Raw genomic sequence first — 67610 nt, 5'->3', positions numbered from 1 at the left:
TGGGGGGATGTGGAAGCAGGGCTCTGCTCTGGGCTGGACGCTGTCAGGAAGGTGCAGGGGTGTCATGGGTCACTCCCAGCCAGGACAGGGAGGGTGGTCACTGCTGAGGTCTGCACACTGTTCCTGCGTCCTCTGTGCTCAGACCGACTGCTGAGGGGTCTTCACTGTGTCCTGACCCGTCCCAGGGACAGAGTGACCTTGTCTGAGGTGCTGCCCCATGAAAGTGCTCGTGTCCGGGTGTCAGGGCTGCACTTCACCTTCTCAGGACACAGCCCCGCCCTGGGCTGCTGCCTGGTGGGTCCCTGGGGAGCCCGGCAGGGGATGGACTGTGGGGGGTCCTGGCTTTGTCCCTGCGGGGCCTCCTGACCAGACTTTGTCCCTCCCTGTAGATCACAGGTCCTTTGAAGAAAGTCTTCCCTATACAACCCTCACTCCTGGGGAATCCCTGCTTGTCTCCTCCAGGGTGGGTGTGCCCCTCCCTGCTGTGGAGACCCCCACTAGTGCAGAGGGCTCCCCAGGATTCAGGCTCACTGTCCCTCCCCAGCGCTGGGCTCTGACCCCCCACGTTGAAATGAAGGGCTACGAGGCTGGAGGGATCCGTGTGGAGTGCACGTCTGCCGGCTGGTACCCCCAGCCCCAGATCCAGTGGAGAGATGCCAGGGGACACAGCTTGTCTGCTGAGGTGGCCACAGAGGCTGCAGACCCCCAGGGCCTTTATGCAGCCTCAGCCTCTGTGATCCTGGAAGACAGCTCTGGGGAAGGGGTCTCCTGTGTCATCAGAAACCCCCTGCTGGGCCAGGAGAGGTCAGCCAGTGTTTCCATTGCAGGTGAGTGCCCTGCCCCCTGCCCTGGGCTCCTGGGTGCCCCCTAGGGGAAGGTGTGGTTGTCTGCTGCTGACCTGGGTCTGTGCAGGGAACAGAAGGGACAGAGCAGGGACCTGCTGCTCCTTCCCCATGAAGCTGTTTATGTCACAGACCCCTTCTGAGCTCTTCCTGCGGCCACACACGGTGCCAGGGGATGGGGACTGGGGACAAAGGGTCAAGGTCAGCAAAGACGTGAGAAAAGGGGAAAATATGTACAACACAAATCTTAGAAAAAGGGCTGATCTCCTTAAAATATAAAACAACCCAGAGGGAAAATGAACAAAGAAAATAGATTATCAGTTCAGAGAAAAGGGCTCACTCAGGGAATCACTGTCCACCTATGCAATTAGCAATGAAGAAATAAGGTGGTTGGTAATGTGTATTTTATGTCAGGATTTCAGGAGACAGTCACTTTTAGATGCTTTGTTGCTATAACTTAGTATGTTTTTGGTATTAATTGGCACAACTTCTATTGGGGGCAATAAAGCCATCTTCATTCAAACTGCTTATTTATGGGGCCAATGTCCCACTTTTGGGAATTTATCTGAGAAATCAGCTTGCATTTGTGTGTAATGACTCATATAAAAGGTTACTTCCTGTACATTAATTATAACAACAAAGAGTCAGAGACGGTGCAAGTGCCCCCGAGGGGCCGTGTGTGCAGGGGGCGCTGCCCCGTGAGAGCAGACACAGACCTGCCCCCTGTGCTGAGGCGGGGAGGTCGCCCAGACCCAGGGGAGCAGAGGGAACAACCTGTGGACCCGCTGGTGTGGAGTGCTGTCTGCGGGATGAACAAAGTAAAACAAACATATACTTATGTTTTTTATTTAAAAAACTTTTGACTGGCACTCATTATGTGCCTGGCACTTTATAAGTATTAATTTAATCCTCTTACTGATCAGGACACCAGGAACAGATGGTTAAGTCCTTAGTTCAAGGTCACAGAGCTAGTCAGGCAGAAGATTCTGAATCTGAACCCAGGTTCCCCAGCTCTGAAGGTCACGACCCTAATCACCGGATCAGGCTGACGCAGGAGAAGCCAACAAATGGGGATGGAGGAGTGGGGAGGAGACTCTAATGACTGTTAACTTTTGATGTTGGAACCGCTCTCGTGTGAGAGCAGTTATTTCAGGACAATCATGTTCACGTCGCAGTGGCAGGTCTGGGCGCTGTGGGGAGAGAAAGGTCACTTTCAGGAGCCGGGTCTATCCCTTCGCAGGCCCCTTCTTCCGGAGCGCGCACCGCTGGCAGCTGGCCTTCTCGGGGACCCTGCTGGCTGTGCTGGTGATTCTGGCGGCAGCGGGGTTCCTCCGGTGGAGACAGCAGAAAAAAACCAAGGCCATCCATCGGGAGAAGGAGTGGGAGCAAAGAAACAGAGGTGAGACCCCTCTGCCAGGGGGCACGACTTTCCCCCCACAGCCCGCCCCCACCCCTTCCTTCGGGTCCTCCCCATGACACCCCTTTCTCTTTTCCTGCTTATTTCTAGAGAAGCTGCTGCAGCAACTCAGTAAGTCCCGATCCTGTCCCCGCGCGTCCTGGGGTCCCTCCATTAGGGACTGTTTTCCAGTCACCCACTCGTGTTGTTCTCTGCAGGGCGGATGAAGATCCAGTACCTAGAGCGTGAGTACCCGGACCCTCATCTCAGCCTCTCTGTCCCGACATTTCAGCCCCTGCCCCTTCCCTCCCCCCTAACCGCCCAGGGGAAGGATGAGGACACTGGTGGGGGGACCAGGCCGTGGTCTGTCTCAGGGGGGAAGGGGCTGCGGTCTCTCTCCACCAGGGGGCGCTCGCGCGGACACCCTGGGAACCTCTGAGAGTAGGGGGCGGGGACAGTGGTTCAGGGTGTGAGTCCTCCCCTCCCTGGTTGGTTCACAAACTGTGTATTCCGCGGAGAACGAAAGGAGAGAGAAAAGTGTCCCTTAAAAAGAGGAGTGGCCAGTGTCAGTTGTCACAGATTTATCATCACTGCTCAAAAAATGTTATCAGAAATTTTCTCATTAACTTCCCTAATTGATTCTGAAAGTCGGCAAGAAATAATACAGATTGAGGTGGACGGATTCCAGCAGACAGGTACCCCCCGCCCCCAACACACACACACACACACACACGTACACGGTCAGTCTATGCCCAGGTGCCTGAGTGGGTGGTCACGCCTAATCTGAGAGGGGCGCGATCTAAGTCCGCCAGGGATGTCAGGCCACGGGTGATACCAAATCCTGAATAAAAGGAGAAAGTTTGTCCTTTTCACATAAAGGAAGGCTTCAGGTTGGCACACCAGCACTGCAGCATCACTGCTCTTGCACTTTGGGGCCGTTATTAAATAAAATAAGGGTGACTGACACCAGCGCTGTGATGCTGCGACCGCCCATCTGTCACCGAGACACTCCTCAGGGACGAAGGGGGGTCTGCTGCTTGGACCTGCTGGACGAAGGGAAGATTCCACAGGGGCAGGGTGGGGCAGACGGCAGAAGATCCCATCACACTTCTCCTCCTGATGTGCAGTTTGAAACTTGTGAATTGTTTATTTGGGGAATTTTCCACTTAACATTTTACAACCATAGTGAACGAAAGGTAACTGAAAGTTCAGAAGCTAAAGCAGGGATGTGAGGTGACTGCTGCACAGACAGGACAGGACAGCTGTGCGGTGACCCTGGGACAGCCCCTGCAGGGCGCCTGGAAGTCCTGAGCTGCAGCTGATGGAAAGAGGAGGGGGAGCTGGGGAGGAAGCAGGCAGAGGGGGAGGTGGGGGGGTGGGGGGGGGGCACACAGGACGGTAACAGTGGGGCACCAGGGAGAGAAAGGAACCAACTCAGAAATGACAGTTCAGGTGACTGTCTGTCTCCATTGCAGGTGACCAGTCTCAGGCCTATGCAGGTGAGTGAGCCTGAGGCTCTCTGGTTTCCCGGCTCCTGTGGGGGAGGCACCTGCAGCCTTTCCTGCTGGGGGAAGGGCCGTCCCGTCCGGCTCAGAGGGTCATTCTCTGTGTCTGCACCACCCCCTCCTGTCTGGTCACTCAGAGAGGACCTTCTAGACCCAGTGTCCCCTCACCCTGCTGACACCCACGCCCACACCCGGCACAGCCTGGTCATGTCCCCATGGCCCCAGCGTGATGGGGGGAAGCCCAGCACTGGGAGAGGGTTCAGCCTGGCCCGCAGAGCTGCAGATGAGGGGAGTGGACGCTGGAGGGGACTGAGGAGAGGAGAGAGAAGGGGCTCAGTGAGGTCAGTGGGGGGTGGGACAGAGAGAATGACCTTTCCTTGTCTGTGTCTCCTTCCTTCCAGAGTGGAAGACGGCCCTCTTCCAGCCTGGTGAGTGGGTCCCTCCGTGTCCCCAGGACAACCCCCGAGAGCCCCTGCTCCCTCTTTCCTCTCCAACTGTTGACTGGACCCGTTCTGTAGGGTGACCTGAAGTCGTGGTCTCAAAGGTGTGCCCACCTGCTGCCCAGAGCCCAGGGACCAGGGACAGCAGGTGTCCTGGGGTCCACAGGTCTCTGTGGGAGGCAGAGGCAGGAGGGGCGGGGCTGGAGGGAGGGGCTGCAGGGAGAGGGAGGGGTGACCTGACCAGGCTCCTCCCCTCCTGCCCCTGTGTGTCCCCGAGTTCTGCCGTGTTCCACAGTCACTGCTGCTCTGTGAGGGCTGGGACACGGACCGAGTGAGGTGGTGACTGTGTGTTGTCAGAACACCCACAGGAAACACACGGCCTGTTTGAAGGGGGTGTTTGTCTGATGGTAATGACCACGGTGAGGAAAAGGTGTCATTAAGACCTAAAACCGATGCAGACAACTCTTCAGACTGCAACAGACTGTGCTGTAGGCTGATTCACTCCCAGGGGTGCAGGGTCAGAGAGGACAGAGGACCCCACAACCTGAACAGATTGTTCCCTGACAACACACCCCTTACAGCACTTTCTCACACTGTGACTCGGGCACTGATGACTGACAGGAACAGGGACAAAGAATGCGGCAGCACCAGCCACACCCCCTAGTGGTCCTGTGACAGGTGACCCTTTATAACCCACACGGTCCCCAGTGTGGAGTTGACCTCAGTGCTCCTGTCACTCCAGCTGTTAGTGACAAAAATGCTCATGGCCGTGTTTAAGGGACACGGATGACCATCACCTAGAGGGTTTGTTGTGCTGGCTGAGGACACTGAGGCAGCTGGGCCTCAGGGGGGGCTCCTGGGGGAGGTGCTGGGGTGGAGCATCTCTCTGGGGGACGTGGGGGTCAGCGCTGTGCCACCTTCCCTTTCTCCTTCCTTTCTTCACCTTCTGCCCACTTTGGCCAAACCCCACAGTAACCAGAGCTCAGGGGCCCAGGGGTGCTGTCCATGGAGGACTGACTCCTGGGCCAGAGGGGCTGGGGACAGGTGGGGAGTGGACCCCAGAGCACATGGAGCTCAGCCTGGCCCCAAGCAGAGGAGGGACATGGTGTCTGTTGTCACACCAGGCACTTCCTCTGTGCCCAGCCTGGGGCTCAGTATACCACCCATTTGTCCTATTCCACCCTAGACATTAGTATTTTTACCCCCATTTTACAGATAGGAAATTGAGAGTCAAGATATTGCATAGCTGGTGTCTATGGAAAGAGAGACTGTGCAGAAAAAGATGTCACCCAGCTCAGGGGGCAGAGCCAGGGCTGACGTTTAATCCATGTGACTGTACAGCACAGGTGGGCACAGAAAATTTGGGAAGGGAAACAGGTAGAAGTCTAAACCCTTCTCACCTTCCCCTTCTGCATCAAACACAAGACCCCTGGGGGTTTCCTTGGCACGGCTGAGGGTCATTCTGGGCAGGATGGGGACCCAGGCTCTGGGCTCAGCCTCCTGCCCAGACCCAGGCCTTGAAGGCTGAGGCTCTGAGGTCCGGGCACCACGGCTGACCCCACGCCCTCTGACCCCCTGCAGAGGATGTGTTTCTGGATCCAGACACGGCGCACCCCACCCTCCTGGTTTCTGGGGACAAGAGGAGCCTTGAGCGGGCAGACACATGGCAGAACCTGCCGGAAAACCCGGAGAGATTTCAGGGGAATCTCTGTGTGCTGGGCTGTGAGAGCTTCACGTCAGGGAGACACTTCTGGGAGGTAGAGGTGGGGGACAGAGCCCAGTGGCGTGTTGGGGTGTGCAGGGAGAATGTGGAGAGGAAATTAACGGTTGAAATGAAACCTGAGAATGGATTCTGGATAATGGGGCTGTCTCATGGGAATGACTACTGGGCTTTCACGGACCCCCGAACCAAACTGACCCTTGTCTACCCTCCTGGGAGGGTGGGGGTTTTCCTGGACTATAAGATGGGCGAGGTCTCATTCTACAATGCCCTCGACGGGTCTCACATCTTCACCTTCCGAAAAATCGACTTTCGTGAGCCTCTGAGGCCTGTTTTCGAGACTTCGACCACGCAGCACAAGCTCTTGACCATTTTGCCAGCGCAAGAAGCGGTGAGGAAATCTCTCCTGCCTGACCCAGGGCCTGACCCTTCCCTGGAGACCCCAGTGGCCCCAGGCTCAGCTGGTGGGAATGGGGACCCTCAGGCTGAAGAAACGTCTCTGCTTCTCACTGCCCCGCCTGGAAATGAGGGCCTCCTGGACAGCAAAACCTCTCAGCAAGAAAACACTCACTGAAACCACACTGAGTGACGGACTTCACTGACACTCACTCAGTTTTTCCACACGAGGAACAAGGAGACGAGGGTGCAGACAGTGAGTTAACTTTCCAAAGGTGACTCATCCAGCTTCGAACAACCAGAGCTGACATGTATAGGTGACTTCACATGTACTAGTGCTGTGCTACCTGCTTCAGGTGAATCTCACTCACTAATACAACCACCCCATGAGGCAGCCTCATTTAGAGAGTGTGGAAACTGAGGCAGGGCCAAGTTCACTGACATATATAATTCACACGGAATCTAGTGCTGCTGGGCGATGTCCATCCCCTGCCCCTCTCCCTCCCTCTGGTCTATCCCTTTGCAGCTGAGTGTCCTGTTGGGCAGGGTCATGGGCAGCCCTGAGGGTCCCCACCAGGGCACCAAGGGTAAAGGTCACTGCAGGTGACTGTGAAGGTCACACCCCACTTGGATCCTCCAAGGTCAACTGTCAGAGCCATGGCCCACCCTTCACTGACGGGCTCTGCAGGATGCCGTGGTCCAGGGGATGAACTCACAGTGACCCCGTCACACAGGCTGAGAAGGGACCAGCGGCCACTTTCTGAACCAGCCTGTGACCTGTGGGCACAGAGCAGACCCACCCTCCCACCTCCCACCTGGAGGTCCTCTGTGAGCAGGACGGTGGGTGGGGAGGGGCAGACGGACGTCAGTGGAAGTTTCATCACACGGTGGGACCCACGTCCAGGACAGGGACGCCCACCGCTGACCACCCACTGAGGTTCCTGTCACCTGTGGGTCCTGGGGAAAGTCCCCTCTCCCTCATCATCATCATCGTCACTGTGACTGTTCACCATGTGTCCCCTCCCCCGGCATGTGGGTGTCATGTCACGTGTGTTAAATAAATTTGTCAATAATCGTCATGCTTCCGTGGAGTTTCTTCTAGATTTAAGCCCCCACAGTTAACTCACCACAGATTCATAGCTTACCTCCTTGCAACATTTTCACAAAATCTGTGTTGTATTGCTGCTGTGATAATCACAAATTTCATGGCCTAATACAACATAAGTTTATTATCTCACAACTCTGTAGGGAGAAGTCCAGTGTGGTTTCACCAGACTGAAATCAAGGTGTCACCAAATGGGTGCTTTCTGGAGGACCCAGGGACGAGTCTGCGTTGCTGACTCTGGCTGCTGGCAGAGCTGAGTTCCCTGCAGTGACGGGACCCAGGTGGCCCCTCCTTGCTGCTGTCAGAAGAGCTGAGACCCTCCAGGATGGGAACGTCTGGGGTTGTTCTCACAGGGACAGGTGTGAGGGAACAAGTCAGGTGAGGGGAATGACATGAGGACAGAGTCCCAGCTGTGGAGTCATTGCTGGTGGGGCCCTTGCTGGTGCGCTACCTGCAGCGTGGACGGCGTCAGAGGGGATCTGGGGATCCAGAGGAGGCATTCAGGCACAGGCAGGAAATGTTATGCCGGTGCTTTGGGAAGATTATTCTAGCAGAAATGTACCCAGTGGCCCAGTTGGGATCTGCGGACCTGGGAAGGGAGCATCGTGTGGGTGCAGAGGACCTGGACCCAACCAGACCCTCTGCCGGCCGAGGCGGAAGCCGTTGCTGCTGTCATTGCAGGCCCTGGAGAGTGAACCGGAGGGAAACTCATCCTAAAACCCAGAGTCCAGATAAACGGACAATTCTGGTTTCACTTTCTGCAGGGGAATTTACTGTGTGAGAATTCCCTTCTTCTTATGTTGTCACTGTCTGTCCCTTCTCATTATCAACCCATGTCCAGGGACTGTCCCTGTGTGTCCTGTCTGTTACTTCCCTGGAAGCCCTCACCTCCAACCCTGGTCTTCCTCTGACCCGAGTCAGAGCTCCCCCAGTGAGAGCAGCCTCTTCTCCAGGGGCAGTTTGTGAAACCAGTTGGTGCAACGATTTAACTTGCACCTGTTTGAGATGATGTATAGCAGCTGGAAGTAAAGAGAGGAAAAACCTGCTTTTGATGGAGGGGGAGTCTCTCTCCAGGTGACAGATAAGCTCCGTTCTGCACAAGTGACAACTCAGCCATCAGAAACCTTGAGCAGCCACCCAGGGCAACTGTGATTTTATTTATGTAATTTTAGAGAGGGGAAGGGAGGGAGAAAAGGAGGAGGAGAAACATCAATGTGTGGTTGCCTCTTGAGCACCCCCTACTGGGGACCTGGCCTGCAACTCAGGCCTGTGCCCTGACTGGGAATGGAACTGGCAACCCTTTGGTTTGCTGGCCGCCACTCACTCCACTGAGCCACACCAGCCAGGGTGCAAACATTTTCAATTGTATGCAGGTGGGTGGCTCTTCACCTCCCTGGGACTCTGAGCCCCCAACCTCCCATGGATTCAGAAACTCTGGATGCACAGAAATGGAGAAGCTGAGGGCGTCTTGCTGGTGAGGACGGAGGAGAGTGGTGCTGAATTGTCCTTCTCTCCTCAGAGGACCAGCAGGGCTCTTGGATGGTGAGGGAGCAAGAGCCACAGCTGTGACAAGAGGGGAGCTCGCTGACTGAGTTCATGGCCTGCTGCCGAAGCCCCTGACCTCTGCGTCCTCGGGTTTCCCGGAGCCCGTCCTCCGCGGGCCCTCACAGCCCTGGCTCTGCCCCGCCAGGGCAGGGAGAGGCTGCCCTGGGGCAGGTGCAGGGACGACTCGGAGCAAGTCAGCCCCCCTCCCTGCCTCTCCCTGCCCCCCCACCCGGGTTCTCCTGGCTCAGCCCCCCCCCACTGACAGGCGTCTCCAAGCTCCCTGTCCGCCCCTCTGCTCCCCTGCGGGGACCCTCCTCTCCAAAGGCATTTCCGGGGCTAGGGTCAGGGCGGTCTCCCCTGCACGGACCCCAGGGCCCCTCCAGGTGCTTCTCGCCCACTGGTCCCTCCTCTGTCCCCGAACCACCAGCCCCTCCCCCAGGCCCCTGGCTTCCCTGCCCGCCGCGAACGGACGCACGGACGCAGGCCTGGGGTGCACAGTGCCCAGAAACTGGACAGAGGCTTGGAAATTAGGGGGATGATGTCACCCTTACAGTGTCAACGTATCATTGGGTCACATCTGAGTGTCCCCAGGGTGCCCAGGACAGAGTGGGGACACCGAGCTCAGGATGGAGCCCTGGAGCACAGAGCCCTGGCGGGGGGGGGGCGGGGGGGGGGCCTCCCCAGGGCTGTGTCTGAGCGTGGCTCCGCCACGGGCTACAGGGATGAGCCCTACACCCGGGACCTGTGCCCTGTCCGGGGCATCCCCACAGTCAGGGGGCAGGTGGCTGGAGGAGGGGGCCGGCACCGCCGTCCAAGGCCTGAGCAGGTGCTGAGGGCTGAGACGAGCACATCCCCACCCAGACTCGGCCGTGGGCGGGGAGGCTGTGGGGAGCAGGGAGGGGAGGAAGGGGCAGGAGAACGCTAGACCCGACAGCGTGTTGGTGACCACACGGAGGGGCCGGGGCTCGGTGCTGGGTCCCGGAGGAGACGTGCGGGGACCTTCAGGCAACAAGTGGCAGGATCAGATTTGCTTTGGGGAAGAGGTTCTCCTGGGGTCAGGGGGTCAGTCCTTTGTGGGTCTTAATGATCGTCTGAATTGAAAGGCCAAGGACAAAGTGTGGTGGTGCAGGATTTTTGTCAGAAATATAACACAGTTGACCTCTCTAGTTTATACGAAGCACATACAGATTTATAAGAACTAATAACAGAATCTGTCTAAGGAACAAAGGGGGCAGTGAGGGCACAAATTGGCCCGCGGAGCTCACTTCCAGAATATGTTTGATTTTTAATGGGAGACGTGACCCGCCTCGCTATCCTATCGGTGCCCAGTCAGACAAAGTGGCCGGTTCCCCGCACCCAACCGGTGATGCGGGGGACGTCGGCCTAGGACAGGCCGCGCCCGCCCACGGGGCGGTGGGTTGCAGAAAGGAGCGTTCCGTGCGCGTACCCTTTGCCCACGTGACGATGTTTCTTGGAATTCCTCAGAAAACGTGTCAGAAAGTCATCACAAATGTGGACGGAGACTATGTGTAAAGCGCACGCCTTGTAGGAGCGAATGCCTGCCACGCACCGCAGTCTCGGGAGCTGCAAGACGCTCCGGTTTGATGTCACGCAGCCGTTCACCATGTTTTCAATTGTGCAAAAACCTTATCCACTCTGCGTTTATTTTACTGTTTTTTTTTAATGTACATGAGCATAAAATAGAGACTGGGAGGAAATACGCCAAAATGTGCGTGTAAGTTACCATTAGGTGCTGACATTATGGGTGATTTCTGCTTTTCAAAAAATTTTTTTTAATTTCTATTTTTTAAAGATTTTATTTATTTATTTTTAGAGAGAGAAGGGAGGGAGAAAGAGAGAGAGAGAGAAACATCAATGTGTGGTTGCTGGGGGTCATGGCCTGCAACCCAGGCATGTGCCCTGACTGGGAATCGAACCTGGGACACTTCGGTTCGCAGCCCGCGCTCAATCCACTGAGCTACGCCAGCTAGAGCTCAAAATTTTTTTTTGTATTTTTAATTTTTCTGTAAAAATACGAGGTTTAGCCTCAAAAAAGGAACCGCAGGCCTCATTACTGACTTCCAGGGCGGCCGCTCGGGGCCCAGGAGACCGAGCCGCAGGAGCGCTCCCACGGCCCCCGCAGCTCTCGGCCCCCGCACGGCGATGCAGAGCCAGGACCCCTCCCCTCCGCGCCCCGTGGAATCCGCCCGGCGCCCCCCGGAGCAAGGTCCTCAGCGACAACGTTCCCGTGTCGGAGGGAGAGGGGCTGAGGCCTCTCGGCGCGTCCTGGAGTTCTCCGTCGCGTCTCTTCCGTCCAGCCCCCGAGCGCAGAGGCCGCTCTGTGCGCCGCAGACGCACGCGCGGCCACACGCCGTCCCGTCCCCGCCGCAGGACTCCCTTCCCAAGTAAATACCTGGGGCCGGGCGGCGCCCCGAGCCCCTCCCCGTCCTCCCGCTGCGGGGCTCCTCCCGTCCTCCCGCTGCCGGCCTTATTAACTGCGCCCGGCCGCTGCCGGCCTGCCTCTCCCCCGCGCGCCGCGGCCCCGGGTCGGCGTCCGCCATCCTCCCGGTCGGCGCGTTCCTCGCCCTGTGCGCCCAAGCCGACCCTCCTCAGCTCCGTCCTGCCCGCGTCCTCCGACCTCTCCCCTGCTCCTGCACTCCGATCCCCGGACTCCACCGCTGCCTCCATCGCTGTATCACCCTTGCCAAGGCAAACACCAACTTTCTGCGTTTGACAGAAGAGGGTTTGTTGTTGTTGTTGTTGTTGTTGTTGTTGTCGTTTGAGCTCGCTTGTTCGAAGACTTGCTCGTTTAGTTGCACCCCACTAACGGGCACTACGTCTCCCCGTTCGCGTCCCCCAAGTCCCCTCGGGGTTTCGGGCCCGTTTGGTTGCGCTACGCGCGCCTGATCGGACTTAGGGGCCGGGGGGCGGGTGGCAGCGGGACCGGGGGTCCGCGCTGGGGGGCGGCGCGGGAGGCCTCCGTGCGAGGGCTGGCACCTCCCGAGGGGGGGACCGCGGAGAACAGTGTCCGGAGGGCCCGGGTCACCTCCCGTCCGTTGTCTCCTAGACTCCAGCGTTGGTGGGAGATGGCAGCGTCCCGCAGCCCCTGCCTGCGCGGGGGGCTGCTCACCCTCCTTCTCCTCCAGCTGCCGCGGCTGCATTCAGGTGCGTCTCCCCTCTGTCCCGGGCCTGCGGGGCCGTTCGGCGCCCCCGCCCCTTCCCGGAGGCTACCGCGGGGCCCCAGGGGGACTCCGCCGGGCCGTCCCAGGAATAACAGGAATCACAGGAATGGTGGCAGGGGCGGGGTCCTCCGGCGGGGACCCTGGTCTTGGTCATTCCTCCGCCCCCTGTCCCCATGCTGCGTGACCCGCCGGGTTTTCTGACAGCTCACTTCGACGTGGTCGGGCCCCCCGAGCCCATCCTGGCCATGGTGGGCGACGACGCGGAGCTGCCCTGCCACCTGTCCCCGAGCGCGAACGTGAGCGCGGCCGGCGCGGAGCTGCGGTGGCTCCGGGAGCCGGAGTCCCCCGCGGTGCTGGTGCACCGGGCCGGGCGCGCGCAGGACGCCGAGCAGATGGCCCGCTACCGGGGCAGAGCCGCGCTGGCGCAGGACGGCCTCGCCCAGGGCCGCGTGGCCCTCAGGATCCGCGGGGTCCGGGCCTCGGACGACGGGGAGTACCGGTGCCTCTTCAAGCAGGACGACGGCCACGGAGAGGCCAGCGTGCGCCTGCAGGTGGCCGGTGAGTGCGGCGGGTGCCTCTCTCCGTGACTTCCGTGCGGTGTCCGTCTTCCTACGGGTGTCCTTGCAAACTTTCAGACATTCCCCACATCCCGCGCAGGTTGGACGCGGTCGGCAGGCCCAGCGTGGAAGGTGAGTGGGCAGGGGCTGGGGCTGTGAGTGCAGAGACCCCGGCGAGTCGCCGTTGTTGCAGAAATCTGTTTCACGCATCCCCTGCCTTTTCCTCCGGACTTTAGGATGAACATTTCCTCATTGTATTAACTAAATGCATGTGAGACATGGGGCCCTATGACACCGTTAGGACTCCAGGGGTACCTGGCGAGTCCCAGACCTGAACACGCACCTGGCGTCTCTGCTTCACCCTCAGCAGAGGCTCGGGTGAGCGCCCCCACGCATGCGTGGAAGCTGCTCGATGGGTTAACGCCCAACATCGTGTCCCCTGGTTTCCTAAGATCCCAAAGCATGCCTGCGTGTCGACCCACTCGGAAAAGGTTTTGCTTTTGTCCCTTTTCTTGCGTCAAGCCCAAATTCAGGCTGTCACTGCGAGGAACACGGTAAGCCTTCAGGAGGAAAGTGTGCCCGGGCCTGACTTTCCCACTACCTGGGTGTCGGGCGGATCTCTTCCTGAGCCGGGTTTCCTCCGGTAAAACCTGGAAACATCCACCCTGCAAGCGTCTGCAAGACTGAAACAAAACTAGACAGTGTGTGGGGGAAACTGGCAGCTCCAAAAGCATTCTACACTCGTAGGATGCACTTGTGCCTCGGGCTGCTCTAAAACGTGTGGTTTGCAAATACATCGGCCTTCGTGTCCGCATCCGAGTGCAGATCGGGTTGGGGAGCCTTGGGTGAAATCTGGGTCCCTGCCCCCAAACGGGCTGCACCCGGTGGCAGCACCGCCTGGAACTCGGTTTTCCTCTTTAGCAAATTACCTTAAACTCGTATTGCAAAACCCTAGAGAGTTGATATCATCAAACTGTCCTTGTCACCTTTTCCGAGTGACAGGCACCTTTGAAAATCTGCTGAGAGTGGCAGGCCTCTTCGTGAGAAATACACACATTCCATCACACACACATCCACTCGGAATGTGGGTGTAAGCTGGTCGTAGTGGACGTGTGTGTAAGGACTCTTCGCTGTGGCTCAGCGTTTTCTGTGCTCTGTGGAAATGCAGGAAAACAATCAAGCTGAAGAGAGCAGAAAAACAGATGTTGGTTTACATTAAGACATAATGGTTGGAGGGAAATGAGGTTGAAACCATTTAAGAAAATTTCTCAGTCAGTATCACAGGTAAAGGAAACTTGAAAGCTATATCTCAGTGCAAAGGTCCTCCAGACAGCTCTTTCTCCTCAAGGATATGCCTTCTCTGTTGATTTTTTTTTTCAAGATTTTTACTTACTTATTTTTAGAGAGAGGGGAAGGAGAAAGAGAGAAAGAGAAACATTAATGTGCGGCTGCCTCTTGCCTGCTCTGGCCCACAACCCAGACATGTGCCCTGACTGGGAATTGAACCTGCAGCCTATTGGGCCACAGGCCAGTGCTTAATCCACTGAACCACACCAGCCAGGGCTCCATCACCTGCCATTGGTCTTGGTGTTCCTGCTGACTGGACAGGCACCCCATGTCTTCCCACAAAACCCATGTGTAAGCCACCAAATTCCAGCTGGCGACACTCTCTAGTGAGGTCATGAAATTCCCCTCATTGACACCTCAGTTTCCTTGTGTAATGAAAAATGGAGAGGAGTCCCCCTCATCCCCCATCCCCTCGTGCTTTTCAATCTTGGACTCTGTCGCCCTGTGCCCAGGGCTCCCAGGGGTGTGCCCAGGGAGGAGTCAGACCAGCCCTCTCTCCGCAGCTCTGGGCTCTGATCCTCGCATCCACGTGGAAGTTCAAGGCAATGGGGAGACCCGGCTGGAGTGCACCTCGGCCGGGTGGTTCCCAGAGCCCCAGGTGCAGTGGAGAACACCCGAGGGGGAGGAGCTTTCGTCGGCGTCGGAGTCCAGGGACCCCGACGAAGAAGGCCTGTTCTCTGTGGCGGCTTCGGTGATCGTCAGGGACACATCCGAGAGGAATGTGTCCTGCTGTATCCGGAACGTTCTTCTCGGCCAGGAGAAGGAAGTGGGAACTTCCATACCAGGTCAGTGACTCCCAGACTGGGCTCCAACTTGACGCAGCTTCAGGGCCACACCACCTGGGACACCCGTGCTGCGTGACACCGTGGCAGAGTGGTCTGCTTCCTCCACCTCAGACCCCCACCCCCGACTGGAGGGAGCCCCACCAACTCAGTCGGAGAGTCAAGACTCTGAAGGCAGGAACGGTGCCTGACCTCCCAGAAATTCCAGATTTTCTGTCTTAGGGGATACGGCTCAGACAGGGCAGCTTGGTCCTGGGGGGCCTGCCTGACCCAGAGACTGTCTCCTTGAGGGACCACGGAGACTAAGGTCCCCTGCCCCGTCCCTGTCCTCAGGAAGCAGCTCTCCCCATCGCCCCCCACATGAGGCCGTGTCCCTGTTCCTCCACAAGGAGGAAGTGTTCCTTGCACTTTGGCCACTGAGTCCTCTGCTGTTGCCAGAGGTGGCGTTTCCGCTTCCTGATGTCCTTCCCTCACCCCCTTGGCCTGGGTCAGCCTCCGCTGATCATTGAGGGGGGTTTCCAAACAACGTGAATGAGTCCGTCTTTTCTGTATTTCACAGGTCCTGCCCCCAAATGACTCGTGTTCATCTTCCTTCCTCTCTTTTTCTGCTCTTTCCTACCTAAAGCCTAACACATTTTTGGAAAACCCGGAGGCACTGGGGGTACTGTTTTCTCCGTGGGAGGAAGGGGAGAGGTCCAGGTGATCTGTCTCGTCTTCCCAGTCCCTTGGGAACCAGGGGGGAAGCTGGACTCGCTCAAAGTTTCTCAACAAATGTCCGTTTTGGGGACTCGGTTTCAGCTCCCTTCTTCCCAAGACTGACGCCCTGGATGGTGGCTGTGGCTGTCATCTTGATAGTCCTAGGAGTTCTCACCACCGGGTCCATATTTTTCACCTGGAGACTCTACAAGGAACGATCCAGACAGAGGAGGAAGGAATTCAGCTCTACAGGTGAGTAAGTCACTGGATCCCGGGCGCCTTGCCAGGAGTGCTTCTGGGTGAGGTCTGAGTCGAGTCCTTGAGGGTCACTGCCAGTGGACGACACCTGGCTCCGGAATTCTGAGACTCGGGGACCGCACGGCTGCTGAAGTCCCTGATGTACGGCCTGAAGAGGGGCAGAGGCCGGGCGCAGGGGGGCCGAGCGAGCGCTGACAGACAGTAGACCCCGTGTTCGCTGGCTCCTCACCCCGAGGCTCTGTCCCCACTTTTCCCAGCAATGACTGAAGATCTGAGCCCAAGCCAGTAGGAACTTCCTGCAAATTTCCTAGAAAACAAAACAAAACAGTCCTTGTTGTTCATTGTCTACCCTGGTTCAGTAATCGGGCCCCAGCCAGCAGTCGGGACTCACAGGCGCTACTTCGTGCGCCTCCCACCCCGGTCCGCCCCCCACCCCCCGTCCGCCCCTCCCGCCCCGGTCCGCCCCTCCCACCATGTCCACTACAGAAGGTCACTGGGCATTTCTGTTTGTTTTCCAGAGAAACTCCTGGAGGAGCTCAGTAAGTTCTGACTTCTTGTTACTGCACCCTCAAGATTGCCCCCCTTTTGTATAAAACCTGTGCGTGACTCTCTCTCTGTCTCGTTGCAGGGTGGAAGAAGGCCACGCTGCATGCAGGTCAGTAGCGGTCAACTTCCCAAGGGCTGCAGGGCACCCTTCCCCTGGGGGTCCAAAGTCCTAGTTACTGAGCAGTAAAAGCACCCACGCATGGTAGCAATGAGGATAGAGAGGGCAGGGGCGATGGCAAACGGCCTCACCTTTTCCTTGAGGCACACACGGCCCTTGGGAGGTAGGTGGCTGGGAGACAAGCCCCGTCCCACGTACACAGGGCATTGCACACCGGGGGCTGTGGGTGGGAGAGGGGAACAGAGACAGCCAGCAGGCCTGATGGCCCCTAGACTGCCGCCCCCATCTTAGGGGGAGGAAGGACAGGCCTCGGAGCCTCACACTCCCTCACGCTCACACCCATTTCCTCTCGGCGGCGTCTTCTAGTCGACGTGACTCTGGATCCAGACACCGCCCACCCCCACCTCCTTCTGTACGAGGGTTTCAAGTCGGTCCGGCTGGAAGACGCTCGCCAGAAACTGCCCGAGAAAGCAGAGAGATTCGACTCGTGGCCTTGCGTGCTGGGCCGGGAGGCCTTCACCTCGGGGAGACATTACTGGGAGGTGGAGGTGGGAGGCAGGACCGACTGGGCGATCGGGGTGTGCAGGGAGGACGTGGCGAGGAAGGGGTTTGACCCCATGACTCCCGAGAACGGGTTCTGGGCTGTGGAGCTGTATGGCAATGGGTACTGGGCCCTCACGCCCCTGCGGACCCCCCTTCCCCTGGCGGGACCCCCCCGCCGGGTTGGGGTCTTCCTGGACTATGAATCTGGAGATGTGGCCTTCTACAACATGACCGACGGGTCCCTGGTCTACAGCTTCTCCAACGCCTCTTTCTCCGGCCCCCTCCGGGCCTTCTTCTGCCTGTGGTCCTGTGGCAAAAAGCCCCTGACCATCTGCCCCATCACTGATGAGCTGGAGGGGGTCACAGTAGTCGCTGATGCCACGGACCCTTCCCTGGAGATCCCACTGTCCCCGATGGGCGAGGATGCTGCCTCTGGGGACACAGACATGCTTCGTTCTAAACTGATCTCTACCCAGCCCAGCCAAACAGCACCTTGAGGACGACCCCAGCTGAGCAGTTCCCCTTTGCTCCCTGTCTGCCCCCCCTCCTCTCCCCTGCTGGGGGCCTCAGCTGCCAGCTTCACCCAGCTCCCCTGCTTCCTGTCGCCTAGGGATCCTTAGTCAGGAAAGTGGCATTGCTGTTGCTAGAAAGTGTGGGGTGTAGGACCTTCCAAATCTGTTTCTGTACCAGTGCTCAGGGGCCAAGGAGGTGCCAACTTCTGTTCTCCTACTCCTTGAAGCCAGATCCTAAGGGAGAGGACTTGAAACAAACTCAAGAGAAAGCCCAGGGATTGAGGTGGGGTTAGGTTGTCATGGGGTCCAGAGGAACAGGCAAGCAGAAACCTCAGAGGGTTTTGGGAACATGAGACCGAGGCTGAAACCCCGTAAAGAAACCCAGAGGGGACATTGTGATGGAAGAAAGCGAGGTGACCCCAGGCCAGTGATGTGCAGCTGGCCAGCCCCTGCAGGCTTAGGCCTGTGTCTCAAACTCCCTGGGCCCGCCGTGCAGGGCAGGGGAAACGGCCCCGCTGCTGCGGGGTCTGAGCCGCGGGCGACGCGGAGCCCAGAGGAGATGCCAGAGCAGGCCCAGGGTGTCAGCCGCAAGCTGGGCGGAGCAGCGGGGTTTAGGCAGAACCCAAGGCCGTGTGCAGGGCTGTCTCTGAGACCCTGCTCCCCGCTTCGCCGGCCCGTTGCTCCCTCGCCTGGGGGTCGCTCCACCCCCACGCCGTGGGCTCCATGGTCTCCGCCTCTCCTCCTCCGTTTCAGAGGCATCTCCAGGAATCGCCCCTCAGCAATACCACCACCACTTCATGGGCCACTGTCGCAGCCTCGGGCCCCCTCAGCCCTCATCCCGACGTCCCGTTTCACCCCACAAGCACACCTGCAGCAGCACCAGCTGCTCTCTAGTCCCACACGGCGCCCCGTGCACCCTCCCCCCTCGCAGCCTCCCCACCCCCGCCTCTCCTCGGCCCCCTGAGTGCAGCGGTGTCTCTGCTCAGGGCAGCTCCCCTGATTGCTCCCGCCCGTGTTTGCCTTTTCCGTGCACCCCTGGCTTGCCTGGCCAGCGGGCCACACATTTATCCACATCACTCACTTCGATTGTACTTTCCCAGCGTTCAGATGTATGTCGCCAGGGTCGTAACCTAATAAATAAGTCTGTCTGGTTTCTGAAAGCAGCATCGGCACCCTCCTTTCTTTATTCCAAGTGGGACGGAAACAAAGACAGAGAAAAACCTGCGTGGGAATGCCGCTTGCCAAGCAATGTGGTTCTATTTGCCCAAGACTCATCCCAGACCCGGGGGCCATGGGCCCACCAGGGCAAGTGGCACAGGGGCCGTTGTCCCAGGAGGGTCCAGACACTTACAGACGGGCCACAGTGCCAGTGGCGGCCCACCCTCAGCCCCTGATTGGGTGGTGGCCCCATTTCCACCGCTCGAAAGGCAGTTCCTGGTGAGGTGAGTGAGGCCACATCTCGGAATTTTAACAGTACTTTTTCCAGGAGGAGGAAATGATGGGGGAAGTTTTAGTGGTGATTCCTTGTAACTGGGAAACAAACTTGGGTGATCTTTGGAAACCGCTGTTGAAGGTCCTCGTGGTTCAGCCAGACGCCCTGTTTCTCCTGCTTTGCCCCAAGCGGGGATCAGGAGCAGCTGGTTGCCCAGCAGCTCTGACCTGACCAACATTTAACCAGCTCTGTTGCCCAGAGGGACGGCACGTGAGTCTCCAGGCCCTTTCCTCATCCTGCCTCAAACTCGTTCACCCCACACTGCCCCCCAGCGTGCCACACACCCACACTGGATCCCTGGGAGGGGGACACAGTTTATCCCTGCTTTAAAAGTACTCGTTTGTGTTCAACTTGTGCTTTTAGAAAGCCGAAGGGAAACAAAGCCCAGACGTTCTTTAAAATACTGGGGAACCTCAGGCAGTTGCTTTGCTGGTTTAACGTGTAATGTGTACCCTGAAATGTGAGTGTGAAACCTCACCTGGAACAGACCCGGCTGCCACAGGGACCCCGCGCTGAGAACAGAAAGGAAACCGGTCCCAGATTTTAATCAGCCGACTCCCCTCCCCTTCCCTTTTCCCCTTCGAGGAAAACGGTCGCCAGGCACGGCACTGAGCTGGCACAGGCTCCTCGGAAACACCTGTGCCCTTCCTTTCCCCAGCTGTGGCCTCGGGCCTGGGCGCCCCCGCCCCCCGCCCGCCCCAGACCTCGTCTGACGAGCCTGGAGGCCCCCTCGGGCTGGCGCCAAGTGCCAGTGCCCTGGGGGAGTTATCTTAGTAATCCTGGCTTTGCTTCTGGATCTCGTGAAGAAGTGTCACCCGGCCAAACGCTTGGCCAAAGCCTGCCTGCCTCACCCGAGGCAGAATCCGTGACGCTGTGATTTCAGAAACCTCCCAGGGATGGCCCCAGAAGTTGCTGGAAGCCTGGTGTCAGGCGCCCTCTTTCCGGGTGTACTAGACACAGAAACTATTCATCCTTTTGCTTTCTTCTTAAAACTATTTACTGCAGTGTAATATCCATTCAGTCTTTAGCGCACAGCTAGATAAAGTCAGAACCAGCAGCAAGACCCCCGCCCCCTACGGGTATGTTGAGGTCTGGGGTCGCTTCGGCGGCTGCTCGGCCCGGGTGCTGCGGCCTGCTCCGCAGCGCCCCTGCCTGCAGGGGGAACGCTGCCTGGGCCTGCGGCAGGGCGTCCGCCGGGGGTTCCTCGGGAACGGCACCGCGCCGGGGATTGCGATGCTGCTGGTCGTGTAACTCGGGCGGCTCTGCCTTCCGCTTTCCCCGGTTCCTTTTGTGCTTGCGGAAAAGATGTGTGTGGCACAAATATACAAGAACAGGGAGGATGGAAGTTTCCTTCAAAAGAACTACTCCTCTTCGAATCCTGTTCTTGTAAATAATAACCATCTGCAGCCCCGCGTAAAACGTTGCTGTGAAACTCCATGGGGAAAGGTGCCCTTCAGATTGCAGTGCGATCGTCCATCCCCTCCGCGGGAAGGGGAAAAGCCACAAAAAGGCCCCGCTGGGATTCGAACCCAGGATCTCCTGTTTACTAGACAGGCGCTTTAACCAGCTAAGCCACGGAGCCGGCACGCCGGCGCCTGTCCAAATCGATGAGGAAAGAGGAAGAGCGTTGCTTTTGTTCGGTGGGCTGATTTGTCCTCCCGCACGAGAGTCAGGAGCAGCCCGGCGGCTTCCCCAGACTCTGAAGATGAACCTCCCCCTCGCCCCGGCAGACCCAAGAAGCCGCGCAGCTGCAGGACAACAGCCTCCTCGGCGCGGGGTGGGCGTGGGAAGAGAGGACCAGTCACACTCATTCGGGGACACGCCTCCGGGTCGTGTGACACCGTGACACCTGGACAGTAGGACACTTCCAGCCCCTAGAACTGGGCCGTGCAGGAAGCAAGCTCTATATTCTCTATGTCACGGTTTTTAATTAAAATTCCAGCCATTCCTTACCACAAGCCTTTGCGTGTATTTGCTTTCCGAATGCCTGCCTCTAGCTTATCCTGTTAACCGATGCAATTGCAGCGTTGCACCTTGAACATACAAGGCTTGCCAATTAAAACCTAGTCTTGGAAAGAAATGGAAGAGCGATCCCCTCTCCTCTGCAGCCCCGGAGGGAGAGACGCTTTCTTGTCAAGGGGTCTGTTTTTGATGAGATGACACACTGAGAGCTTTCGCAAGAATTTCTACTTTGTTATGGGGGCTTGTGTAAGGATTCATAACTGTTCCCGATTCATTCTGTGCTCTGTAAAGTAAACCTGTCCTTGGGAATATAATTTGAACAAATGGCTTCAGTGAAACTCCAAACAGTTTACAACTTGGCGCCGGAGCTGCGAAAGTATCTTCCCTGATAAGGCCTGTAATTATGATTGCAGGTCTTGCTTGATATCTGTTGTTAGGGTGATAATGCTGAAATCAACTGTACCAATATTTGAAGGATTTCTCTGAAACACTATAAGGCACTTACTTCTGCCTACCTACATGAGTGGGGGCTGTGTGACTCTGCTGGATTTATTTTTGTTAAAATTTGGGAGTCAGTGAACTCAACACACGGTTGGTTTGAAACGCCATGAAATAAGCACCTATTTCTTTAATATTATAAGATGAGCCATCATATCATCAACGTGCTTGGAGCCAGTATGGCTTTGGCCAAACTGTGGCAGACTTTCAGAAAGACAGCAGAACCTGCTGTATCTGGTTTGCGTTTTTCCTTTGACTGGCAGCTGTCAAAATTGGCCCAGAAATTCTGGGAAGTCAAAGTTGTTTAACAAGCCCCAGGCAAGTCTTGGGAGAAAGTTGAGACTTAGAACAATCACTTCCAGAAATCTGGGCATGGACACTATCTACTACTCAGTACCCAGTGTGACCGTCAAGGGCCAGGGAAAGGCCTCTCGTCCTGGCTTTGTTCCACACACTTGACCTTGGAGAAGGCACCGATCTCTGAGTCACAGACTCTGGCAACAATGTAAAGAAACGTGGGAGTGGCCAACAGTGCCATTTTCCATTTGCTTGGGAAAGAAAATGAAAATGGAGTAGTTCATGAACTTCGATGGGAAAATATAATATTGACTACTTAACAAGTAATCACTGAAATTTTGTGTTTTCTTCCATTATGAATATAGGCAACAAATCACAGGTGTATTTTAGCAGTTTTTACTTTACCACTCTTGGAAATCACAAATATTTTCTTCCAAATTTGACGTCCCAAATTTCTTAAAATATCATTATGCTCATTACTGCTTTGAAATTTCAGTATTTATCAGATGTTCTACTGGTCTTGTCATTTAGTGCATTAGTAAAGGAGCACAAATATTACTGTACCATAATTTTTAATATTTTAAGAGCATATTTCAATATATTTGGTTTCCTTCTGAAATCTTATGGATTCATCTTTTTATGCATAGTTAAAACTATTATTCCAGAATGGAGTCCATAACCACCAAACTGCCCTTCGGGACAGAACAAAACCTGGACAGATGACTCCTGTGCTGTGGTCCAGAGAAGAAACCATGACTAGGTCCACCTTAGTAAGAGCAGGAACACGAGTATTTTTCGTAAGGACTGTGGCGACCTCACCAACTGAAGACAAGTATTCTCTAATCTCAGTGTATCCGTTCTCGGTGTCAGGTAGGTTTACCCCATCTGTTTAGTACCTCTCGCGTGATTCACTGCGCTCCTGGGGCCTGGGAATAATGCTTCCTCCTCAGAAACGTGGAGAGGCTGAAACGCACATGCAAGAAACACTTCTGGGTTTCCTGGGCAAGTAAACAAGTGAGCATTCATGTGTGTGCCAGCTGTTTTCCAAGGTGTCCTGTTCTGAGATGTAGGTCGCAGGCAGAGAGGGTGCTTAGCTCAGTCTTGCTTAGTAAATTTTAAAAAATAACTTCTCTTAACGACCCAAGAAGAGACAAGAAAGTCAGATCGTGCAACTCTACAATGGCTTCCAGTTTCCTAGAGTAGCAGCCCAAGTCCTTACACAGGCCTGCGAGGCCCAGGTCCTGTCCCAAGGCTGCTGCCCCTGTCCACTCAGCACTGGCCCCTCACGTTACTGGACTGGCCTAAGCTGGCTCCCACTTTCAGGCCTTTCCCTGAGGATTAAGCCGCTCCCAGATCGCTCTGCTCCCCAATATCTGTAATGCAGATCATTAGTCTGTCGTCCATATCTTCCCTGCTGGGCTTTTCTATTTCTCCACGAAGTTTTGCTTCGTTTTTCTCCAAGCTCTCACCAGCATTATTTTACTTACTGAGCCGTAAATATGGGTCAGATGGTGCAGGACGGAGGGAGGTGATGCTGGGGCGAAGAGGGACTGGGCTGCCTCCTCTGCCGAGAAAGGAACCCCAGCCCGAACAATCGCAAGCTGTAGCGAATTTTTATGAGTTTGAGACAAACTGACACACGGGGAAGCAAGATCTCAGATGCTCTGGAGAATGACAGTTTTATAGGTTGTCTGCATTGGGAACAAGGGAGAGAAGGTGGGAGAAAACGAGATGCAGGCGAGTTAACACGGCCGTGTACTCCCTGGAGGCTGGTTTCGCCTCCCAGGGGCCGGAGGGAGAGAATTACTTTTGGCGTTTCAGATGAGTGTAAACTCAGACGCACAAGGACCATGGACAAAGTCTGCTTAAGGCGAAAATACCCTTGTAGTAAAGAATCCTAGACCGGGCGCGACTCACCCCCACGGCCCGCCCTGTCAGGAGCTTGTGATCAGATCACCGCGTAAGGTTACTGCCTGTCACTGATTTATTACTGGGCCCTTTTCCGTTCGCAGGGCCAGGGGCTGGTGTGACCGGGAGAGCGGGCGCACGTCTGCCAGGGCCGCGGACCCGGGGGTGCGGAGACCCGGCTCCGGCGGGCCCGCAGGCTCGGCGGGGAAAGGGCGCCGCCGTCCGGCCTCCGACGGGCGCGCCCGCCGTCTGGTTTCTGATGAAGAAAACACGTCGCCAGCGAGTCCTCGCATGGGCCAGTGGCGCAATGGATAACGCGTCTGACTACGGATCAGAAGATTCCAGGTTCGACTCCTGGCTGGCTCGGCGGACGCAGCTTCATTTTACTTCCTTCTCTGCGGACCCCGGAGGAGCTCGCCGGGGGAAAAAGGCGCCGCAGCCGGGGCGGGAGCCTCCTCGCGCAGCCGGTCCCGGCGCCGTCCCCGCGGTGCGCCCGCAGCCATGCACCCCGGCGAAGGGTGGCGGGGGTGAAGGAGCCTCAGTCAAAGGGGAAGCAATTAAGATGTGGAGATTCAGGTTGGGGGACCCCGGTAATAATGAAGGGTCAGTCACAAAGACCGGAGCCTCTCTTTTGTTTTCCCGGATCCGATCATTTCCGGTGTAAGCAGGAGGGTTGGGAGCGGGGGTTGACGTGCGCAGGCGCACACGGCGAGCCTGGCGCGTTAGGCAGGAGGGCGGAGTTCGTGAGGTGAAGAGGGAGATCCCGGCGGCGCTTTTGGCAGCGTTTCCGTAGTGTAGTGGTTATCACGTTCGCCTCACACGCGAAAGGTCCCCGGTTCGAAACCGGGCGGAAACAGCCGGTGGTCTCTTTTCTTTTTCCCCACGCTCGGAATGAAATTCCTAAAAAACGATTTCGCTTAATTTTTTAAATTTCACGCCCTCACAAACACCTGCACCCTCCTCCTGCCTGCACGCCCGGGGCTGTGGTGCTGACGCGGGTGCGGAGTCGGGCCGGCGCAGGAGGGGAGACGCGGCCCGGGCCCCGGAAGCGCATCCCCAGCTCGCGGCCTTCCTGCCCGCGGATCTCCGGCCGCCCACCCGCGAGGGGACGGCCTGGACACTCGGTGAGTGCGGGGCCTCCGGGCGCCTCCTGTCGTGACCTGGGACGGCGGGGTCGGCGGCGCCCGGGCCGCCCCGGCCGCCCCGGCGGGGAGGTCGCGGCGGGCGGTCCCTCCGCCTGCGGGCTCGAGCCGTCCCCCGTGGGCCACCCTCCGAGGGGACCCCGACGGGCCCAGGCGTCCTCCCCTTGGCCTGCGCTCCCCTCCAGGCGGGAAGACCCCGAAGGTCAGGGACGGGCCAGCCGCCGCGCCTGTTTGCGGCAGGACTGCGCCCCGCTTGGCCTTGACCTGTGGGGCACCCGGCCGGCGGCCGCGTGAGCGGGGTCGTCGGACGCGTTCCTGCGGGGCGGGTGGGGCCGCGGCGCTGTGGGGCCCGGGGCCCTGGCCTTAGACGCGGTGTGTTCCCCGCCGGGGTTGCCACCCCTGTGTCCAGGGGCCGGAGGCAGTCGCTCAGGTCACGTTGCTCGGGTTCCCTCGGTGCCTGGCGTGAACGGGGCGTTGGCGACGCGTTTATGGCGATAAGGAAAGGGCACTCGGTCCCTAAAGCCCCGCTCCCTGTGGCTAGCCGGGCTGCTGGGCTCCGCGCGCCGTGGCCGTGCCGCCCTCAGGCCCGAGGCCCGTGTTTTTCCCCTCGCGGGGCCCCTCGTTAGCCAGACAGTGAGCTGGGGCCCGCGCTCGGTTCCCGTGTGTCCGCGGTAGTTTTGTTCGCAGCCGGGTCTGCGCCGCTCAGGGGGCAGGGCCCGGGGGCCGGCCGGGGCCGGAGGGTGTCCCCTCCGCCTTCCCCGCGTGTCAGAGCAGAGCGGCGCACGCGGTGGCTGCTTTTTCCACGCCTGTGGCTCAGCGCACGTGAGACCCGCCCCGGCCCACCTTCCGCGTGGTCCCCATCCCCTGTGTGGTCAGCCCCGCGAGCGCCCAGCGGCCGCCAGCACAGAAGGGACCCAAGTCCAGCTTGCTGGCTGATGAGTTTAACAGGAGCTTTAGTGCAGCAGCGCGGTCCTGGGCGGCAGGACGGAGGGGTCTCCCCGTCCACCCCCAGACACGCGGTTTCGTGGATGAACCATGGGTCTGCGCGCCCCGAGAGGAACGTGGGCGATCCGAGGGGCCCGCGCCGGCTGTGAGCCGAACTTCCCGGGAACTCGTCCAGGCGCAACTCCAGAGAGCTCCCGGGACTCTGTGACTGCGCAGCGCCCTCTCGCGCGCCCCAGGACGTGGAGAAGAGCGTCAGGGCAGAGTCCCTTGGGTTCCCAACGCGCTCTCTAACCCTCCAAATGGGAACTCGCAATGCGGCCTTGCCTGACATGTCCTTTGAAAAGCAGGGGACTCACTGACACCGTGTAACCTCCTGCCCTCCCGAATCACTCTGAGGCCTTCCTGGAAATAAAATCATTTTTTTATCCAATGGCCCTTTTTCATTATTTTGTGTATCTGTCTCCTACAGGTACACAAATAATGTATCGGTAGGGTCTCTGGAAAGTTAGCAGCCACCCGATCTCCTGATAAGTTCCCTAAAGGTGAGTTTCAAGAAGCTAATCACTTTTCTTATACTCAGGTACAGCATCTAGCCAGTGGCCTGTTTGCCTTGAACTTATCTTTATTGTCACCTGCTGTGCTTTAATGATCGTGGCCCCTGTTGAGAAGGGAATCTAACATAAAGAACACCGACCGAACCAAGAACAGGCTGTGAGCATTTCCACACCAGGAATGGGTGGCAAACACGTTTGGAGTAAGATGGACGGAGAATGGCACACAGTGCTGTGAAGCAAAAGCTCACTCTGTGAATTGTGATAAAGAAGACACCTACTAAGAAGGGCCCCGGCGGCAAACTGAGCTAAAATTGTAAGCAAAAGAAAGAAGGAAGAAAAAAAAAGGAAAAAGAGGAAAGGGAAAGGAAAGAAAAAAAGGAAAGAACCTAGCAGCCATTTCCGCACAGGTACCTTCCCCTTTTCCCCTTGCTGAGCAGCCTGCCTCTGGCTGCCGGCACACGTTTCTTCCCGCTGAGCCATCTTTATAAAGGAGTTCCTAGAATCCTATTACAGCCACTAGGACTGAGGCTTTCTGCAGCCAATCAGCACCTTTACTCTGACCAAAAACAGTGTCTTGAACCAATCAAAATGTAAAAATTTAAAGTCTTCATTTGCATGAGGACACCAGTCAGGAACCAGGAATAGGGACTTCTTTCCTCACAAGCCAGCTCTCCCTTGGCTCCAAGAGCCGAGTTTCCCTTTGCGCAGAGGTTTGACTTTTGCGGAGCTGAGACGCGACAGGGCGAGCAGACCGTGAAAGAGCTGAGGGGAGCAGGGAGCACAGTGAGGGAAGAGCAGGGGGCGCCCAGGGAATTCCACACAAGCTTCTCAGTGAGAGCTGTGCAACGCGAGAACAGAACCGTTTCTCCTCAATCTTAACCCCTGTTCCCAGAGTTCCTCATAAGGCGCCAAAGGAAATCGTGACGCACTCAAGGCACACCCAGCTTTGGTCCTTCCCTCTCTGTACAAATCTCACCTCTCCCTTTACAAGGAGGGAAAATGCAAATTTTCCAGAAGTTCTCGTTAAATTAAAAATATGGGGGAGAAAAGTAGATAATTTGATGTTTTAGTACCATTTCTGGTGGTTGCTCTTGTTGACCAAGAAACATAAAAATGAAATCTAACTTTTCTCAAAAAACACCATGTTTGCTCACTATATCTAGGTGGTGAGGTCAGCAAACTCCTCTTCCAAAACACACACAGACATGTACACACACAACCTTCTGGAGCAATTCAGAGATGAAATAATTTTTTTTCCAATTTGATGGATGTAAATATATCCTACCATTTTAGAATGCATTATCCCATATTGCCAAGGACAATGAGCATATTTTTGTGTACTTACTATTCCTGCTTTTTCTAAGAAGTGCTTAACACTTTGCCCATTGTTTTTTGTTGTTGTTGTTGTTTTTGGGGGGTGGTGGGCTGGCTGAGCATGGGCTGGCGAACTTTATTAAGAGGCCACATAAAAATAATTGTACAACAGTTTGTATATAAAGTTTGATTAAAACCCATTTTGGAAAATTTTTTAAAGGCCAAATGAATTTGAACTAAGTGAAATCACTATTCTGAACAGATATCTGCACCCCAATGTTTTTAAATATATTTTATTGATTATGCTATTACATTTGTCTCATTTCCCCCTTCACTCCCCTCCATCCTGCACACCCCCTCCCACCCACATTCTCCCCCTTTAGTTCATGTCCATGCGTCATAGTTATAAGTTCTTTGGCTTCTACATTTCTCATACTATTCTTACCCTCCCCCTGTCTATTTTCTACCTACCATCTATGCTACTTATTCTCTGTACCTTTTCCCCCTCTTTCCTCCTCCCACTCCCCTGTTGCTAACCCTCCATGTGATCTCCATTTCTGTGGTTCTGTTCCTGTTCTAGTTGTTTGCTTAGTTTCTTTTGGTTTTGTTTTAGATGTGGTTGTTAATAATTGTGAGTTTGCTGTCATTTTACTATACATGTATTTTTTTTATCTTCTTTTCTTAGATAAGTCCCTTTAACATTTCATAAAATAAGGGCTTGGTGATGATGAACTCCTTTAACTTGATCTTATCTGAGAAGCACTTTATCTGCCCTTCCATTCTAAATGAAAGCTTTCCTGGATAGAGCAGTCTGGGATGTAGGTCCTTGCCTTTTATGACTTGGAATACTTCTTTCCAGCCCCTTCTTGCCTGTAAGGTCTCTTTTGAGAAATCAGCTGACAGTCTGATGGGAACCCCTTTGTAGGTTACTGTCCCCTTATCTCTTGCTGCTTCTAGGATTCTCTCCTCCATTTTTCCTTGGCTAATGTAATTATGATGTGCCTTGGTGTGTTTCTTCTTGGGTCCAACTGCTTTGGGACTGTGAGCTTCCTGGACTTCCTGGAAGTCTATTTCCTTTGCCAGAATGGGGAAGTTCTCCTTTACTATTTGTTCAAATAACTTTTCCACTTTTTGCTCTACCTCTTCTCTTCTGGTACCCCTATAATTCGAATGTTGGAAATTTTAAAGATGACCTGGAGGTTCCTAAGCTCCTCGTTTTTTTAATTCTTATTTCTCCATTCTTTTCTGTTTGGTTGTTTCTTTCTTCCTTCTGGTCCACTCTATTGTTTTGAGTCCCAGTTTCCTTCCCATCACTGTTGGTTCCCTATGTATTTTCCTTCATTTCTCTTATCGTAGCCTGCATTTGCTCATCTAATTTGCAACCAAAATCAACCAATTCTGTGAGCTTCCTAATCACCAGTGTTTTGAACTGTGCATCTGATAGGTTGGCTATCTCTCGGTCACTTAAAAGGATGGATTCTGGGGCTTTGATTTGTTCTTCTATTTCAGCCATCTCTCTCTCTCTCTCTCTCTCTCTCTTTTTGGTTTTGACTTGCCTGTTACAGTGAGGGGTGGAGCCTTAGGTGTTCACCAGGGCTGGGCACCCCAGTCGCTGGGTTGTGACGTTGTATGTGGGGGTGGGGTCCAGAGGGAACAATGGCAGTTGCTCCATTCTCTGTGGGACCTCAGTCCCTTCTGCTGCTTCCCCCAAGCAAACTGGGCCCCTCTGGTTCCAATTCCCATGTGGGTGGGCCTCTGCCCACCGTGGGACCTTCCAAGGACCTCTCCTGTGAGGCTGGGTGTCTCTGCATGCACCTCAATTCCCACAGGTGTCCTCAATCAGTGCCCCCAGGCTCTCTTTCCCAGTGCTGGGATCCTGGGTTTCGCACACTGCCTTGCTTTACAATCGCGGCCTCACTGGGTCTGCCGGTTGCCACCCCTCAGTTGGGGTCTGCCAGCTGCCACTTGCGCACTCAGGGTCAGTCTGCTGTGGTCTTACGTGCCGCGGATGCCTTACACACCCAACTCTCTCTGCTCTCCGCGCCTGGCTGCTCGTCTCCGCCCCTCCTACCGGTCTGGATGAAAAGGTCTATTTCAGCTCCTTGGTTGTCCGACTTCCATTCAGGTCAATTTTCTGTCAGTTCTGGATGTTATTCTATTTCTAAATTGTTGTTGTTCCAATCTTGGTTGTGCGTGGAGGTACGGTGCTTCCACCTGTGCCCCCATCTTGGCCAGAAGTTACCCATTGTTTTTAAATTCTCATTTTGTCCTTTCCTCGTGGATCTGTAGGAATTCTTTATATATTCTGGATTCTAATCCTTCATCAGTTATATGTGTAACAAATATCTTTGCTCAGCTTTTAACTTATTTTTTATATTTTATGCTGTCTTTTTTATATACACAAGTTATTAATTTTTAAATTATTTACTTATTTATTTTATAGAGGGGGAGGGTGAAAGAGAGGGAGAGAAAGTTATGGTTACCTCTTGGGTACCCCCTACTGGGGACCTAGCCCACAATCCAGGCATGTGCCCTCACTGGGAATTGAACTGGCCACCCATTGGTTCTCAGCTCGGCACTCAGTCCAGTGAACCACACCAGCCAGGGCCAAATTATTAATTTTCATATAATCAAATTGAATGTTGTCAGTCTTTCCCTTTATGGTTTACACTTTTTGTGTCTTGTTAAACTCTAGGCGCAGTGTGAGGAAGACAGAAGAACCCCCTGGACTAGCAGAGCCACCGGCGCAGCGCTGCAGCCGCCATGCCCAAGAGAAAGGCAAAAGGAGACGCCAAAGGTGACAAAGTGAAAGTGAAGGATGAGCCGCAGAGAAGGTCGGCTCGGCTGTCTGCTAAGCCTGCTCCTCCAAAACCAGAGCCCAGGCCTAAAAAGGCCCCTGCACAGAAGGGGGAGAAGCTGCCCAAAGGAAAAAAGGGGAAAGCAGGTGGTGGCAAGGATGGTGACAACCCTGGGAGAAGCCGAGATGCCGCCGCATCCCAGTCACAGAGAGCAGAAGGCACCGGGGACAAGTGAAGCGGACGTTTTAAATAGTTCTGTACTTCTAATGACTCCACCGTCTGAAATGCTATTTTTAAAATCTGTTTTATTAAAATGTAGGGTTTTTTTAAATTACGCTGTTAGCACACAAGACACTGTGGCTGTCTCTTGTGGATAGGGCAAATGCCACTAATAGAGTGTTTAGGAGCTCGATTGAAATGGGGGAAGTAGGATTTTCTGTCCTTGCTTTTGAAGGTTTTTCTTGGTTCCATGCACATGTCAGCCACTTTTGCTCAAAAGCCTCGCACTGCGGGGAAGTCAGACGTCCTGTCTTCTTTCCCAGTGCCATCGGCATGGACCTGGTGTCCTGAAACGAGACCCGTGAAGTGGCCGTGGCACCCCTGCAACTGGCGGTGTGGGGTCGCATGTCCAGGATTTCTGGCAGGACATCGAGATGGTGTTGCTCAGAAGATCCAAGATTTCTGTCTGGTTTGTGGATCCTGCAGATTTCAGGTGTTTTGTCTAGGTCAGAGCTGACCTGTGAAAATCTGCTATGTGCCTCATACAAAATGTCTGTCCCTTCCGAAACGTTTCCTGTTCAAAGCAGCAACAGAAGAGGTCGTTGACTTTTGAGGAAGGGATTTTGGAAGTTGTAAAATTTTATAAATTGTTACTCAGATTTTGCTGGAAGTAACTTTTTGTTTTTTTAAGTATATGAAAAAGTTGGATACAAATTGGCAATGGGAGGGGATCATTTCCTACCCAAACGCATATTTCTTACAGCCTGTGAAGGTTGTATAGTTTTTTCACATTTACCTTGCGTCTTTCCTGAACTGATTTTTGTGAAATGTATGAGATAGAAGTTCAGCATCGTATTTTTTCCGTATGGATGTGTTTGTCCCGGTACCATTTTTTGAAAAGTTTATCCATCCCTCACTGATTTGTAGCACTGGCTCTTTCATAAATCAAGTTTCTGGGGGGGGTGGGGGGGTTCTATTCTGACTCATGATGCAGGCACTTTGCCTAACCCCTGGCAGTGCTACAGTCCTGGGTACTACAAGTTTAGAAACTGACCTTGATATCTCAGGACAAATCCAACTTCCATCCCCTACACCTCCACCAAAGTTTTCTTCCTCAGGACTATTTGGCCATGCTTAGCTAGACTGACAAGTTGTTAATCAAACCAAACAAGAAAGTGTTGGAATTTTATTGGGTTTGTACTGAATTTATAGATTGCAATGTTGAGTCTTTCAATCTATGAACCCATTTATTTAAGATCTTTAACTTCTTTCAATAAAGTTTTATAATTTTCTCCATAAATGTCTTATTTTATTGATATTTCTTAGGGACTCTACATGTACTTTTTAAATTCTATTTCATACAGTATATTTGTAGTTACTGCATTTTGTTTTTAGCTAAAGTTGATTTTTGTATCCAGCAACCTTGCTGAATTCTCATCAGTTTTTATGTTTGTATATTCTTGTGGGTGTTCTACATAGACGACCATAGATTCTGTACATGCAAATAACTTCGTTTCTTCACCACCTTATACCATCTTTCCTTTTTCCAATGCTAGACTTGTCCAAGTGCCCAGGGAGAGGGGAGGGGGCACAGCAAACCAAGTCTCTGCCTTCACCAAGCTCATATTCTAATGGGGGTGGGTGAGATAGAGAACACACACATTTATGGGACGGGGTACTTAGGTAAAAAAAAAAGTGGAAATCAATACAACTTAAATAGGGTGGTTAGGTGATATTTCCACAGAGCACTTAGTGAAGTAGGGGAACAAGAGATGTGACTGAGGGGAAAGCTCCAGCCAAGAGAATGGGAAATGCAGAGGTGGGTGGAACAGACGTGCTGAGGAGGAACTGGGAGGCACGAGTGGCTGAACTGGAGTGAGGGCAAGGGTGACAGTTCACACGAATGCAGACATGAGCAGGGGCCAGAAAACGGGTGCCTCTCCAGGCTGTGGTTTCTCTCTGAGGAGGGATGCCTTCAGAATTTTGAACAGAGAAGTGGCGGTCTACCGGCTGTGTGGCTGAGGCACTGGCTGCAGGCTGTGAGCGGGAAAGAGTGAAAGGAGGAGCACCCGTTAGCAGACGGTCACAACTAAATTGCCGGATATCCTACTTCATTGCTTTGTGTCACCATCCTTCTGCTCCATGATGCCCATTCCATTTTTTTCTATGAGCAAACATTTCTCTGTGCTTTTTTGCCAAACAGATTAGGATTAAAAATAAGCATTCTCTATTTTCAAAGTCCAAAGTCAAGTGATAGATACCACATATAGCTGTGCGTTTCCTGTTGTGAGTGCGCAACAGGCCTAACTCGGAGGCCAGAGATTGACAGGTTTTAGGGAGGGCTTCCGGGGGGCATTCTGACACAAAAACTGCAAAACGAAAACAAACAGAAGTTGGTCAAGCAAGGAGTGGGGGAAAGGCTTCTTGTACAAGTAATGACACTTGCAAGGATGTGAACATGCCGCACGGAAGTTGTTTAATAAATGGTTAAGGCAATAATTAAAATGCACAACCAAGTTATATTAGTTTTACAGTATTTCTTGTGTTTGCCAGACTGTGTCTGCCCAATGATTTACACGCATGGTTTTATCTTCATGAGTATGAATTCAGTATTACTATCCCCCTTTCACTTCAAATGCATGTAGTAAAAATACTCTACAAGCTAAACAGTGATGATTTCCAATGACGAAGAGCACGAGAGGACAAACTCCAGGAGGAAAATGGCGGGAATTCACTGCGCCGGTGCGTCTCCCGCAACATGAGGTCAGAGGGACAGTTTCTGTACACTCCTGAAGCGGGAAAGAGCAACTTAGGAATCCTAAGTCCGCCTTTAAACACGCCCGCCCACTTTTCCGATCCATTAGGCGTTTACATTCCTTTCTGTAAAGTCACGAACCAACAACCTGGTTCACAAACACCTTGAGAATCTGGGTCTGACTTGAACAGCCTGGCGATCCAGAACTCTCAGTAATCACATTACCCTCCAAAGGAGGCCTTGGTCCTGGGAGGGCTGGGAGGAAGACCAGGGACATACTCCCCCGCAGCCGCCTTCTCGCTTCGCTCCTTCTCAGCTGTGCTCACAGCGGTCCCGTAAAACAGACAGCACTCCCCTGCTACAGCCTCCAGCGGCTCCCCGGGCCTGGTCACTCGGGAGACGGTTGACAGCTTCCCGGAAGTTTTGCAGGGCACGCCGCGCCGCGCGGACGCACTTCCGGGCCCCTCTGGGACGTTCGGAGGACCGTCTTCTCGGTGCCCCGCGCGCCCGCGGGCCTGGATTGCAGGCGGATTCCCAGGCGGCGGGGAGGCTGTGAGCGTGAAGTTCCCTCCCTGGATTGTCCCTCTGGTCCCTGCGGTCATCCGGCCCCTCCGGGCCCTCGCACACCGGGCTTGGGTTTCGGTGCCGGGCCCTCACCCCACGTCCGTTTTAGAGAAAGTCGGGGGAAAGGGGACTGCCAGCAACCAGGAGGTCGCCTCGGGGCGGGGCATGGAGCCCTTCGCTAGACTATAGTTTAAAAAGCAACAAAAATCAAGACATAGGTAACAAAGAAAACCAATTATACTACGAGATAGTGTAATTTGCAATATAGTCATATGTGTGCACCTTCATTAGTGTAATGCATTAAAAATTCAACATCAAGACCCTTCTTTGGACATCTGTCTTTTAAAAATAGTTAAGTAGGAGATAATTTGTAACAACTGTGTTGTGACATGATAATATCTGCGTTTTTTTGTGTATGTGACAAAGCCACAGGTACTACTCTTCCGACTGTAATTTGTACATTTATACGTGAAGGATATGCTAAATTTCAGAGGTTAGAGATTTTAAAGATATAATTTTTTAATCTTTTCTCATCCAAGTTCACTGGTCCCCAGGTTAATCTCTGCAAAAATGCTTAACACGGTGCCCATCACACGGAAAGCCCCTCCTCCACAATGTAGATATTAGTAATTTTATTATTACTGTTTTTGCACCTGCTGAAATTTCTTTTAGGTGACACGATGGGGTTGATTACATGAAGTGCTGCGTTGGGACAAAGATAAATTGAGTTCAGCCCATCAATTCAGGTATGTTATCCTAAAAGTAAAAGGCCAGAGTGAGAGTCAACAAGTATTTATTTAAACTCAATAAGAATCGCTATTTTGGACGCGCCAGTTCAGGCAGAAGCCCAGATAGTGTTCTCGTTAGGAGACAAAGGCAAGGGCTGTGTATGAGAAAGGGAAGGGGAACAATTATTGATATATCAATAGAAGGAAGGTGTTGCTATTGGTCCAGGTAAGCTAAATAGGGATGTTTATTCCAAACAGTGCTTTTAATTTCCAGTTCAGTAATCATTAATCCAGTTGCCATTATATCTGCTTCCTCGTCTTCCTTGCAAACAGTTCTTTGGGGCCCAGTGTTGATTTGGACCTAGACCTAAGAGTGTGTTGTCCTGTTTTAATGTCCAAAGGTTTGAGGCATAAGACGTGCAAGGTAGTTGCAAAACGACTCCATTTTGAAGTGGCTCCGTTTGTATTATTTTTACATTCTCCTCCACTTTTGAATAAGATTTTTCCTTGAAAATCTCACTGATCAATTATTGGAAAGCAGCACTCATCAGTTATTAAAGCAGCATTAGTTCTCCATTGGCAGGTGGCTTATCTTGGGCAAATCATGACATCGTAGGTCTCGTCACCAGGAAGGCTCGTCATGGAGGGTCATGTCCCATGTAGGAGGAAAAGTGGGTTTTTCGGAGCCTGAGCCCACGTGTGAGCAACGAGAGCGCCAGAACAGAGGAAAGCTTGACTGTCACGTTTCTTTAGGGGCAGTCATGCGTCTTCTGTATTTTCTTTCTTTTCTTTTTTTGTCGTTTTTGTTCTTTCGTTTGCTTGTTTCTTCTGTAGTTTCTGGAAGTTTCTCATTATGAAGTCTCATAGACCTTAGTGATTACCTAAAAAATGTTGAGTAACCATTAACAGAGGGGTGTCTTTCTAACACAAAGCTGTGCAGAACGAACAAAAATTTGTAACAGCAAAATTTTCTGTAATAGTAAAATGCTAAGTACAACTTGAAAAATAGATTTGAACCAGGAGGCAATATCTGAGGGCAGTCAATTAAAGATTTATCTTTACAGTTAGAACTAAGGAGGAAAAGAAAACAACTATTACAGCAAGTGTTTGGCCTCTCATGTTATCTGTGAGGTAGGAAGGAAATAAAGCAAGAGTCAAAAAGAAAACTGAATGTATAGATTATACAGGCCTGCTCCAGAATCTTGGGTTAGCTGTCCACAACAGATATCATATCCTTTATTTCCTAGCAATTTTAACTTCAACCCCCCTGTTGGCTGATCGGTCCAGTCAGGAGATGTTCTTTATTTTTCTACTGGTTTAGTGCTCATTTGGCGATTTTTAACAGCAAGAAAAAATCTAATTTTTCTGTTATCTGCTGGATGCATTAGGATGAAGTCTCTGCTTTGAACAATTACCAAGTGAAGTCAAGGGCTGCCAAGCAAGGCAGGGAAAATGTCAGTGCCCGGGCATTAGGTGACTTGAGTCTTTGGGTCACTCCAGGACAGGGGACTCGGGTTTAGGAGAAGGGGTGGAGCAGGCAGGTTACTCAGCAGAGCACCCATCGCCCTATACCATGTTACAGTTCATCTTCATGGTTACCCTACAGCCGGGTATTTTTCCAAGGAGGAGGACCTGAAATCAATGTAATGGCGGGCAGAACCCAGCATTTTAAAGAATCAGAATCTGGAACAGCAGAATGCAGGGCATGTGGAAGAGTGAGTGCTAATTTAAGCAACCTTTGCTCCTGTAACCTGTGTATTTCTGGGTGCAGAAGTAAACTAAACTTCAAACTGGTCCTGGCCAAAGAAATTTGGAAGCCACCAGGCCAGGCGTTGTGAGTACTGGCCCCACTACCGACGTGCAGTTTACCTGGGCATCCGCAGGGCTGAGCGAAACAGGTGATTAGAAACGAGCACAGTAATGAGGCAGCGAGGGAGCCGTTTCAAGCTTTCGTTGCTCTTAAAGAACAAAGTTTGACCTTTGATACACGGTGACTACTGTTAAAACTTTTACTACTACTATAGATGAAATGAAATGTTTCCTGCGCCGTGGCTTCCAAGCACCTTACTATTTTTTTCTTTCTATTTTGTGAGAGTAAAACGGGAACGCCCGAACAGGGACTTGAACCCTGGACCCTCAGATTAAAAGTCTGATGCTCTACCGACTGAGCTATCCGGGCTCACACAAGTTTAGTTACTCATATTAACTATATTTAAGTTAATGTGAACTAGAAGGAGCAAGTCATTTTAGAAGATTTTCCTGTCATTTTTGTTCAAAGGTACTCATTCAGAAAGTACTTGTTAGCACTAATAAACATAGAAACTCAACCACAACCAGGGTTTTCTTTAAGACCGATGTCAATCCTATTACATTGATGAGAATGTCGCCCGAATTCTATAGGCTATAGTATATGTACAGATACTGTATATAGTGCATATAAACACATCCTGGACTGCATGGAACTCAGTGCGGTCAAGAACGCTGGCCTTCAGTTCCTGAGCTTTCCGGAGAAGCAGCTCAAACATTCCACCCTTGGGCCCCAGCAGAGCACTTTCAAAAAGAAGCCGATCCGATGCTGTGCTTTAAAGGCTTCATGAAATCACCTTTTCCCGCAGCACTTTGGACAGCTAATGAGGGACAGAGGAAACGGTTTTATTTTGTGCCGGGCTTCAGCTGTCTTTGGAGAAAAGAAAACAAAAAGTAAGCTTGTAAGGGAGAGCTCCACTCTCGTTTTCTCGGGCGGGTTTCCGGCATGTAGCTCCATCCGCGCGTCTCCAGGTTCAGCACTGGCAAGGGTCCGATGGCTGCAAGGTTTTCTCCACTTGGAATTCTGACAAATGTACCATCAACCATTTCAAGGTGTTTTCTGACTAAATAAAGGAGAATTTAACTTTAACATGCAAAAAACATTAAAATTGTGGAAGGGAAAAGTCGGATTTAAAAAGTTGGGGAGAAGAGTGAAACGGCTGCCTGCAAGGCAGGGGATGTAGCTCAGTGGTAGAGCGCATGCTTCGCATGTATGAGGCCCCGGGTTCGATCCCCGGCATCTCCAAGCTTCTTTTATACCTACTTAATCAGAAGTTATATTTTAAAAATGCCTTCTCGTTTCGTGCTAAATGCTGCTCTTCGTTAATCTGGTACAGTGTTTTATTAGCGTCTATGTATAGAACTCCCTGTGTAGAGAAGGAAATTAGATTGCTTTAAAGTATTTTGGGGTATCTCTGATACAAAATTGAAAGAGAAAATGGAGAGGCCGAAGATGGGCAACCTGGAGAATTGCCCAGGATTCATTAAATTAACAGCCATCTTCAGTGTCTGGCTGGACTTCAGGACAGAGATCATCTTATCTTGAGAGCACAGAAAGAGAAGGAAGCCTATTGTTATCTTCCGGTTAGCTGCTGCGTCGAAACTACAGGCCCAACAAGGGAAAAAGAAGCCCAGCTCGGTGTGGTCGAGTTCAGCTACTGGGATGCACCACAATGTTGGCAGCTAAAAAGCAAAATTAAGACTAAGGTTTCCTTCTACTAAATTTTTGAATGACAGGTTGCCGACCGGCCGGTTAGCTCAGTTGGTTAGAGCGTGGTGCTAATAACGCCAAGGTCGCGGGTTCGATCCCCGTACGGGCCAGTCCCACTTCTGTTTTCATTTTTACAACGCCACGCACTTTCCGAGGGAGGCCACAAAGCGGGCCTCCGCTGGCGGAGCGCTCACAGCGTTCGCTCTGCGTCAGCAGACAAGTAGGTAACCTTAGCAGATACTAAATTCAGCAGGAGGAAAAAGAAGGTCGCCGGGTTAGTGACCAAACCCTTCGCTCCAAATCCTACGACACAGGTACTCTTGAGCGAGTGGCACGAGGGCCCCTGCGAGCAGGCAGGACTCAGTAACTCCGATCCTAGTGAAGCGTTTCTATCGGGGTGATCATCAGAGGAATCCCACTTTCAGTCTTTTTCCAGGATCTACCTGGCCCTCTGTCACAGACCTGTCCCTCTGTTCTGTCATTTCCTGATGTGACGCCTGTGGAGTCAGCCTCATTTGCCAACAAAGCAGTTTCAGCGCCCTAGTTATGTATCTACCTCCTTGTTCCTCGTGCAGCTCATATCCTTCACTTAATCGCTACCTCACAGCTTCGTATCCCGCTGAGTGAACTTTCCCTATTTTCACTGTTTTCCGTGGGAAATGCTGAGACCGAGTCAAGAGCTCCAAGTGGATTTGGGAATGCAAACGAGGCCGGGTCAGCCTCGCTCTTACAGCTTCAGGGGCCTTAGGGGCCTCGCGAAAATGCAGCCTCTGGGGCCTCGCTCCACAGAAAGGGCCAAGGTTTCTGCTTTTCTAACAAACAGCACGGTTGTTTCTTACAAAGGATGGGTCAACGAGCTTTGAGAAATAAGGTTTTATACAGTCTTTAGAGGATTGGGTAGGGGGAAAACCCGGGGAAGTTCTAAGATCAGCGTTAGTCTGGTTTTCAAAATAGAAAAACGAGGAGCGAGGGTCGGGAAGAAAAGGAAAATATCAGTCACAATTACACACTTTTGCAAATGAAATGCAAAAACCAGAATTTTACTATATATTTAATATATTCCGGGGGTAGAATGACTGGGGGCTCGTTGGTCTAGGGGTATGATTCTCGCTTAGGGTGCGAGAGGTCCCGGGTTCAAATCCCGGACGAGCCCAGGTTTTTATTGCTTATTGGACATTTGTAACTCTTCGTCACTCGCGGCACACCTGGGACAGCTGCCTTTCCATGAAATTAAACTCCTATAACTCCACGTAAGAAATTTGCAGGCCGGGCTCCACCTGCACTTGATCCCAGTAAGTCACTTGGTAACTCTTCTAACAAAAGGGACAAGTACTTTCGTATTTCGGCTTGTATTCAATTTTCCATCAGTTGCAAAGTAACTCTTGCAAAGGCAAATGTTTCTTACTGGGAAGGGTCAGGTTTGTTGAGCATCTATTATATTCAATAAAAGTTTGCGGTCAGTGGTAAATAAAAAATACGAAAATCACTGGATTCTATATATTTCAGTGGTTGTCAGGTATTTTATATTAAAATAAAATTGCACCCCCCTTTTTCTCTGTGTGTATCAGCCTAGCGTGTGAAGGACAATAAAGAAGCAAAGGGGGCCTGGAAAGGAGGGCAAAAACCGCAGAGATTTTCTGGAGGGCCATGTCCACACAGGGTGGCTGGAGGGGCGAAAGTTGACAGGCGACGGACACAGGAGAGGAGGGCCTCGGTGGGCTGCAGAGACAGCCCGGGGTTGTGTCGGTTCCAGGACCCGAGGCCTCCCTCACTGTGTGCCCAACCACGTTGGCTACCAGGTCGAAGCGCTGGGAATGCCAGAGCAGGGGTCACTGTGGTGTTTGTGGTCTGCCACACTACAGGTTGGTGAGAAATGGGGCAAAGTAATCCAAGTGGGTATAATGAACGCTAATAGTGTCATAGAATGTTTACCTTCTTTGAATTTCATGTTATTTTGCCTATAGAGCAAAACCTGAGGCGTTTCCAAAAGTGTTTTGATATTGTTAGAGTACATGCGAGCACCGTGTTCACAGGTGCCCGGCTAGCTCAGTCGGTAGAGCATGAGACTCTTAATCTCAGGGTCGTGGGTTCGAGCCCCACGTTGGGCGGCTTGCTTTTAATTTGCTTCCAATGCTTTTCTCCTAGATCTCTATACACCGTTAGCTCCAAAAACGGTCTGTCACCGCTGTCAAATGAGCAAGTTTACAGGCCAACACTCTTAAGCGTGGAATTACGGGGTTACTGTTGCTGAGCCACTTAGGCCCCTGTAACTCTTCAGCGTGTCCTCATTGACCCCTGGCGGGAATGCGCCTCTCAGGATTACTACTTGTGTTCTTACTGGGTCTATAGCAGTGACTTTCCTCGGTGTAGTTTAAGCTCCTCGAATGATTCTCAAGCACTATGCCAATCAAAAAAGTCTAGAATGCGGGAAGAAGGTGCAGGGATGTTGGGAAAGGTAGAGACTGAAAGTGGACAAAACCACCCAAAGGGAAGTTGGATGGGCAGAGACCCAGAGGCAACAATGTCTATGGAGACTCAAATTTTCTATGGCCACTGCCTCCTACGCCCTTTCTCTGCCTGATCACTCACACCCAGGGAGCACAAGGAACCCCCCAAAATTTTTCCAACCTCTCTTCCCTTCCTCTGGCAAGGAAAAGAACCAACCAAGCCACGACAGGTTCCAATTGTCAACAAAATAAAATAGAAAGCCTTAAGCCTGTTTTTCAAAATCCAGACTGCATTTCTACCCCAACTCCTCTGAACTTTCTACCCTGTAGAAAATACTGCCCTGCCCAGCCACCGATGGTTGTTCACTTTGCACCCACCATGTACCCTTTTTGCTCACATAAATCCATGCTGGTTGTGGCGCCGACCATTTCAGCCCTGTGCTTCGCCAGTATTATCCCAGATAGGGGCAGATTTTGCTGTTAGTACAGTGACTCGAAAATCAGCCCCTTTGGTCAAATTGATTGGTCTCAAATTTTGGTCTCAGGGCTTTTTGAGATTTCCCCACCCTTCTGCAAAAATCCCACTGTGAATGTGTTCTTTTATTATTCCTTTGAAGCTTTTGTAGGTTCATTTGTATTGTTTCATCAAAACACCCACGACAATGAGTAGGAAAAGCAGACATATATACCTCTCCTTTGATAAAACCCAATTAACCACACATTAATGTTCTTTCAGGCCTCAGGACAATTCAGTGGAAACACCTGAGTTTGGGTATCCAGGGTCTGGCTGTATACGTGAATCACCTGAGGAGTTTCTCACATTTCAGATTCCTGGGCTCAATCTCAGACATAGTCAACCTAAATCTCTGATGGTTTAGAAACCATTGCTTTTGGTTGAGGCTGCTGATCCAGTTTAACATGGTGAATACACAATGTGGCTGTCTATTCAGGCTAGAATTCCACAGGAAGTCTACACCTACGGGAAACACTATCGGCCTCGTCTTACAAAAGGTCAGTGCCACCAATCTAATGTCAATAGGAGTCCCCAGTCTGGGTTGCGGTGAAGGGAAAAACTTAATTCAATCAAGCGACTGCATTGGAGCGCAGTCGCTACATTACTGAAGACGTTATAACCAGTGTAATGGGGGGCTTTGTGTTGAATTATGTTCTGGTTCCAAAATCAATACAATAAATCATATTGTTGGGATAATTGGAGAAACTGGACCATGAGCTGATTATTAGATACAGTGGAATTATTGATACTTTTCCTAGGTGTAATAATGATGGGATATGTAGGATGCCCTCACACATAGGTATGCACGCTGAAGTATCTAAAGATGAAAGTCATGATATTTGCAACTTATTTTCAAATGTTACAGCACAAGAAATGCGAACGCGCACGAAAAAGCGAGAGGGGGAGAGCAAGGAGAGTGGCAGGAAACAGGGACTTCTGGGCATGGTGCCGATTTCCTTTTTGCAGACCAGCGGGTGCTCCCCTTTTCTCCTTGGTCCACGGCTGTGGGTCTTTGAAGGACAGGGCCGACGTGTCCAGGACGTGGAAACGTGAGGCCGCGGGCACCTGCTGCTGCGAGCACAGAGTTGGCACCCGCGGTTTGCAGCAGAGCGACGTGCTTCCTTCGATAGCTCAGTTGGTAGAGCGGAGGACTGTAGTGGTTCTTCTCAGACATCCTTAGGTCGCTGGTTCGAATCCGGCTCGAAGGAACTGGCTTTTTCGAGTTCTTTTTCATCCCCGATCCATCTCAGTTCTTTAAGTCTTGAATGGGCATTTCTTTAAGACCGTCCTTATTGTGCAGCGAATCAATACTTTTACACCATTATTCTCCATTATTATTCACTGTAATCAAGACATACGCTCAGTCATACTTCGGCCCCTCGGCTCATGCGCCCCCTGCTGGTCCTATAGTTCTGAGTCTCCGGAAGGATTTTTCTGGTGATGCCCCCTGCCCCGCAGGCAGAGAGAAACTCGGGCACTACGCCCCCTTGCTCCCTTTAAGTGACGGCGATTCTCAACCCTGGGTGAGAACGGTTGGTGAGTATCAAAATCTCCTGGGGAGATTTTACAAAGCGCTTCTGCTCGGGACACTTTGCAGGCGGGTCCCCTGCGTTAGTAGTTTCAAACGCTCCCAGGTGATTTTAACGTGCTGCAAAGTTTGGGAACCACTGCTATGAGAGAAACAATCATTTTAGGATAAAAAGTAGAAAAATGCGTACGATTTTCTACCCGCTTTGGGGATTACAAAGGAGAGATCTCAACAATAGAAAAAGGCTTTTGTAATTTCGTGCCAATTTCATTTCTCCCCGTCTCAAAAATATGATCCCGAGTATTTATCCAAGACTCCTCACCTACAAAGATACAGATCAAGGTAAGGAAGAGTTGCTGAGGATTTTGTGCCTGGAAATGCTTGTATTTTTTCCCCTTGGGCTTTTTAGCTTTTGTTCAAACCTGCAAACGTGAGTGAAATCCCCAAAAGTTGACTTTTGCCTGTCCTGTCCTGAAGGTGAGGTAGCCACCAATACGTGGCTCTTGGCGCAATGTCCATCTCTGTCATGAAATGTGCAATGAGAAGTCCGGATCTCTGTGACCTAGCGGATCTGTTAGCTGAGAATGTCTAGAAACGCTTTTTATAAAACTGGAGAATGCGGGCATCGATCCCGCTACCTCTCGCATGCTAAGCGAGCGCTCTACCATTTGAGCTAATTCCCCACCCGGCACGTCGTTGGGTTCCCTTACTCACCTTAATATTTGAAAAGAATTTAGAATTCCAGAATACAAATTATAATTGGTCTATCAGTTCATAGGCCCAAGAGTGGAATTGTGGGTCAGTGGTGATCAAACAGCCACAGCACGAATTCAAGCCACCAGCGCCACCTGTAACCTGCTGCACGGAGCTGGATCATGTGTGGAGATAATCCGCAGAGCGCGGACATCACTTTATTCAACACTGGAATCCACCTCTTACTGAAATTGGGGCAAGAGGATCAAAATTGACATGCAAAAGGTGAAACATCTTATTCGAGAAAGTGACTGTCCCTAGGCTCTGCAGGGCACACAGGGCAGACCTTTCCAGGTCTTTACTATGTCCTTAATGCTTGCTCTCTCTTCTGCTTGCTTTCCTTCCTTCCTTCCTTCCTTCCTTCCTTCCTTCCCTGGGAGCTGACATAAAGTGCATAAATTTCTGTGGGAAGAAACCCGCCCCTTCCACACCGTTTGAGACAAGAGAGTTCAGAACTTAGGTGTTCTCAAAGTGGCTCAAGGTCAGTCTTGCCCTGATTCTCACCACCACCTGGGAACTTTTGCCACACTCTTTCATGGACAGAATTTGCCCAGCCACAGAACTCAGTTTGGCCTCCGCTCATTTGTTTGTTTATGTTCTGTGGTTCTATTGGAGTGCAGGTGTAGAATTGGAGTGAAAGAAAATCGCCCGCTCCACCCCGTCGCTCAGATCCATAGAGCTTTATCGAGGCTGACTGTGAACTGTATGAGTTCTTCACTCCCCAATCCCGGAGAACATACTGGGCATTGACATCTTACAAAGACAGACTTGGCAAACTTCGATTGGGGAATTCAGCCTCCAAGTACGAGTAACAAAATCAGTACCGAGAGCAGGCCCAATGGGGAGCCCATTAGGGGAGCCGGGGAGGGTGGTGACCTGCATGCAATACGGGTTACGGGGAGGATACTCGAAAAACGGTCCAGGAGCGCCATCGTGTGGACATTGTGCGCCTTGCACATGGCGCCTTTAAGAGTCAGTGAGGCGGGTAAGAAAGCCGGACGGCTCCCGAAGAATGACAGTGGACTGTGGAGAACCAGAGAGGTGCTGCCTCCTATTCATGCAGCCATGCCTAATACTACCACCACATAAGCCACTTCAGCCACTCCCAAAATCCCGGGACAGAATGCTGCATCCCGCCATTTTGCGCCTCCCGAGGCATTCTGCGGGGTGTGTTAGACTAAAGAATCGGCTTCTTCCGTGCTCCTCTTCCAGTCTGCATTTTCCGGTCGGCCTCTCCAGCCCGGAAGTCAGGCGACTTCCGCTTTCCTGAGTTTGGGACCGGCTCTCTCGGTTTAAAACTCCCGGGACCTGGGATCCACTTCCGCCCTCTGCGCTGGACCTGGACCCGCCCGTGACGCCCAATTTCGTCTCCTCATTGGTCAGAACCCTCATTGGCCCCGCCCCCTCGCCGCAGGCTGTCCGACGGCCGTCAGACGGCGCTGTGCTTTACGGCTCTAGCGCTTTACGGCTCTAGTGCTTCACGTCTCGGCAAACATGGAGGCTGAGGAGTCGGAGAAGGAGCCAGCGGAGCAGGAGACTCTGGAAGGCAGAGATGGGGAACCAGAGGCGGCGGCGGAGGAGGAGGAACCCCAAGAAGCGACTGGTGGCGCTAAGAAGCGGGTGGTGCCGGGCATTGTGTACCTGGGCCACATCCCGCCCCGTTTTCGGCCTCTGCACGTGCGGAACCTTCTCAGCGCCTATGGAGAGGTGGGGCGCGTCTTCTTCCAGCCCGAGGGTAAGTGCGCGTGTCCGAGGCGCTGGGGTCAGTCCGTGGTGTGAGCAGGTCCCGTAGGGCTGGGGTGGGCGGTAGCCCTGTAGGCCTGTCCTCAGCTGATTTAGATTTTACCCTCGCCTCCGCCCGCCCCTCTTCTCTGGTCCGATTTTACCACTTTTTGTTAAATGAGTACAGCTGCCTAAATAAAATACCAGTGGCTTTCCCACAAAACCGAAGCCATCCCTTATCACTGCGGCCTAGGTGGGGAGACAGTATCGATCAGCCGACCCCAACTCCCCGGCAGGCACTCATCGGAACGGGAGTTGGAGGCCTGTGAGGGTTTAAAATAGAACGTTCAGGGAAGACCTGAGCAAGGAGTGTTAACACCAAAAGTAAAGGCCACTTAAAGTGAGAGGTAACAAGCACTTGACATCAGTAAGAAAAGCTATTCAGGAAAGCACTGATTCAGGCAGAAGCCCAAATAGTATTCCAATTAGGAGGCCAAGGCAAGGGGTGTGTATGAGAAGGAGAAGGGGAACAATGACATCAGTAGGAGAAGATCGTTGCTACTGGTGCGGATAACAAGACATAGTGATGTTAATCCTAAACAATGTTTTAAATTTCAGTCTAGGAACCATCCATCTGGTAGTCATGGTATCTACTTTTTTGTTATCCTTGCAAGCAGTTCTTGGGGGCACAAAGTTGTTTTCGGCCCAGTCCAGAGGTTATTTACCCTGTTCAAACGTCCAGAGATTTGAGGCATAAACATGCAAAGCAATTCCTTCGGGCTGTCAGCTTCGACACCAGTTTAAAGTAGTCCCATTTATATTGTGACAGGAGTTGACATTCAGAAAGGATTGAGTAGGCATGGGGGCGGGGATGGGGGGAGGTGGATTTCGCAGTTCTCTACTCCTTTCCTGGCAAAGACCTTGCGGTGGGATGGTGGGATCGCGGCCGGCGGGCAGGCTTTGAGAAAGCGGCAGGTGGACGTGCAGTGAGTGGGTGCTGCGTCTGTCTCCGTGACCACCACTCTTGTCTTTTTCACACAGAGGGGTTCGTGCGGCGCAAGAAAAAGGCAGCGGCAGCCTCGGCGGCCGGAGGGAAAAAGCGGTCCAGATACAGCAAGGACTACACCGAGGGCTGGGTGGAGTTCCGGGACAAGCGAGTAGCCAAGCGTGTGGCCGTCAGCCTGCACAACACGCCCATGGGTGCCCGCAGGCGCAGCCCTTTCCGTTATGACCTGTGGAACCTCAAGGTGAGAGGATAGGCTTGCTTCCTGCATCTCTCGTCTTCCTGCCTTCCCAACCCCAGAGGAGGCACCTCTGTAACCTCTTGCTAGCTCTGCTCCCTCGTTTTCTTTCCACCCCTGACCTACCCAGAGCTTTTCTTGTGTTCCCGTCCGCAGTACCTGCACCGTTTCACTTGGTCCCACCTCAGCGAGCATCTCGCCTTTGAGCGCCAGGTGCGCAGGCAGCGCCTGAGAGCTGAGGTTGCCCAGGCCAAGCGTGAGACTGACTTCTATCTTCGAAGTGTGGAGCGGGGGAAGCACTTCCTCGCTGCCGATGGGGACTCTACCCGCCCGGATAGCACCTGGTCCTTTGCCCAGCGTCCTACCGAGCAGGAGCTGAGGGCCCGGAAGGCAGCTCGTCCAGGGGGTCGAGAACGGGCTCGACTAGCCAATGCTCAGGACCAGGCCCGCTCCAACAGAGGGCTCCTCGCCAGGATCTTTGGAGCCCCACCACCCTCAGAGAGCACGGGGGGACCCTCGGCGGTCAGGGACTCTTGACGGGCAGAGTTCGCTTCACCTCCTAGCCCAGCCCAGAGTTCTGCCTACCTGATGACTACTCAGGCCGGCATGTTGTATCTCAGACCAGGAGTCACCGGTGAGTGTCCAGACCTAGTTTTGGGGCCCTCTCTTTCCCTCCAACTCCATACAAGCCGGACTGAGGCACCCAATTCACATTCATAGTGTGATTAAGACTCCTACAGATGCCTGTTTTGTCTTGTTCTTGGCTGCCTGCCTCCTGCCCATTGGAGTCCTCTAAAATCCCCACTTCCTGGGCCCAGGAAAAGCCTTATGTCAAGCCACAGTGAAAATGGCCAGTCCAGGAGGCCACATACCAACTACAGGTACGCGCAATGGCAGCAGCCTTGCATTTAGAAAAGATTCACAGGGATGGGGGTTAATGGGGTGGGACTGGCTGGGGAACCATCTTCCAAATGTATTTATAAAAAAGAAATGTGTGTGTGTGTTTAATACAACCTTGGGGGGGGGGGCGGGTTATGGGATAATTTCAATTTCCTGTGTCCCATTTACTCACTTTCACTCTGTTCTGGTCTCAGAATTTAGTGAACCTGGACCCCTTCCCATCTGCCTAATTAATTTTTTAGCCCATTTTATTAGTTATCCAGCTCAGTGTTCACCATCCGCTCTGTGAGCATGTGAGAGAATATAACAACTCATGGTACGTGGCATTGAGAGCCTCACAGACCACTAGAAAAAGGCGGGTATTTCAGGAATAAATGTGCAGAGGTGCTTCCGGCATTATGGTGGATGAGTGGTGTGCAAGGGGTAGAGGGGTCATGGGAGGGCTGGTGACACCATCGGGAAGGTAAGAGAAGCCCTTAGTGTGGAGCTGTGGAGCTGAGTCCCAGTCACAGTTTTCAGAGATGGGGTCATTTTTACCAAGTTTTCTGAATCGTCCCTGGAAGGTGAGCAGAAGTCTGGAAGAGCCTGGTGAGCTACAATCTTGCACAAAGCTCCCTGGGTGAAGTGTTGGGTCGGAACCATTTCAAAGGTAGCGGGCACTGTGACTGCCTCAGGTGCACTCTGTTGGGACTAAGACAGGCGGTCACAGACGATAAGGGCGGCCCCAGAGGCGACAGACTCGGTGTAAACCACTGAAGACAAAGAGGTGTCACCACAGCTGAAGTCTGTGTGCAGCCTCAGAGATTGAACCTTTGGTCAGAATCCAGATGTCATGGCTGGGCAAATACAGTGGTAGAAGATGGAAGTTCAACTAAATTTAACACTGTAATGATAAAAAAAAACCCCTTAGTAATCCAATAATAAAAACGTTTCTTTAAAAGGGGCATCCAGAAGGATATTATTATAAATCTCAAAACTAATTGTGAAGCATTTAAAATATTCTAATTAAAGTCAGGACTGCATGAAGATACTTCCTACTCATACATTGTCCAAGGAATCTTGGAGATTCAGAGACAAAGATTAAAAAAAGTCCAGAAGAAAAGAAACTGACATTTGCAGGTGATATAATTTCAACGTAAGTGTCCAGAAAATTGGTTTTGTTGCAGATTTGACCACCATACTGTACATAAAAATAAACAGCACTGATGCCACAGATAAAGATGCCATACACATGAAAGGATGCTGAGGTGGCAGTGAACACAGAGGCTCCCTGTTGACACCAGGCTGTACAGGGATGGGTGAGTGTTCACTGCAATCGTGTGGACATCAGCCCAGAGTCGAAGCTATGTAGCAGGATGCTGTAGAAGTGTTTAAAAGTTCGCATGAACTGGCAATGGGTTAATTTTAAAGATGCAAGTTTAAGAATTCTATGGTGTATAGTACCTGGTATATCAAGCATAAACGTTTCCATATGATTTTTACAAATACCTATGCATTCAGCAAAATAAGCCATTCCTGGGAATGCTAACCAGAATGGCAGAAGGGTAAGGTGGGTATGACGAGAGTTACAAGGAGGCATCAGCTCTGGTGGAAATTTATTTTCATTAAAAAAAGGGGGGGGTCATAAGGTTAAGATATAAGCTTTAACTTAGATATGTGCCTATTATGTCATTTTGTACCATGTGCCATTACAATATTTTACATTGCTAAAACAATTTTTAAAAATGAGTTATTGCCAGGAATAAAATACTTTACTTACCTGGTGCCTAAATGAAACTTCAAGCGATGATTCATCTGGTTACTGGGAATTACCCAGTCAGTTCCTCAGTCTGTGAGGGAAGATCCTGGTCTGACGCTATGAACACAGTGGGACCTACTGTAGCACCATCAGTCGGCAGAATAAATGATCTTATGACCCAACTATAAGGCTGATTACCAGATTATACTTTGTGTGTAAAACATCCTGGATTCATCACAAGTGCCCTCAATTCCAGATGTACACAAATCTGTAGTAGTGTGATTTTCATATTACATTGGGTTAGGCCTGCAGGTGACAGCATTTCTGTCAGAACAGGTCCCGCTCACTAATCAGTCAGCATGGGCTTACATCACTTCGGTGGCTGTCTATTTACTCCCACTAGGTCATTCTGCCACAAAGCACCAAGGTGACCAAAAGCTCTATCCTGAGTCTGCTAGTCATGGCATTTTACCCCTAGGTCCCAAAGAACCACACCAAGTTTTATAATTTTTAAATTACGCAGTTATTTAACTAGATTCCCTGGGTCTTTGACTCTGCCATGCCCATTAAAAGTTTTTACTTCCACAGTACACCTCATTTAATGAGTCTCTGGACACTTTTTCTAAGTCCTACTGAGCTTGAGACAGAGACCAAGCTTCTAGCACTTACCCAAGCCAGCAGCCACTCCAACCCATGGTAGAGAACATCAGAATCACACTCAAAATAAAATTTACATTATAACTTCCAGGCATGTTGAAACCTAAAAGACATATATTCCAGCAATCTCATTATGAAAGATAAAATTAGACATAAATGCACAACTTCCTTCAATGAACTTCAGGTGAAATTTGCAAGTTCAAACATAAACCTGTAAGAAATATATTTGACCAGAAAAAAAGTGACCACCACAAAAAAGAAATTTCATTATGTGAGAGGGTGTTCGGGTCCTCTCCAATCTTGAACATTTGATGTGTTAAGATTTCCAAAGTTTGCAAGCTTGCTTTGATGAATCTGTACAATAACCAGAAATCTGACCTTGATAAAATGATTTCGAATCTGGACCTCAACAACTACACAGGGTTAGTGGTGGGGTGTAGAGGTCCTTCACAGCTTTGCTCAGTTACAGTAACAGTGACACTTATTCTAAATTAGAAGTTAGCTGAATGGACTCTGAGAACCCTAAAGTTCTGCACAATTTTGTGCCTCAGTGGGAATACTTACCCTGACACCAAGATCACAAATGACACAGCAGGGCTGACCACTTTCCCCCAGCCTCAGACCAGAGAGGCTGGACGAAATGGTTGGGGTGGGGGGATATGTTCACTAATTACATTGGAAAGGATCATTAACCCTTTGTCCAGTCACACCTAAAGATCTCTAGCCTCTCACCATGGGCGTGTTCTCACACTGATGCGTTACTAGTACCAGCACTCCTTCCAGGGAGCAGAGCAGAGAGAACCGTAGTTGAGCAGAACTGAGCTGCTCTCCAGGCCAATATTCTCCCGAGTGTCTTTCTTTATCTTGGAAACCTGGATGTGTTTAACTTCTGTGAGTAATGAAGGCATGGACTCCACATGGGTCTATGGAGCACAGGTCGTTACTGAATTTTAGCCCTGTATGGTCAGATGAAGCTAGGACTCCTCCCTGCGCTATTATGTCCTGCAGTGTGGTGGGGGGGGTTGGAGGGGCGGGGACTTGGAAAGGACCCATGGTCCTCTGGGTTTTGTTCGCTCCTAGCCAGAAACCCCTAGAATTCTAGAAATGGTCCAGTGACTGTCCCCGCACCAGAACTGAGGCCCACATGAATATCCACTTTATTTTTTTTTTCAGCTTTATTCAGGTATAACTGAAAAGTAAAATTGTAAGATATTTAATGCGAACATCACAATGAGCTGATGATGTACACATACATTGTGAAAGGATTCCTGAATATCTGCTCTATTCTAATGCAAGTGTAGGGGGAACATTTTTTTCTTAGTACAGTAGAGACAAACTGGAGTTTTTCAGAACAAGTGTTTATTTAAGAATTAAGGGCAAACAAAACATTAAAGCATAGGAATACACTGAATACAACTGTCTCGTTTGGTCTGAAATCTTGAAAGTGACCCTAACTACTTACCTGAGGTAGATCTAGGTTGGCACTGTTTCAAGAGAACCTCCAACCATCCCAGAAGTTGCCTTCTAGTGCCGGTTACAGGCCCCCAGGCGGTCCTCCCCAGCCTCAGGCTACGCTGCGTGAACAGTACCCACACCTCTTGCCCACGGTTAAAAGACCCTGGACCTGTTTCAAACCCACAAAGTTCTGCTTGGGGGATGGTCCATCCTTAATTTACTTAAAGACTAGATACAGCTAGTTGCCAGTGAGATGAGCCAGAAGAAGGGTCGTTACCCTGCCGTGAGGCCACCTCTGTCCCCTTCTGCAGGTTCTAATGACTAGCAAGCAGCCACAGGACTAATTTTCGTTGCTGCCATGCCATACACCCATACTATTTTAGTGTTACAGTGATCAAACACACACTAGCGATAGGCACCAAAGAAAAACAAATACATCTTGTGTGTTTTACCACACTGGGCAACTGTTCATGGTAGAAGAGCTATTTACGGAAATAATACTAAAACATACCAGAGTGAATAACCTTCCAGGACCTGTTTGCTAAAAGAAAAACACCCTGGAACTAGATTCCTTCCTATCACTTCGAGCTGCCCTGTGACCCCAAGATTATCAAGGTCACCAGCCAGCCATCAGGATCAGAGATCAGAGCCACACACAGAGCAGCCGCTGGCCACCTCTGTGGTCCAAGGTCAGTGCTCCTGGAGTTCAAGGGTTTGCTGAGATCAACTAGATTTGTCAGACGCAGACTAGCAACAAAATATTTATTCACCAGTCTAGAGTCCCAAATACTGCAGGAATCTTAAGTATTTTTATTACATCTCTTTTGAGGGGAAAAATCCCCTCAGAACTGTTCATTTATAGATCCCTGGATTATAGTACTTCTAGAGAATGTTGAATATAATAGTTATTCTGTTAAACTAGAAATAAGTGCTAATCCCTAAACCTCTGATAAATTTGGCAACTACTTTTCCCTTCTAGCGTTTAAAATCCTACATTCCAAGCCAAATAAATACCTTATATTGTAGTGATTGCAATCCTTTCCCTGGGAATAAAAAGTAGTCTCTCCTTTCTTGGCAGAACTGAAACAAATGAAAGGTATATCATTACGGGACTGAATCAAACAGCAGGATAATGGAGAGAAAAGAACACTGGCTTTGGAGGCAGGAACCTCAAAACCAGAAACACAGCTGCTCCACTGACAAAACGTCACCAGGTGTCACCTGCCTGCACAGGCCGGACATCCTGGCAGCCCTCCCGTTGCCATTCTGCACGGAGCTGCTAAGGAGGTGTTAGCACCGGGAGGGGCGGCACACGAAGCCACAAAGATGTGGATACTAGCAACACCATAACTGCTCCTCAAACTGGAGTTTCCGAGTTGAAAAGAGATGAATCTCTAAAGCAGAAATTTCAAACACCAGTGATACTCAGACATTCTCGGGAAAGGAAACCTTTGAGGGTTCGCCCCCACTCACACCAAGTGTGAAACGCCAAGTGTCCCGCCTGTGTGTGAGGTTGGCCCTGCAAAGGGTGAGCTTCTGGGAGTCCTGACCCAGGAGAGCAGCTCCCCACCTGCCTGGTGGTTTCCACTTCCAGCAAGTTCCCCAAGCGACTGTCAAAACCAGTCCCCAATCTGGCCAAGAATTTTTTAAAAAATAGTAACCACCACAAGGCAAAGTCAGTCTTCTGCTGTCCCCCACAGTAACACATGCCACACCGTCTGTCACAGGGCACAGTCCTTTCCTTTATTGGATTTCCACACTTTAAAAAGAGAAAGTAAAGCGATCATAATGAAGTGGTTGAGATAAAAGAAAAGGATCTTTACCTGAGTTTCCCATCAGGCCTGCTCTGATCTGCCCGAGCTCCTCCCACAACGAGCTTCTGGGCATCTAAGAACCGTCCAGGTATGGACTCCATGAAAGTCACCTCTACACACGGGTCAGCTAACTGGGAACATGGCTATTCTCATACCTACTATATGTACACCACCCCCGACTAGATCTCGCGCTAGAGCACGATTCTCCGCAGAGTAGGTTCTTTGGGGCCCAGAGGTGCAGGTTTCTAACAAGGCTTTTTTCAGACTCAAGATATTTATGGGGGTTTTCACCCGTGTGGGTTCCCTCGTGTGCCAACCAAAGGAGCTGATGGCTGGCAGCTTTTCTCCCTCAGACTTCATAAGGTCTCTTCTCAGATCGGTTTTGTTGTTGTTGATGCAAACCCAAGAAGGCTCTCCATCTAGTGCTTTGCCACACTCAAGAGAAATACCTAAATTGTCACCGATATGGCTTTTCTGATGGTGAGGAAAGTCACAGTTCCTTTGGAAGCTTTCACCACACTTGCTGGGGTTTCTCCCGAGTGTGGGCTCTCTGACGTCAGCGAGCTGTGCACACCAAGGGCATTGTCCTCTGGTGAGAACTCCCTCGGAGGGAGGGGAGGGAGCGTGGCCTGGAGGCTCTCCCCGTCTCGGCATCTGCAAGGTTTCCCACTGGTACGAGTCCCCTGTGAGTGACCAGATCAGAGCTCAGACTAAAGGTTTTCCAAGCCTCAGGGCCTTGGAAGGTTGCTTGTTGGAGTGACCGGTAGGATTCTATTAGGGCAGCTCTCTGGGCAAACCACTTCCCAACTTCCTGTAATCGCAGTCTCTCTGGTCCCCACTGAAGTCTGAGCTCTTAGAAAAACCTAAGCTTTGCCTAGAGTTCCTCATTTTAATGAGTTCTCTGACTCATAAGTGTTTTTTTTTTTAAGGTGTTATAACTTCTTGTCTGGCCAAGACGTTTGTGAGGCTTCTGGTGCACGGGGAGGGCTGAGCTCAAGCCCCTTCTCCCCTGCGTTACAGACACAGGGCTTCTCGCCACCATGGACGGTCTGGTGCTGCAGGAGGGCCGAACTCTGGCGGAAGCCTTTGTCACACACACTGTACGGATAACGCAGCTCCTCCGTCTGAGTTCTCATTTTCGGCTGGGCAACAAAGCCCATGCCCAGGAGGAAGCCGCTCTCACAGGCAGACCACTGATGGGGCTTCTCTTCCATGTGAATTCTTTGATGCACAATAAGGTCTGAGCCACAGCTGAAACTTTTCTCGTATTCAAGGCATTTAAAAGTGTGCGTGTGAGTGGCCTGGTGCCTGATTAGGTTGGCACTGCGAGTGAAACTTCTCATACATTCCAAGCACTTGTAGGGCTTCTCCCCGGTGTGGACCCTCTGGTGGACAATGAGGTCTGACTTCTGGCCAAAGCACTTCTCACAGGCGCCGCACTTGTAGGGCTTCTCCCCGGTGTGGACTCTCTTGTGAACAATGAAGGCTGAGCGGTGTCGGTAGCTCTTCTCACACTTGTTACACTTGTAGGGCCTTTCGCCAGTGTGAGTTCTCTGGTGGCTAATGAGATCCGACTTCCCACTAAAAGCTTTTTCACACTCCAGACACTTAAATGGTTTCTCGCCAGTGTGAGTTCTTCGGTGCCGAATGAGGTTCGTACTTCGACTGAAGCACTTATCACACTCGCTGCACAGGTACGGTTTCTCGCCAGTGTGGCTTCGCTGGTGGACAAGCAGATCAGAGCTCTGTCCAAAATTCTTGCCACAAATGTCACACGTATAGAATTTTTTACCTGCGTGTGTTCTCTGGTGCCCTGAAAGGGCTAAGTGGTGCCAGAAGCTCTTCTCACATTTGCTACATTTATAGGGTTTCTCATAATTGTGGATCCTCTGGTGTGAAATGAGATCTGAGCGCTGGATGAAGGTTTTCTCACACATATCACATCGATAAGGTTTCTCTCCACTGTGGGTTCTCTCACACATAATAAGAGCTAAGTTTTCGCAGAAGTTTTGCTCACGTTCAAGGCACTGGTATAAGTGATCATCTATATGAGTAATCTCATGCACACGAATGAAGATCTTCTGACCCTTCTGAGGGCGCACACGATACACTGTCCTTCTCTGAGTTCTCTGATCACGCCTCTCTTCTGAAGTGTACATCTCTGTGGCTCCCTCCTAGGGCGCTTCCCACTGGCCACCTTGGCCCGTCATCTTCTCCACTGTCATTTTCCTGATAAGAACTTGGAAGATACGCCCATTTTAGGCCTTTGAGTCATGAGCTGTGCATCTCTACAGGTTTCCAGCATCATATACACTAATTCCTTACTTGGTATTTCCAACACTGTGAGACAAAGAAGAAGTATTATTTATATTCCTATAACTGAGAAAGAATGCTCAGAGTTAAAATCACTGTGGAAAAGATAGAAGTTCTGCATCAGCCTGTAAGCGCCCCAGGTGCTGCAGGGGCCAAGCCAGAGTCAGTCTCCCTCTTTGCCAATATAAAACCAATCAGCAATACGAGTGCAAAGTACTAGGGCCAATTATTCCTTTCATGACCTGGGTGACCTCAAACCCAGGTCCTTCCTCCTCCGCCCTTGCTCTGGCCCAGGGGTGCCGCCTCCCCTGCCCCTTCGCTGCTCCGTCTTTCTCCACAGCGCTCACTGCCCAGTGCAGCACACACAAAACCCACTGACGCGCTGTCTACGGCTAGAAGATGCACAGTGTCTGTTTTGATTGCTGCTCTTTCCTTAGTATACAGAGCAGGCATCCAGTTGGTGCTTAATAAGCAGCTTATTGCAGTTCCACTTGGATCCTCAGCTGGCAAAGGACAGGGCTGAATGCCACACGGTGGGAGCTGGTCTGATAGGATGTGGTTTAGAAGAAACAAGCAAGGTGCGTTTCAAAAGACTGAGGAAGCTGGAGCTCACCTGGAATGTAGTGGAGGGAGAGCAGCATTCACTTCTTGGTCCTGAGACTCTGACTTCTCAATGAAGATTGCATTCTGGAAAACACAAGGACAAGGAAAGGGTAGACAGTCATAAATGACAGGACTCAGCACTAGATCATTTCACTCAAAGAACCTAAAATCGGTAGTTTCCTTAAAAAGAGCTGCAAGGTTTTCTTATACAAGGCCTCATGTTCAATCCCGAAGAGAGTACTCACAGTCCTGTCACCCCACATGCCTCTTGAAAGAAAAGGACATAAAGAGTCCATAACCCATCCTTGGGGATGTGACGGCATCGCAGGAAAGGGCCCCTGCCTACCCTCACTGACACACTGAGGCGCCACCTTCCCCAGGAGCGCAGGCTGCCCTGGCCTGAATTACCTCAGGGAGCACCATGTCCCCAGGGAGGGGTGCCACCACCCCTGCCTTCTTGGCCAGACATGCCATCGCCATCGTCACCATTTTGGCTATTCACAATTTCTATTTCAGCCACATATCAGGATGCAGTCGACTGTGGGCACACGGAACCAGACAGCCAGACCTGTCCTGGATTTCCTCCCTCCGCAGCTCTAACCTGCCTATCCAGGTCACCAGACTCTCAGGTCCTTCCACCACCTCCTGCCACTGAGGAGCAGGGGGGAGCACGCAATGCTCAGATGCAGACAGCAGCGGGCACACGCACAGAGTCCACCGCCACCAGGACTCACACGACACGTTCAGGGCTCTGGTTCTGGTTCCCGCAAAGACGGAGTGCACGCACGCCAACCGGTTCGCTTCTCCCGCAGAACGCGAGCCTGAGCCCTGCACGGACCGCAGGGAGCAGGGCCCGGGAGCAGCAGGGGCGCGCAGACCACCGGAGCGCAGCCCGACCTGCGGCTAATTTTTGTCCTTTCTGCATCCCTTGGCCGGACTCAGTACAGGCGGAAGCGCAGACGTCAGAGGGACTGCACAATGTCAGGCACCTGGCACTTTTCACGACGCCACGGGCTTCCTGCCGGGGGCTTAAAGCCGACTCCAGTCGGTGCACAGAAAGCACAGCTGGGCAGCCCGGGGCAGAGCCGATCTAAAGCTCACTGTCAAAAGGAGAAAACCCACTCTAAACACGAAAACACTTTAAAGAGTTCTGATCAAAGAATACAAGGAGGACACTTTGCGTGCACGTGGGACGGGAAGAGGCGGCTGTGGAAGGACAACTGCTCGCAAAGAGGAGGGTGGAAGGGGGGGGCGGGGGGGGGGAGGAACCCTGTGAGCGCACCGCCAAGGCAAAAAGAGCAAAGGGAAACTTCAGGTCCTTCAAAATGAAGGAAAATTTTTCAATGCACAATCTCCCTCTCTCCACTATCTTCTAAAAATGCCATCCTGTTCTAAAACAAAAGCAAAACTTGCCAACAACGGCAAAGTGCTTCATGAGCAACCTTGTACAACTTTTTATGTTCTAATAAAATCAAAATAACTCACCAAAAACTGGGACAAGAGGAAGAAAACAAAGTCAAATAACCTCACTGATTACGGCATTAATGGGAAAATCAGATAATTAAAGGTTCAATAAGAAAATGGGACTAAAGGCATTTTAAAAAGTAATTGCGGGGGGCGGTGGTGGTGGAAGAAGGTATAAGGGGAATAAATGGTAATGGAAAAAGACAATAAAAAGCTACATTAAAACATTTTTAAAAAAGGTCTAAATACAAAGGTAGCCATAATAACAAAAATCAAACATTGTAAAAAATTTTAAATGAAAGAGCAATGAAAACACATTAGACAAATGTTATATAAACAATACACCAGTGATGAGACCAAACACATCAATCACATCAATAAATGTGAATGAGTTTAACTCACTTGTTAAAAGTGATTTTTAACATGGCTCACAAGCAAGACCAAATGCGCTAAATACAAGACACCTAAAAACAAAACGATTCGGAAAGACTAAAAATAAAGGCATGGAAAGGAACACCAGGCAAAGGGAAACAATAAAAGTAGGGCTTCTATTCACGATATCGAGCAAAGTGGAACGCAAGCCAAAATGCACTGAACATGATAAAGGACACTCTTTAAATTGTGAAAGCCAGTAATTACAATAAGCTTACAAAAGTTTTGATTCTCTATGTACCAAATTACACAACAGTCACCTGTTTAAAGCAAAACCTAGAAGATGCCCAGAAACATAAATAAAAACATCAGTAAGAAAAAATACTACTGTCAGTAAAAGGACACACAAGCTGGACCAAAAATAAGTAACAATGCAGAACACCCAAATAAGGTAACCAGTGAGTGGATCTCATGGGCATCTGTTAAAACTTACACCTTCATAAGGAATAAACTTTCTTTTCAAGCACAAATGAAAGAGTCATATATTATTAGGTTATCAAGGAGGTATTAGTAAGTTCCATAAAGTGACATAAACAACACTCTGCCATAAAACCAGAAATGTCTCAAATATCAAATAACAAACGACCACCCCCAGGAAAAATAAACAATTATAACAACTCTTCAGTGAATGAGAAAATGGAAATTTAAATGAATTTCTAAGTGTTGATAATTGACTATTACATATTATAATCTATAAAATAAATTTAAAGCAGTGATCAAAGGAATAGTTATAGTGCTAAATAATTTTTATCAATAAAAATAAAATAATTACATGAAGAAACTAAACTCTCAGATCAAAAAGTAAATCAAAACAAATAAGGAAGAAAATCAACATAAAAACAGAAATCAATGAACTAAATAGAAAAACAATGAGCCTAATTATAAATCAAAATCCTACTTATTTTGATAAACCTATATAAATAAAGTACTAGCTCACATCATAACGGGGGTTGGGGGGGTATGGAGAAATGACACATTTACAAAGTAAGAAAGCCTGAGGAATAAATATCCACCAAAACAGAAAAGCAACAAACAAATCCATATATACATGAGACCATTCTGTAGACTTCTACAAAAATAAATGTGATAACCCGTGAAATAAGACTATTTCCTTAGGAAACACAATTTACCCAAATCAACCCCATTAGAGCCAGGAAGTTTTAAAACAGCAATATGCACAGAATAAACAGAAAAAGTTACTAAGGAACTATCCCGCAAAAACACTAGACCTAGACTGTTTCAGAAGAGAATTCTAAGAAACTTACAAAGATACTTCATAACTGTTTTCTAGAGCACTAAAAATAAAGAAAAACCTCTAATTCTTTTGTGAAAAAAGTTTAACACTGATAACTACAGCTGATGAATAGAGTATAAAAATCCTACAGCCCAGTATCAATATGAAAATTACTAACAAAGTCCAACACCACATCCTTATACAAACTGAGGTGTACTTTTTGGTACTTTTTATATTGTTGCATATAATATGCATTATTACACAAAATATAGCATACTCTTTTACACTATTGCTTTTTAAAATTTACCATTTATCCTAGAAATCACTCCACATCAACTTGTAAAGATTTTCTTCATCCTTTCACAGCTGCATAATACCCCATTATGTGTGAATATATCAAGTTTATTCAACCATTTCCTTGCATTTTTCTTTTTTTTCTTTTTCTTTTTTCAACTACTTTCTTACATATGAGTGTTTTTGGTTGTTTTAAAAATGTCCAAATTACAAACATTGCTACAATGAGTAGCTTTATGCATGTGTATTATCATATTGTTGCAGGTGAATCTTCAGAGTCAATTTCTACAAAAGGGATTGCTGAGTCAGATGTGAAGTGCATTTCTATGTGTATAGAGAGAAACAAGTAAACAGTCATAAAGCAAGCAGAGTCAAGTGTTAACATTTAGGAACTATGGGCAAAGGGTGTGTGGGCATTCTTTGTACTATTTTACAACATTTTTGTAAGTCTCAAGTTATTTCAAAATTAAAAGGCATTTTATTTTTTAAAAAGCATGGTAGCGAGAGCTGGCACACTGTGCTAGTTAAATTAAATGTTCAAGCTCTGGAATCAGATTTTGGTTCAAGTGCCCCGTACACTCCTTTGTCGCTGTGAGAACTTGGATAGTGACTTGAGGTCCCTCGGCTTTGATTTCCCCTTTGATCCAGCAGGTGAGCTACCATGACAGGCCTCAGGGAGCTGCTGTGAGAACGAGACAGGTGTCCGTGAAGGACTCGGCTCAGTGTCTGGGTCTCAGCGGGCGCTCAGTGAATGCCAGGTTCTATTTGCCCAATCCATCTCCACGTGCACAAAACCCCTCACATTCACCCAGCCCACCCTCTGTGCCTGTCTCTTGCACAAAGTCTCCTTCAAAATCCATAAAATAATTAATAAATAATAAAATAACTCAGCAAGTTAATGATTAATATGAAGACTGTGCAAAAACTACAAAAGCAGTTGTGGAGAAATGTTAGGAGGGAAAGAAAGAATCCAGAATCACAACTACCTATAAAGATATGCAAGCATCTAGACAAATAGCTAATACAAGATGGTGGGTTTATGGGAGTTTTACCTTTGAAAATGTGTATTACTGTTAAGGCCAAAAGGAGAATAGAGTAGAAATAAAGGATACTGAGCCTGGAAATAACCTGGTAAATGAACCAGAATATTTCCTAAAATTATCAGCCCAGGGTATTATATTTGTCCTAAGTAGCCAACAACTGTGGGGCACAAAAAAGAAAAAAATTGTAAATAAGGAAACAATGTTTATGCATATCTAAGTTTTTTAGATGTCAGCTCCTGGTAAATTTACAGTCTAGTTGTCAAAACTCTAAGTAGACCATAACACTTCCCTAGTTCAAAATATTATAACTGTCTCCTATCACTAAGAATCAACACAAAATTTTCACAGCTCTATGTAATGTGGCACCTCCACCTCTCTCCAGCCCCACAGGCCACCTCAGAACCTCTGCACTTCTTCCTCCGGCCTAGAATGTTCTTCCCCCAGGTAACTGATTCAAGTGTCTGCCTAAAACTTAGTTCCTCAAAAAGAGACACATGGGGACTTTATCTAACATAGCACATCCCCTTATCCTGCTTTATGTCTCTGCAGAGCACTCGTTACCCAACTTTGTGGTACACGTTTTATGTTTGCTCATCAGTTTCTCTGCTACTAGAATATAACTTTCATTTGGGTTGGGTCTTAGCCTTTTCTTGCAAAAGAATACATTAGTTGGATGAATGATAAATATGAATGAATAAATGCCAGAACCGCACCCCCCCCCAAAAAAAGGTCCATTATCATCCTTGGAGCCCCAGCTGCAATGCAACTGGCTAGGCCAGTAGCCCTAGCTGGTCCATCCGGCAAACCTACATGTATCCTTCCAGTCTTAGATTCCGAACCCTCCTCCAGGAAGATACTGGTTCTCTCTTCCATAGCTAGGTCAGAGGCAGGCAATACAAGTCCAAGCACACAGGCTGAGTAGAGGACTTCAAAGCTCAAGGTAATCCTTACAGTTAAAGGCTATATGGGGCAAGCAATCAAAGCCTATAAAGCATTATCTAAAAAATAAATGATTCTTACCTTAGGTTTAGGATTGTCTTACTTATTTTTCATTGATTACATGGATTGCTTCATTTAATCCTCCCAAGATCTCTGTGCAGTTGGTGTTAATACCAATGTTTGCACCTTACCGGTAAAAAGCCTGATGCTTAGGGCAGTTAAAATATTACCCAACACGTCTCAGCTAGTAGAGCCAGGATCTAAAGTGCCATCTTCTGACTCCTGAGCCTGCCTAAACCTTGGGCATACTGACTTTTGGGGGACTGCACATCAATCAAGAAGCAATTACTACAAGCCTATTGTGAATAACCATGTTGGAATGGAATGTAAAATACACTTAAATTGGTAGAATGGGAGTCAGTTTTATCACTTTGCTATCTCACAAGCTAAAAGAGGGTCATTCCCCTTTTCCACGGATCTTCTGGTCCTACCTGTCCTCCGCCTCCAAAGCCCACCACTTTCATACAGAAACATACAGCCTGGTGTGCCTTGGCCATTGCAACAGAGACCCAAGGCTGTCTTCCTTTTGCTTCCAAAAGGTCTCTAACTCATAACTATTCACAACACACAATTCTCCCCTCTCCTAGAGAAAAAAAAATCAATAATGTTGAAATTTATAATTTTTGTGAAACTTTTAATTTTTCTGAAGCTGAACCTCTAAATATTGGTCCCATTTTCTCCCCACTCCAGTCAGCACATATCTCAGACATATCTTACCTTTTCTCACCTCTGCTTGCATTCTGTTTCTGCTGCAAGAAGTACCCGCCACTGGTAGCCACAGTTCCTTCCCATTTCAATACAAAATTATCAAGAATCCTTTCGGATAATAATTAACTTCATAATAAAGCCCCAAGTCCTCTTTTGCTAATTGTTTTTTGTTTGTATTATGTCAACCTCTAAGGTCACGGACCCATTCTTCTAGCACTGGTAAGTGCACATAAAAAAGTTACCTATAATGCAGTTTCCAAAAATGGCTATGGAGTGATTAAAGCAACCGGATTCCCCTGCATCTAGATTCGAATGCAACATAACTAATGTCTGCAGTAAAGACGGGGGTGGGAGGGCTCCATTCAAGGCCTGCGGGTTTCCTCCCCAAGACGAAAGGCACAGGTCACTTAGAAAACTGCCCGGCAGTGTTCACTGTTACTGTCCGCAAGAACCACTACGCCGAGCTTCTCTTTTTTCAACTTTTCATTGACCGCCTTTCAGTCCGGGGTCGGAGGTCCCGGAGCCACGCGGACGCGCGGAGCAGGGCGGCTCCGAGGGTCTAGGCCGCGGGGTTCCAGTCCGCCACGGCCCGACCCGACCCTGCAGGCCCAGCCGCCCAGGCCCGCGGCCCGCTCGCCCCGCGGCCACCGCGCCGCCCCTCGGCCACCGCACTTCCGGTTACTCGCGGACACTCGGTCCGGGGCTTCCCGGCGGCCGCAGGCTTCACGGCAGTGGACCGAACGGCCCACCGTCGGGCAAGGAGGGAAAGCAAACCTGGGGCCGACGAGAGCCAGGAGCAGCTCCCTCTGTGCGCCGGGGCAGGGAGCTGGGGCTGCACGGTCCGGACGCCTCCACGCTGACCAGGCCGGCTACGCCAGCTTTCTCAGCCCGGCCGGAGGCGGCGGCGCAGCCCCGCCCGCCAGTCACGTGGTCACCCGCCCGCGGCGACAGCGCGCCCCGCCCACGCTCCTGCGCCAATGGGGTCGCACCTCGGAAGGGGCGGGGCCGGGGCGCGTGCGCCCAGGGGCTCTGGGCAGTGATGGACGGGGCCATCGCTGTGCTGCGGCCTTGCCCAAGCTGCGGAGGGCCCGGATGTAGAAGTTCGCGGTTTGCGTTGCAGTTTCCGAATCCTGCTCTTTCTTCAAGGCCGTGAGACCGGGACTGCGCGCAGGAGGGGAGTCGCACGGATGGATGCCGCTAACCCTGAGAAAAACACCCGCAGGACAAGGAAGAAATGGAGGATCCCAAAGTGTTGGATAGGAGGAGGGTCTCAACATCCAGCCATTCTTACTAAATGCTGTTCTTGCTAAATATTAAAACGCACGCCAGGATTTTGTGGGCGCAACTGTCACTGGAAGAGCTTGACCGGAACACAGCCGGGTAAGTGTAGGCGGCTGCGAAGAAGAAATCTACGTGCAATGAACCCAACAGTGTGCGTGAGCCAGGGCCGCGCCTCCCTGCTGGGAGACGGAGCTGGGGAGTGAATCCCGGCCCTTTCCCTGCCTGCAAGTCAATGAAACCCTCTTGTGACAGCCACGTCTCCTTTCTGAATGCAGCACCCCGAGCTGCGCGCCCCCTGAGACGGTATCGGACCTCAGGCGGGGGCTCCTCTGTGGGATTCGGTCGGCCCCCAGCTGGTCCCGGGCTCGCCCTGGGGTCGCGACCTGACAGGACGGGACCGGCCCTGGGCGTGCCGTGCCCCCCAGTGCTGGCCGCGGCTGTGCCGTACCGACCGGCCTCCGCGGTGAAGTCCGGTGGCCACCACAACCTCTTTGCTCAGACCGTTCAATAGGAGGCGGTTGAGTTGGCCCCAGAGGCCTCAGTAATTGGTGTTTCTATTCCCGTTTGGGGCATAGGGTTGTCAGAAGAAGAGTTTCATTTCTGGAGCGCACGTAGGTTCTGAGACTTTACAGGGAAAAGCAAACGAACACAAAGCAAACCTTCGTCAGGGTGCCGACTTAAGGTATTTCTGAAGGGGATTTTCAGGGGGATTGAAGGTAGAGACCTGAGACAGCCCAGTGCCCTGCCTGGCTCGAGATTTCTGGAGGTCATCCTGGGGCCTGCCTGTTCCCGGCCTTTCTGCAGGGGCCTCTTAGGGGAACAAGAACAGAATTCAGTGATGCATGGCATACCAAACCCATAAGGTTTAGCTCAATCAAAGCAGCAGGTTTTTAATTTAAAACTCTTCAGTTAGACTGTGAACTGGTTGCTAGTCAATGCAGGGTCGTCTGAGAAGCTGGAAATACCGCTTAAGAAAAATGGGAAATCAACCTTCAGTTCCAAATTTCAGTCCCATCCTGAAACACTGGACACATTTTGAACATGACCCTTTAACAAAGAAACAAGAAGTTTTCTTTTGCAATGTCACATGGCCCCAATGTGTTTTAGGGAACCAGCAACAGTGGCCACAAAATGGCTCTTTTACTTGTAATCCAATATTACAATTGGAGCTATTTTGGAAAATGGAAAAATGGAATGAAACCTTATACCTTCAGAATTGTATGGCGTTCTATCAAAATCGCAGCCTATAAGAGAAATGTGCATTAAAGAGGACCCAAGGATTAGAAACGGAGGCCCAAGCTCCAACATAGCCAGTCCTTGAGGGCCCCTGGGAAGACCTTGCTTTCTCACCTCCAGGTGCTCCCAGCAGGGGACCTTGTCTCCCTCCTGGGGAGGTCTGTTTCTTCTGAGTTCCCTTTGCCTCCCCCTCCCAGCGCTCAGCCTCCTGATTCCTTTGGTGTCTCTAATCTTTGAGACGTCCCCAGAACAGGGAACGAATACTCCCATCCTGCGTCCCCCACTCCCTGAGTCCGCCACCGTCAAGGTACTAGTCTCCACCCAGGGGGCACACTGGGCTCTGAGTGCCTACTCAGAGACAATGGCTACTGTCTGTGTTCTGTGTCAACATCAGATCTGTATAACGGGGAGGGAAATACTGAGGGACCTCAGGCTGACCTGGAGGAGTTTATTAGCTTGATTAGTGGTATATTCCTCACCCCTAGTTCCACTTGGGGAGATATTTTATCCCTCCTTACCACCCAGCCCACTGCCGAAGATAAAACCTTCACTGTTAAAAGCCAAGGAAGAGGCTGACGAAAACGTGCTCCTCAGCCTAGTAGTCAGATCTGGTGGTGGCTCCCAGGACTGACCCTCAGTCATTGGCCCCAGTGACTGACTAGACAGGGCTGCCTTGGTATTATGGCAGCCTGCTGCAGAAGGGTATGGTGGGTCACCCCACTAGAAACATTCCACAACAGGTCAATGAGAGGCCTTCGACCTTCTCAGAAAGATTGAATGAATGCTTAAGACAATACACTACAGTAGGCCCTGAGGACGCAGGGAGTAACACTATCCTGAGCACCTGCTGCATATCCCCGAGTGCTCCAGACATCTGTAGGAAGTTACAAAAGGTAGTGGTGGGTCCCACCACCCCCACCTGCTAATAGCCAGAGGTGACCTTTAGGGTTTTTAACAACAGGGATGTGGCAGAAGAAAGGAGGAAGGAGTAAAGATGAAAAAGCAAGCAGCTTTTCTGGCCATCTCCCTCCAGGCTTCGGGTAGTCTGGGGAGGAGAGGAGAAAGACGGCCTTGGGTGAGTAACCCTGGCCTCCACCTTGGGACTAGTCAAAGGTGCCCAGCAAATCTGGGGTCTAACCAATGTATGTTTTGCAAACAAGGGGGACGCTGGAAGAGAGAGGGCCCCGAACACTCTGAGAAAGAAGGGGAGGAAAGCTCCCGAGTCTGTGCAGCTGCCCCAGGTGGAAGGGGAGAACTAATGGGGCCTGGGCGCTGCTGCCCTCTTGCCTCCAACAGGAAACATTTCAATCTCCTGTGAGGAGCTTCAGCTTACTCTGAATACAGAAGGGGAGGAAACTGATTTCTGTGAGAAACTGGAGCTACTTACTCTGTTTTTACTACCTGGAAGGGCCCCCTTTCCAAAACAGAATGTGATATGAAAGGGGTGTCAGGGAAGCCAGACACAAATTCTTTGAGCCTCTGACATGTGACATAGGCCTAAAACAGCTTTCAGACTCTGTCCTCTGAGTACCTGAGTGACCTGTTCCCTTCTTAGGAAGGTGCCTACTAAGTCAGTTGGGGGCTGCCATCTATTTAGGTAAAAAAAAAGTTGAAGTACTAATTCCCAAGGACAAAAAAGTAGAGTTCATGGTCCTACCTCACCCAAAGATCAGGGATCTATACCCCCAGAGATTCTCAATCAGGTTAATCCAGCTTTTGGGCACAAGAAAAAGTCGGAAGGTTAAAATATGCCCTACCTGTAAAATAGGTAGTTAAAATAGTACTACTCCCAGAAGTTTTTACCTTTGAATGGGAAGATTCTGACACCCATCAAAAGTCCCAGTATTGCTGAACTGTGTTACCACACAGTTTTAAAAACTCCCCAACTCTGTTCCAGGATCTCCAACTTAAAAATAAGGCTGTTCCACAATATGTAGATGCCATTCTAATTGCCAGTCCTGGTAAAGAACTTTAGACAGGAATACCAGCAGAAAAGGGATACAAAGTATCCCAGAAAAGAGTCCAGATATCTGAACCAGAAGCACCTGGGTTTTCTTATTTCCCAAGGACAAAAAAGCCTACATCATAGTAAGAGGCAGGAATACCCAGTCTAGCTCCACCACAACTGAGAGGTTTTCTCTGAACGACAGCATTCATGATCTGAATCACTAATTTTTACCTTACAGCCAAGTCCCTGTGTGATAAGTTGAAATGAGACCAGAATAAGTCTGCAGTGAGACAAAGGGTGCCAGAATGCTTCTGAGAAACCAAAGATCAAAGGAAGCGCCTACCCTGGGCTTACCTGAGTTGGAGAAGCCGTTTGAATTGCATTGTGTGTGCCTGGGACTCCAGGAATTGCCCCAGGGGGTTAGATCATCTGTGGGGCCTCTAAGTCAGGGCATTGCTTTTTTTTTTTTTTCTTAAAGCAACTAGACACAGACGCTGCCTGAGGGCAGTGGTTGCAACTTGCCCGTTAGCTACAGAAGCAAGAAAAGTTAACAATCAGACAGCCTCTAACTATACAGACCTCTCATCAGGTAGTGAGGGCCCTGAAAGCAAAGGAGATAATTGGCTAACAGAAGGAGAATGATTCAATACCTGGCCATGTTCTTGGGCAATCTGAGCATCACTATAAAAGTTGTCACACCCTCAATCCTGCTGCTCAATTTCCAGCCTCCTTCAAAGCCCCAGATCATAACTGCTGAAATAATTGTATTCTAGTAGTAATAACCTTAGGAGTGAGCCATCAGCCAACTCAGAAGAAATATGGTTCACCAGGGGGAGCAGTTTTATAGGCAGGGAGTCAGAAGGGCAGGGTATGCAGTGATATCCTTGTTCACCACCATTAAAGCAACAGCTTCCCCCGGGGGACTTCTGCTCAAAAAGCTGAACTCACAGCATTGGCCAGAGCCCTGGAATTAGGAGAAAATTAAATTGTAACTATATTTCTTTAAAATACAAGATAGAGCTTCCTGCACATATCACTCTCAAGTGATATACCCCTGAGTGAGAACAAGGGGCCAGATCCACAGGACTTGGGGAAGCCCTGTC

At 50.8% G+C, this 67610-nt stretch overlaps 4 protein-coding genes, 1 long non-coding RNA gene, 10 other non-coding genes and 1 pseudogene across 20 annotated transcripts; 11 read left to right on the top strand and 5 right to left on the bottom strand.

Moving 5' to 3' along the window:
• The window catches only part of LOC123816346, an 11743-nt pseudogene extending 4365 nt beyond the window's left edge, over window positions 1-7378 (top strand).
• Window positions 7379-11450: 4072 nt separating this feature from the next.
• On the top strand, window positions 11451-18656 carry BTN1A1 (butyrophilin subfamily 1 member A1). Its single transcript, XM_045835255.1, has 8 exons — window positions 11451-11692; window positions 12017-12114; window positions 12336-12689; window positions 14539-14820; window positions 15616-15765; window positions 16290-16310; window positions 16400-16426; window positions 16802-18656. The coding sequence occupies exons 2-8, from the start codon at window positions 12036-12038 to the stop codon at window positions 17473-17475; spliced, it is 1587 nt and encodes a 528-aa protein (XP_045691211.1). The 5' UTR covers window positions 11451-11692; window positions 12017-12035; the 3' UTR covers window positions 17476-18656.
• Window positions 18657-20490: 1834 nt separating this feature from the next.
• TRNAT-AGU lies at window positions 20491-20564 on the bottom strand. The gene has a single exon. It is a non-coding gene; the product is annotated as a tRNA-Thr (tRNA).
• Window positions 20565-23940: 3376 nt separating this feature from the next.
• On the top strand, window positions 23941-24013 carry TRNAR-ACG. The gene has a single exon. It is a non-coding gene; the product is annotated as a tRNA-Arg (tRNA).
• A 417-nt stretch (window positions 24014-24430) lies between these two features.
• TRNAV-CAC lies at window positions 24431-24503 on the top strand. Its single transcript has one exon. It is a non-coding gene; the product is annotated as a tRNA-Val (tRNA).
• On the top strand, window positions 24434-31915 carry HMGN4 (high mobility group nucleosomal binding domain 4). 5 transcript variants are annotated; one of them, XM_045835259.1, is made up of 3 exons: window positions 24434-24771; window positions 26315-26601; window positions 30298-31915. In XM_045835259.1, the coding sequence occupies exon 3, from the start codon at window positions 30366-30368 to the stop codon at window positions 30633-30635; it is 270 nt and encodes an 89-aa protein (XP_045691215.1). In that variant the 5' UTR covers window positions 24434-24771; window positions 26315-26601; window positions 30298-30365; the 3' UTR covers window positions 30636-31915. The 5 variants fall into 5 exon arrangements, with proteins under 5 accessions (XP_045691215.1, XP_045691212.1, XP_045691213.1 ...); XM_045835256.1 differs by having other exon boundaries at window positions 26315-26695; XM_045835257.1 differs by lacking the exon at window positions 26315-26601 and adding an exon at window positions 26204-26276.
• Window positions 31916-33082: 1167 nt separating this feature from the next.
• LOC123816344 lies at window positions 33083-33761 on the bottom strand. Of its 2 annotated transcripts, none has more exons than XR_006785264.1 (2): window positions 33523-33761; window positions 33083-33408 (listed from the first exon to the last, which is right to left on the bottom strand). It is a non-coding gene; the product is annotated as an uncharacterized LOC123816344 (long non-coding RNA). The 2 variants fall into 2 exon arrangements; XR_006785263.1 differs by having other exon boundaries at window positions 33600-33761.
• A 3011-nt stretch (window positions 33762-36772) lies between these two features.
• On the bottom strand, window positions 36773-36845 carry TRNAK-UUU. Its single transcript has one exon. It is a non-coding gene; the product is annotated as a tRNA-Lys (tRNA).
• An 801-nt stretch (window positions 36846-37646) lies between these two features.
• On the top strand, window positions 37647-37718 carry TRNAA-CGC. The gene has a single exon. It is a non-coding gene; the product is annotated as a tRNA-Ala (tRNA).
• Window positions 37719-38219: 501 nt separating this feature from the next.
• TRNAI-AAU lies at window positions 38220-38293 on the top strand. Its single transcript has one exon. It is a non-coding gene; the product is annotated as a tRNA-Ile (tRNA).
• A 971-nt stretch (window positions 38294-39264) lies between these two features.
• Window positions 39265-39336, top strand: TRNAP-AGG. The gene has a single exon. It is a non-coding gene; the product is annotated as a tRNA-Pro (tRNA).
• An 882-nt stretch (window positions 39337-40218) lies between these two features.
• TRNAK-CUU lies at window positions 40219-40291 on the top strand. The gene has a single exon. It is a non-coding gene; the product is annotated as a tRNA-Lys (tRNA).
• A 1973-nt stretch (window positions 40292-42264) lies between these two features.
• On the top strand, window positions 42265-42352 carry TRNAY-GUA. The gene is given in 2 exon segments: window positions 42265-42301; window positions 42317-42352. It is a non-coding gene; the product is annotated as a tRNA-Tyr (tRNA).
• Window positions 42353-43282: 930 nt separating this feature from the next.
• Window positions 43283-43355, bottom strand: TRNAA-AGC. Its single transcript has one exon. It is a non-coding gene; the product is annotated as a tRNA-Ala (tRNA).
• Window positions 43356-44895: 1540 nt separating this feature from the next.
• ABT1 (activator of basal transcription 1) lies at window positions 44896-49256 on the top strand. The gene is made up of 3 exons (XM_045835254.1): window positions 44896-45160; window positions 46189-46394; window positions 46545-49256. The coding sequence occupies exons 1-3, from the start codon at window positions 44920-44922 to the stop codon at window positions 46923-46925; spliced, it is 828 nt and encodes a 275-aa protein (XP_045691210.1). The 5' UTR covers window positions 44896-44919; the 3' UTR covers window positions 46926-49256.
• Window positions 49257-51025: 1769 nt separating this feature from the next.
• On the bottom strand, window positions 51026-62964 carry ZNF322 (zinc finger protein 322). The gene is made up of 3 exons (XM_045835253.1): window positions 62817-62964; window positions 55879-55952; window positions 51026-55292 (listed from the first exon to the last, which is right to left on the bottom strand). The coding sequence occupies exon 3, from the start codon at window positions 55109-55111 to the stop codon at window positions 53885-53887; it is 1227 nt and encodes a 408-aa protein (XP_045691209.1). The 5' UTR covers window positions 55112-55292; window positions 55879-55952; window positions 62817-62964; the 3' UTR covers window positions 51026-53884.
• Window positions 62965-67610: the final 4646 nt, after the last annotated feature.

This window comes from Phyllostomus hastatus, unplaced genomic scaffold (genome assembly GCF_019186645.2).
Source record: "Phyllostomus hastatus isolate PE091 unplaced genomic scaffold, TTU_PhHast_1.1 phas_contig_2045, whole genome shotgun sequence".
NCBI lineage: Eukaryota > Metazoa > Chordata > Mammalia > Chiroptera > Phyllostomidae > Phyllostomus > Phyllostomus hastatus.
This window is presented reverse-complemented; position numbering and strand designations above follow the sequence as displayed.

What these genes read in the sequence shown, in the direction of transcription:
- ABT1 (XM_045835254.1), top strand. Translation starts at nt 44,920, where the DNA reads ATGGAGGCTGAGGAGTCGGAGAAGGAGCCAGCGGAGCAGGAGACTCTG. An exon ending in CGTCTTCTTCCAGCCCGAGG is followed by an intron (nt 45,161 to 46,188) that starts GTAAGTGCGCGT and finishes TTTTTCACACAG; the next exon opens with AGGGGTTCGTGCGGCGCAAG. An exon ending in ATGACCTGTGGAACCTCAAG is followed by an intron (nt 46,395 to 46,544) that starts GTGAGAGGATAG and finishes TCCCGTCCGCAG; the next exon opens with TACCTGCACCGTTTCACTTG.
- BTN1A1 (XM_045835255.1), top strand. Translation starts at nt 12,036, where the DNA reads ATGGCAGCGTCCCGCAGCCCCTGCCTGCGCGGGGGGCTGCTCACCCTC. An exon ending in GAAGGAATTCAGCTCTACAG is followed by an intron (nt 15,766 to 16,289) that starts GTGAGTAAGTCA and finishes TTTGTTTTCCAG; the next exon opens with AGAAACTCCTGGAGGAGCTC. An exon ending in GAAGGCCACGCTGCATGCAG is followed by an intron (nt 16,427 to 16,801) that starts GTCAGTAGCGGT and finishes GGCGTCTTCTAG; the next exon opens with TCGACGTGACTCTGGATCCA.
- ZNF322 (XM_045835253.1), bottom strand. Translation starts at nt 55,111, where the DNA reads ATGTACACTTCAGAAGAGAGGCGTGATCAGAGAACTCAGAGAAGGACA.
- HMGN4 (XM_045835261.1), top strand. Translation starts at nt 30,366, where the DNA reads ATGCCCAAGAGAAAGGCAAAAGGAGACGCCAAAGGTGACAAAGTGAAA.